At 43.3% G+C, this 72,089-nt stretch overlaps 1 protein-coding gene and 1 long non-coding RNA gene across 2 annotated transcripts; both read right to left on the bottom strand.

Moving 5' to 3' along the window:
* Positions 1-33,598: 33,598 nt before the first annotated feature.
* Positions 33,599-36,270, bottom strand: LOC123408875 (pentatricopeptide repeat-containing protein At1g08070, chloroplastic-like). Its single transcript, XM_045101910.1, has one exon. The coding sequence runs from the start codon at positions 36,249-36,251 to the stop codon at positions 34,338-34,340; it is 1,914 nt and encodes a 637-aa protein (XP_044957845.1). The 5' UTR covers positions 36,252-36,270; the 3' UTR covers positions 33,599-34,337.
* A 3,389-nt stretch (positions 36,271-39,659) lies between these two features.
* Positions 39,660-43,119, bottom strand: LOC123413017. Its single transcript, XR_006613661.1, has 2 exons — positions 42,959-43,119; positions 39,660-39,855 (listed from the first exon to the last, which is right to left on the bottom strand). It is a non-coding gene; the product is annotated as an uncharacterized LOC123413017 (long non-coding RNA).
* Positions 43,120-72,089: the final 28,970 nt, after the last annotated feature.

The raw sequence follows: 72,089 nt of genomic DNA, 5'->3' as shown, positions 1-72,089 counted from the left end.
ACTTACGCAAACACCACAACGGAGATATATGAGTTGCTATTTAACCTCATCCAAGGACCTCCTCGGTCAAATCCGATTCAACTAAAGTTGGAGAAACCGTCACTTGCCAGTCATCTTTGAGCAAAGGGGGTTACTCGTAACGATGAAACCAGTCTCTCGTAAGCGTACGAGTAATGTCGGTCCAAGCCGCTTCAATCCAACAATACCGCGGAATCAAGAAAAGACTAAGGAGGGCAGCAAAACGCACATCACCGCCCACAAAAACTTTTGTGTTCTACTCGAGAAGACATCTACGCATGAACCTAGCTCTGATACCACTGTTGGGGAACGTCGCATGGGAAACAAAAAATTTCCTACGCGCATGAAGACCTATCATGGTGATGTCCATCTACGAGAGGGGATGAGTGATCTACGTACCCTTGTAGACCGTACAACAGAAGCGTTAGAGAACACGGTTGATGTAGTGGAACGTCCTTACGTCCCTCGATCCGCCCCGCGAACAATCCCGCGATCAGTCCCACGATCTAGTACCGAACGGACGGCACCTCCGCGTTCAGCACACGTACAGCTCGACGATGATCTCGGCCTTCTTGATCCAGCAAGAGAGACGGAGAGGTAGAAGAGTTCTCCGGCAGCGTGACGGCGCTCCGGAGGTTGGTGATGACCTTGTCTCAGCAGGGCTCCGCCCGAGCTCCGTAGAAACGCGATCTAGAGGAAAAACCGTGGAGGTATGTGGTTGGGCTGCCGTGGAAAAGTCGTCTCAAATCAGCCCCAAAACCTCCGTATATATAGGTGGGAGGGAGGGGACCTTGCCTTGGGGCTCAAGGAGCCCCAAGGGGGTCGGCCGAGTCCAAGGGAGAGGACTCTCCCCCCCAAACCGAGTTGGACTAGGTTTGGTGGGAGGGAGTCCCCCTTCCTTCCCACCTCCTCCTTTTTTTTCTTTCTCTCTTGATTTTCTTCTCCTTGGCGCATAGGGCACTTGTGGGCTGTCCCACCAGCCCACTAAGGGCTGGTGTGTCTCCCCAAGGCCTATGGGCTTCCCCGGGGTGGGTTGCCCCCCCCCCCCCGGTGAACTCCCGGAACCCATTCGTCATTCCCGGTACATTCCCGGTAACTCCGAAAACCTTCCAGTAATCAAATGAGGTCATCCTATATATCAATCTTCGTTTCCGGACCATTCCGGAAACCCTCGTGACGTCCGTGATCTCATCCGGGACTCCGAACAACATTCGGTAACCAACCATATAACTTAAATACGCATAAAACAACGTTGAACCTTAAGTGTGCAGACCCTGCGGGTTCGAGAACTATGTAGACATGACTCGAGAGACTCCTCGGTCAATATCCAATAGCGGGACCTGGATGCCCATATTGGATCCTACATATTCTACGAAGATCTTATCGTTTGAACCTCCGTGCCAAGGATCCGTATAATCCCGTATGTCATTCCCTTTGTCCTTCGGTATGTTACTTGCCCGAGATTCGATCGTCAGTATCCGCATACCTATTTCAATCTCGTTTACCGGCAAGTCTCTTTACTCGTTCCATAATACAAGATCCCGCAACTTACACTAAGTTACATTGCTTGCAAGCTTGTGTGTGATGTTGCATTACCGAGTGGGCCCCGAGATACCTCTCCGTCACACGGAGTGACAAATCCCAGTCTCGATCCATACAAACTCAACTAACACCTTCGGAGATACCTGTAGAGCATCTTTATAGTCACCCAGTTACGTTGCGACGTTTGATACACACAAAGCATTCCTCCGGTGTCAGTGAGTTATATGATCTCATGGTCATAGGAATAAATACTTGACACGCAGAAAACAGTAGCAACAAAATGACACGATCAACATGCTACGCCTATTAGTTTGGGTCTAGTCCATCACGTGATTCTCCTAATGACGTGATCCAGTTATCAAGCAACAACACCTTGTTCATAATCAGAAGACACTGACTATCTTTGATCAACTGGCTAGCCAACTAGAGGCTTGCTAGGGACGGTGTTTTGTCTATGTATCCACACATGTAAATGAGTCTTCATTCAATACAATTATAGCATGGATAATAAACGATTATCATGAACTAAGAAATATAATAATAACTAATTTATTATTTCCTCTAGGGCATATTTCCAACAACATATTATATTTATGCGCGTACTAATTTCTTGGGTATATACCTACCTTCGACGTATTTTTGACTTATAGATCACATGTGAGTATACTGAAAAGTAATAAATGCAATTTCTTCTTAATTTGTTTCATTTTACGAAGAATGGGAACTCCGATAGAGTATATACATACAACGTTAGTATTTTTATGGGATATGTGTATGCAATACACATGCATATTATATATACACATACATATTTTATATACCTACCTTGGGCATATTTTCTACCGATACATTACATGTGAGTATATTGATTTTGGGATACATCACACATGAGTATATTGGTTTGGGGTATATAATTTCCAAGTATGTCTCATTTTAATTATATTCGTCAGGTATATCCTTTTTAGGTATGTCTACTATCATTTACCGGTATGACTCGAACGAGTATACATGTATACACATACGTAAAAGTAAGAAAAATGATAAATATGAAGGATATATTTGGGTATATACATCCATGGAGACACGCCATACACTTGGGTATATTGATATGCAACGATGGTCAAAATGTGATAAATATAAAGTAAACATACGTGACAGTGATAGGTATTAGTTTTGGAAAGCAATCATTGACCGTTAAGAGTAGTAGTACATGCAAGCAAAATATGGAAACACATTATTGTTACATGCAGTAATGAATATGACTTGCCATAATAGACCTAGGTGCCCAGGCACCTAGGTGCCCCAAACAATTTACCTATATATATATATAAATATATATATATATATATATATTATGTCTGCAATGAGCTATTGAACAATTAATATATATTACTAGTTTCACATTTATATGTGCTTTCGTATTCATTTTCTGGCTCTAGTTGTTACGCATATTGAAACATAACATTAGAACATAAACCATTCACACATGGGAACATAACAATATTATGATTGTTGTGCAGACATCGGGATCAGCATCAAAATAATTTAACAAAATAAACGCGTCCATCACTACCATCCTGATCTACGGAGGCTCTTGGCTCTACTTGAACTCGGCCAGGGGTTCGTTCGAGCTCCAAGCTGGCTATTTCGTCGAAGATTACCATCTCGAGGATGAGACGACCATTTTCTTTTGTGGCTCTCCACTGAACATCTAAGACAAGGAGGCGTTCTAGCCTACCGACCAGCCCGTTGGCATCGAGGGGGCCGGGGAGATGGCGAATGGCACGACACATGCAAACTGTGGGCCAACATCCCGTGCAAGTACGATGCGGTCGGACTCTAGTGTAAGTACGATGCAGACGACCGCTTCCCATTCCTGGCGAGAAATTACGCTAGTGACGCGCCATGGACACAACTGCAACGGCATGTCGGGTGGGACATCATGCAAGCGGGGGTGTAACCATTCTTGCTCTGTCGCGCACCATGCCTCTCGCTCTGCGGACCTCCACCGGTCTTGTTGTGTGGCACGCCTTGCCCTCTCGGTGCGGACATGCATGTTTTGCTCTACATAGCACCACCGATGATCTTCTTGTTTGACGCGATGCAGCCTCTCAGTGGTGAGCCGACTTTGTTGCTCGGCGGCACTATCGTGCCCTGGGCCAAGGGTCTCCTCAACCCTGGTGATGATGCACAACACAATGTTGTTTGGTGCATCATCAGCACGCCATTCGCATTGACGACGCGTTGCACTTGCACCAGATCATTTTTGTCGTCGAGGAGGTTGATGACAGAGGAGACTCTTGGTCGGGTTGGCATGCTTGGTAGATGCATGGGCTAGGCTGCATTAGGTGTGCATCCGCATGTGTTGCGCGGCGACTCTTATGCTCATTCGCTTGTGGCGGGAAACTGATGGGGAAGCTTGCGCGGGAACCTGTGTGGTTGCGCCTAGGAACATGGCCAAAAGAAACAGCGAAGCATGCATTAGGTTCCTTGGGCAGCAATGCAGTGACAAGACGGGACAAAGAAGGAAGAAACGGTAAGTTCACAAACACGATTATTAATAATAAGAAACAACTGTGTTGCACTATACATTTGCGTCCCCCTTATTATATTGGCTAGGACGTGTTGTGGGTGCAGGTTTGATTAGACGGAATGCGTGTGAACAGTCCGTCACTCACGCTTAGAAGGCGCACGCAAGCAGTCCGCCTCGCAGGCTTAGAGGGATGCATGTGAGAAGTCTGACGCGCAAGCGCAGCTAGCTCACCAGGAATCAAGACCTTTGACCTCCACCTAGAGCTTGCCTCGCTCCTAAGTTCTCCATTAATGCTCCACCTTCTCTTTTGATCGCCACCTAGGATCGCCTCCTTTTCTGATGGAGGACGAGGTGGTCATCAAGCGAGGGTGGATCGAGGCTGAACCACAAGAGCCTCTGGCAAGCGTGGACTTCATCAGCAGTACATATGTTGTTGTTCTGTAGGGACATCATAGATGTTGTGAAGACAAAGAAAATCACGGTACACATAGACTAAACTACAAAACCCGTTGGTGATGATTTAATCAAATGCCGACAATTGTATACTAGCAAGCCTGTCCCCACAACACACACATGTACACCAATCGTGTGGGTTATTTTTGGTGTTCACACACGATTCTGATTACTCACCTGTTTGCTCTATATCGCACACATCTTGTTATACCGAATCATTTGTGTTCTGCTATATCATTGAACACATTTTATGGTTGTGAACTTTGTGCCCTCTATCGCACACATCTCGATCTCTATAAATGTTTGTGTTATTTTAGCTAATCGCAAATAGTTCGCATGGATGAACTGTATGGCACAAATAGCACATGTAAGTGTTTTTTGAATCATATTTGATGGGTCCCCCGTTGCACACAGTTTGTGTTATTGGCAATGGATCTTGACCTATGCCGTATTCGATTCATGCATTGCACACAGTTTCATCACAGGGTCCCTAATTGTAGTGTCAAGTTAGCAACATCCTCGAGTAGTGGTTGCAAGTTAAATCTAGCACTAGTATGGTGTCATCCTACCACCAGATCCAAGAGAGGGTGTCATCCTACCACTTCAAGTTCATGATCACCATGAGGGGTTAGTATATACCACCTCAACAAAATATACAAACCATCAAACAGATTTCAAGCCCTATCTACAGAAAACGTACGTCATCATCGTCATTGCCATCATCATCACTATCTAGGATCATGCACGCGGTAACGAGCAGGAAGCTCTAGTAGTAGTGTTGTACCTCTAGAACGACAGATCAAGTGCCCTGTCCCCATGAGGTGTCAGTAAGGTCTCTCAGCTTGGACACTTTCTGAGGTGGTTGTACACCTGGGTGTCGGTCACTTCGTGGCCACATAACTCAAACACATACTTCACAATGGTGTTCAGGTGCACCTCTTTGAAGCCCTTGTCAGTCCTAACCACACTAGAGATGAGCTCGCACATCTTCTTTAGCATGAACGTGGACATGAACTGCTGCCACTTTATGGTGTCTCTATTGGGGAACGCCGCATGGGAAACAAAAAAATTCCTACGCGCACGAAGACCTATCATGGTGATGTCCATCTACGAGGGGGATTTCAGATCTACGTACCCTTGTAGATCGCATAGCAGAAGCGTTAACAAACGCGGTTGATGTTGTGGAACGTCCTCACGTCCCTCGATCCGCCCCGCGAACCGTCCCACGAACCGTCCCGTGATCCGTCCCAGGATCCGCTTCGATCTAGTGCCGAACGGACGACACCTCCGCGTTCAGCACACGTACAACTCGACGATGATCTCGGCCTTCTTGATCCAGCAAGAGAGATAGAGAGGTAGATGATTTCTCCGGCAGCGTGACGGCACTCCGGAGGTTGGTGGTGATCTAATCTCAGCAGGGCTCCGCCCGAGCTCCGCAGAAACGCGATCTAGAGGAAAAACTGTGGAGGTACGTGGTCGGGCTGCCGTGAAAAAGTTGTCTCAAATCAGCCCTAAAACCTCCGTATATATAGGTGGGAGGAGAGGGGCCTTGCCTTGGGGCTCAAGGAGCCCCAAGGGGTTCGGCCGAAGGGGGGGAGGAGGATTCCTCCTCCAATCCTAGTCCAACTAGGATTGGAAGGTGGAGTCCTTCCCTTCCTTCCCACTTTCCCTTTTTTCTCTTTGATTTTCTTATCTCCTTGCACAGGGGCCTCTTTGGGCTTGCCCACCAGCCCACTAAGGTCTGGTGCGGCACCCCTAAGGCCTATGGGCTTCCCCGGGGTGGACTGTCCCCCCCGGTGAACACCCGGAACCCATTCGTCATTCCTGGTACATTCCCGGTAATTCCGAAAACCTTCCGGTAATCAAATGAGGTCATCCTATATATCAATCTTCATCTCCGGACCATTCCGGAAACCCTCATGATGTCCGTGATCTCATCCGGGACTACGAACAACATTCGGTAACCAACCATATAACTCAAATATGCATAAAACAACGTCGAACCTTAAGTGTGCAGACCCTGCGGGTTCGAGAACTATGTAGACATGACCCGAGAGAGTCCTCGGTCAATATCCAATAGCAGGACCTGGATGCCCATATTGGACCCTACATATTCTACGAAGATCTTATCGTTTGAACCTCAGTGCCAAGGATTCATATAATCCCGTATGTCCTTCCCTTTGTCCTTCGGTATGTTACTTGCCCGAGATTCGATCGTCAGTATCCGCATACCTATTTCAATCTCGTTTACCGGCAAGTATCTTTACTCATTCTGTAATACAAGATCCCATAACTTACACTAAGTACAATTTCTTGCAAGGCTTGTGTGTGATGTTGTATTACCGAGAGTGGGCCCCAAGATACCTCTCCGTCACACGGAGTGACAAATCCCAGTCTCGATCCATACTAACTCAACGAACACCTTCGGAGATACCTGTAGGGCATCTTTATAGTCACCCAGTTACGTTGCGACGTTTGATACACACAAAGTATTCCTCCGGTGTCAGTGAGTTATATGATCTCATGGTCATAGGAATAAATACTTGACACACAGAAAACAGTAGCAACAAAATGACACGATCAACATGCTACGTCTATTAGTTTGGGTCTAGTCCATCACATGATTCTCCCAATGATGTGATCCAGTTATCAAGCAACAACACCTTGTACATAGTCAGAAGACCCTGACTATCCTTGATCAACTGGCTAGCCAACTAGAGGCTTGCTAGGGATAGTGTTTTGTCTATGTATCCACACATGTATCTTAGTCTTCATTCAATACAATTATAGCATGGACAATAAATGATTATCTTGATACAGGAATTATAATAATAACTTATTTATCATTGCCTCTAGGGCATAATTCCAATAGTCTCCCTGATACGTCCATTTTGCATCATGCTTTTATGTCGATATTTATCGCTTTATGGGCTGTTATTACACTTCACGGTACAATACTTATGCCTTTTCTCTCTTATTTGGCAAGGTTTACATGAAGAGGGAGAATATCGGCAGCTGGAATTCTGGCCTGAAAAAGGAGAAGTTTGAGATACCTATTTTGCGCAAGTCCAAAAGCCGTGAAAATCAACGAGGTTTATTTTGGATTTTATAAAAAATAATGGGCCGAAGAAGTACCACACGGGAGCCAGCAGGAGGCCACAAGCGTGCTAGGCGCGACCTCCCCCCTGGCCGCGCCTAGGGGGCTTGTGGGCTCCCTGTTGGCCCTCTGGCTCCCCTCTTTTGCTATAAGGAGGGTTTCATTCCACAAAACATCAAGAGGAGGATTTCGGGAGGAATCTCCGCCGCCATGAGGCGGAACTTGAGCAGAACCAATCTAGAGCTCCTGCAGAGTCGTCCTGCCGGGGAAACTTCCCTCCCGGAGGGGGAAATCGTCGCCTTCGTCATCAACAACACTCCTCTCGTCGGAGGGGACTCATCACTATCAACATCTTCATCAGCACCATCTCATCTCCAAACCCTAGTTCATCTCTTGTAACCAATCTCCGTCTCGCGACTTCGATTGGTACTTGTAAGGTTGCTAGTAGTGTTAATTACTCTTTGTAGTTTATGCTAGTTGGATTACTCGGTGGAAGATTATATGTTCAGATCCTTGATGCTATTCAATACCTCTCTGATCATGAACACAATTATGCTTTGTGAGTAGTTACTTTTGTTCCTGAGGACATGGGGTAAGTCATGCTATAAGTAGTCATGTGAATTTGGTATTCGTTAGATATTTTGATGTGTTGTATGTTTTTTTTCCTCTAGTAGTGCTATGTGAACGTCAACTACATAACACTTCACCATTATTTGGGCCTAGAGGACGGCATTGGGAAGTAGTAAATAGATGATGGGTTGCTAGAGTGACAGAAACTTAAACCCTGGTTTATGCGTTGCTTCGTAAGGTGCTGATTTGGATCCACTAGTTTAATGCTATGGTTAGACCTTGTCTTAATTCTTCTTTCGTAGTTGCGGATGCTTGCGAGAGGGGTTAATCATAAGTGGGATGCTTGTCCAAGTAAGGGCAGTACCCAAGCACCGGTCCACCCACATATCAAACTATCAAAGTACCGAACGTGAATCATATGAACTTGATGAAAACTAGCTTGACAGAAATTCCCATGTGTCCTCGGGAGCGTTTTACCTCCTATAAGAGTTTCTCCAGGCTTATCCCTTGATACAAAAGGGATTGGGCCATTTTGCTACACCGTGGTTACTTTTGTTACTTGCTACTTGCTACGAATCATCTTGTCACACAACTACTTGTTACCGATAATTTCAGTGCTTGCAGAGATTACCTTGCTGAAAACCACTTATCAGATCCTTCTGCTCCTCGTTGGGCTCGACACACTTACTTATCGAAAGGACTACGATAGATCCCCTATACTTGTGGGTCATCAAGACTCTTTTCTGGCGTCGTTTCCGGGGAGTGAAGCGCCTTTGGTAACTGGAATTTGGTAAGGAAACATTTATATAGTGTGCTGAAATTTATTGTCACTTCTCACTATGGAAACTAATCCTTTGAGGAGCTTGTTCGGGGTATCTTCACCTCGAACGGAAGCACAAGGAGTTTCTCCTCAACCTTATGCACCTACTGAAAATATTTTCTATGAATTTCCTTCGGGTATGCTTGAGAAACTGCTGGCTAATCCTTTTACAGGAGATGGAACATCACATCCCGACTTGCATCTAATCTATGTAGATGAAGTTTGTGGTTTATTTAAGCTTGCAGGTTTGCCCGAGGATGAGTTCAAGAAGAAGGTCTTTCCCTTATCTTTCAGGGATAAAGCATTGACATGGTATAGGCTATGTGATGATACTGGATCATGGAACTACAACCGGTTGAAATTGGAATTTCATCAAAAGTTTTATCCTATGCATCTAGTACATCGTGATCGGAATTATATTTATAATTTTTGGCCTTGTGATAGAGAAAGCATCGCTCAAGCTTGGGGGAGGCTTAAATCAATGTTATATTCATGCCCCAACCATGAGCTCTCGAGAGAAATTATCATTCCGAACTTTTATGCTCGGCTTTCTCATGATGATCGCACCATGCTTGACACTTCTTGTACCGGTTCTTTTATGAAGAGAGATATTGACTTCAGATGGATTTTATTGGAAAGAATTAAAAGCAACTCTAAAGATTGGGAGTCTGATGAAGTTAAGGAGTCAGGTAGTTTGATTGTGTTAAATCCTTTGCTGAAACAAATACTTTTTGTGATTTTAGCGCTAAATATGGACTTGACTCTGAGATAGTAGCTTCATTGTGTGAATCATTTGCTGCTCATATTGATCTCCCTAAAGAGAAGTGGTTTAAATATCATCCTCCCTTAGAAGTCAATGTAGTTAGAACCAATCTAGTTGAAGAGAAAGTCATTGCTTATAATGATCCTATTGTTCCCAGTGCTTACATTGAGAAACCACCTTTCCGTGTTAGGATAAAGGATCATTCTAAAGCTTCAACTGTGATACGTAGGGGCTACATTAGAACACCTACACCCCCTGAGCAAATAAGAGCTGAACCTAGCATTGCTATTATCTAAGATCTCATGTCCGACAATGTTGATGGCCATGATATTCACTTCTGTGAAGATGCTGCTAGAATTGCTAAACCACATGCTAGAGACAAACATAGGCCTGTTGTTGGCACGCCTGTTGTTTCTATTAAGATAGGAGATCATTGTTATAATGGTTTATGTGACGTGGGCGCTAGTGTTACTGCAATACCTCAATCTTTATATGATGAAATTAAAGACGAGATTGCACCTGTTGAGATAGAACCTATTGATGTCACTATTTAGCTTGCCAATAGAGAAACTATCTGCCCTGTGGAAATTGTTAGAGATGTTGAAGTCTTGTGTGGTAAAATGAAGTATCCTGCTGATTTTCTCGTTCTTGCTACCACACAAGATAGCTTTTGTCCTATCATATTTGAAAGACCTTTCCTCAATACTGTCAATGCTCATATTGACTGTGAGAAGCAAACTGTCACTGTTGGCTTTGAAGGTCTGTCACATGAGTTCAATTTCTCCAAGTTTGGTAGACAACCTCATGAAAAGGAGTTGTCTAGTAAGGATGAAACTATTGCCCTAGCTTCTATTACTGTGCCTCCTAATGATCCCTTAGAGTAATACTTGCTTGAGCATGAAAATGATATGCATATGGATGAAAGGGATGAGATAGATAGAGTTACCTCTGAACAATATCCTATCCTTAAGAATAATTTGCACGTTGAATTGCTTGGAGATCCACCCCCACCAAAGGGTGATCCTGTGTTCGAGCTTAAATAGTTGCCTGATACTCTTAAGTATGCTTATCTCGATGAAAAAGAGATATATCCTGTTATTATTAGTGCTGGCCTCTCAGAGCATGAAGAAAAGAAGTTACTAAAAACTCTGAGGAAGCACCGTGGTGCTATTGGATATACTCTTGATGATCTTAAGGGCATTAGTCCCACTCTATGCCAGCACAAGATTAAAACCGATCCTGATTCCAAACCAGTTGTCGATCATCAATGGAGATTAAATCCTAAGATGAAAGAGGTAGTAAGAAAAGAAATACTAAAGCTCCTGGAAGCAAGTATTATCTATCTTGTTGCTCATAGTGATTGGGTGAGTCCGGTGCATTGCGTCCCTAAGAAGGGAGGTATTACCGTTGTTCCTAATAATAAGGATGAATTGATCCCACAGAGGATTATTACTGGCTATAGGAAGGTGATCGATTTTAGGAAATTGAATAAGGCCACTAGGAAAGATCATTACCCTTTGCCTTTTATCGATCAAATGCTAGAAAGACAGTCTAAACACACACTTCTGCTTTCTAGATGGTTATTCTGGTTTGTCCCAAATACCAGTTGCACAATTTGATCAGGAGAAAACCACTTTCACCTGCTGATGTCAGTTGTGCTTCCCCTTGCAACGGCACCAGAAGAATGCTGGTAGCACTCTCCAGCAATCGAAACTAGAAGAATGTTGTTGACGGCCCACCAGCGCGTGGGATCGTAGCAGTTTTCGAGGGTAGAGTATTCAACCCAAATTTGTTGGTTCGCCAGACAGGAGGTGAGAGAATAATCTCAAGTATTAGCAGCTGAATATGTCAGATTCAACCACACCTGAAAGATTAGTATCTGCAAGCAAAGTAGTAACAGCAAAGTAGCGAGTAACGGCAGTGGCAAGGAACAGCAGTAGTGATAGTAGTAGCAAGTAGCAACAGTAGCAAGCGACAGTAGTAGCAACAGTAGCAGCAACAGTAGCAGCAGAACAAGACAAGTAATAGCAGCAGCAACAGTAGTAACAACAGCAGGGCAAGACAAGTAATAGCAGCAGCAACAGTAGTAACAGCAGCAGTAGGACAAACTCGTAGGCAATGGGTCGGTGATTTGTTTGGATGATATTCATCATGCAACAGTTATAACACGGAGAGATATGCGGCTAGATCTCGTTCGTTAATGTGATGTAGACATGCATTTCGTGTGTCGTCATACGTGCTTAGGGAAAAGAACTTGCATGACATCTATTGTCCATCCCTCCCGTGCCAGCGGGGTCCAAAAGGGAACTACAGGATATTAAGGTTCTCCTTTTAATAAAGAACCGGACCAACGCGTTAGCACTTGGTGAACACATGAACTCCTCAAACTATGGTCATCACCGGGAGTGGTTCCGGTTATTGTCACTCCGGGGTTGTCGGATCATAACACATAGTAGGTAACTACAACTTGCAAGATCGGATCTAAAACACACATATATTGGTGACAACATAATAATTTCAGATCTGAAATCATGGCACTCGGGCCCTAGTGACAAGAATTAAGCATGGCAAAGTAGTAGCAACATCAATATCAGAACATAGTGGATACTAGGGATCAATCCCCATCAAAACTAACTCGATTACATGATAGATCTCATCCTACTCATCACCGCCTAGCGAGCCTACAAATAGATTACTCACGAACGTCGAAGAGCTTCATGGAATTGGAGAGGGAAGAAGGTTGATGATGACGATGGCGATGATTTCCCCTCTCCGGAGCCCAAGACGGACTCCAGATCTTCCCTCCAGATGAAGAACAGGTTGTGGCGGCGCCTTCGTATCGTAAACGCGACGAGAACTTCTCTTTTTATTTTTTCTGGGGCGAAAGTGAACTTATAGAGCTGGAATTGGGGGCGGCAGAGCCGTGTAGGCCCCACAAGCCTGCCCACCGCCACCAGGGGGTGGCGGAGCCAGGGCTTGTGGCCCACTGGCCCACCCACTCAGGTGGAACTTGGCGCAGATATTTTTCATATTTTCCATAAATGGTCTTCGTAAATTTTCAGGACGTTTGGAGAACTTTTATTTCTCCACAAAAATAACACGAAGGCAATTCTGCTGAAAACAGCGTCGGTCCAGGTTAGTTCCATTCAAATCATGCAAATTAGAGTCCAAAACAAGGGCAATAGAGTTTGGAAAAGTAGATACGATGGAGACGTATCAACTCCCCCAAGCTTAAAACCTTGCTTGTCCTCAAGCAACTCAGTTGACAAACTGAGAGAGAAAGAAAAACTTTGACAAACTCTGTTTGATCTTGTTGTTGCAACTATGTCTAACTCATAACCAGAATTTCAGCAAGATCACAAGTTAACCACATAAGCAAATGACACAAAGGTCTCACGGTAAACTAATATCAATGGCATAATCAGCTAACGAGCAAATAATAATGAGTTTCAAATACCAACACTTCAATCAAAACAAGCATGAAGCAATATGAATAGGTGGTATCTCGCTAGCTCTTTCTGAGACCGCAAAACATAAATGCAGAGCACTTTCAAAGATCAAGGGCTGACTAAACATTGTAATTCATAGCAACGAAGATCCAGTCATAGTCATACTCAATATCAATCAAAAGCAAAGCATAAAAATGACAGAGGTGCTCTCTAATTGGTGCTTATAAAAGAGGAGGATGACTCAACAGGAAAATAAATATACAAGCCCTTCGCAGAGTGAAGCATTGATTTGCAGAGGTGCCACAGCTCAAGCTTTGAAAACAGAGATAATAATTTTCGGTGTCATGCTTTCATTGTCAACGCAATGACCAAGAGTTCTCAATATATTCCATGCTACTCATGCTATAGGCGGTTCCCAAACAGAAAAGTAAAGTTTTAACTCCCCCACCACCAATCAATCACACTCCACGGCTAGCTGAATCCTCGGGTACCGTCCGTACTAACATCAATCCAAGGGGAGTCTTGTTTTATAGTTATGTTTTTGATTTAAGCGTGGAACTGGGCATTCCAATTACCGTCCCCTTTCTCGTGAATGACAGTGAGTAAACACATGTAGAGGATAACACTCCTAGCATGGAAGATACCAATAGCCCCCTGTCACCACATGAGCGGTTCGGGCATGCAAAACATAATATTTCTTGAAGGATTAGAGAATGCCACATGCAAATTTACTTGGAACGGGAGGTAAATACCGCAAATAGGTAGGTATGGTGGACTCTCATGGAAAAACTTTTGGGTTTATGGAAGTGGATGCACAAGCAGTATTCCGCTTAGTACAAGTGAAGGCTAGCAAAAGACTGGGAAGCGACCAACTAGAGAGCGACAACAGTCATCAAGATGCAATGAGTTTGACTAACATTGAATGCAAGCATGAACAGGATATAAATCACCATGAACACGAACATCATAGAGGCTATGTTGATTTTGTTTCAACTACATGCATGAACATGCGCCAAGTCAAGCCACTTGAAACATTCAAAGGAGAATACCATCCTATCATACTACATCATAGTCATCTCAAAATCTATGTTGGCATTCAAGACAAACCATTATAAGCTCTCAGCTAATTAAGCATGGCATCAAAAACTATGATCTCTAAGTTGTCATTGCAAACATGGTTCTCTCACAACAAAGCTGAAACTAGGTCGATAAGCTAGTCATATTTACAAAAACAAAATAGATAGAGTTCATACCAGCTTTTCCAGTCTCAGTCACTTCATCATATATCATCATTGTTGCCTTTCATTTGCACGATCGAACGATGTGAACAATAATAAGAACATTGGACTAAGCTGAATCTGCAGGCAAACACAAAGGAGAAGACAAAGTAATATGGCTCTTTGAAAGCTAAACAGGTAAGCATGTAAGAACCACTAAACATTGAAACCAATATCTTCTACCTTGACAAAAAGAAAAAGAAAGCTATTTACACGGGAAAGCTCCCAACAAGCAAAAGAAGAAATAAAAATCTTTTTGGGTTTTCTCAAAAGGACACAAAACAAGAAAACAAGAAAACAAAAAATAAACTAGCATGGATAATACAGTGGCAAAGTGTGAACACCGGCTATCAAAGTGAAAGCATAACCGTGAATGTAAAGTCGGTGAGAACACGTACTCCCCCAAGCTTAGGCTTTTGGCCTAGCTTGGTCTATTCCCATGGATGATCTTGGCGAAACCCAAAATCATAATGGGTGTTATACGGGAGTGCTGCAGCCACTACCTGAATAGCTGCCTCACGAAGTCGAGCAGCCGTCGCCTCCCTCTCATACTCCTCTGCCTCTCCTATGGTTATGTAGTATCTACGTTTTACCTGAAAGTCAAAGAAAGCAGGAGCAGGAAGGGTAATATGGAAAACACGCTGCCGGTTAAATATCAAGCGGTAAAGGAGGGATCCATGATCTCTCTCAAGGAACTGGTAGTGTGTTAGAGCGACACGATCAAGGTAGGCTATACGGAGAGGAGGGTCTTCTGGACGGATGGATACTCCAAGAAAATTTGCTAAGCGTGTAGCATAAACTTCACCAAAGAAATCCCCCTCACTGGCATTTTTATTCAGCCTCCTTGCTATTATAGCTCCCATACTGAATTTTTAGCAGTCGTGTTTGCATGTGAAAAGTTCAAATCTTACATAGTTGATTCCAAAGTCACTATTCACATTGATCACGCTGCTATTAAGTACCTCAGGGAAAAGAAAGACGCTAAACCTAGACTTATCAGATGGGTTCTCTTGCTACAAGAATTTGATTTGCATGTTGTCGACAGGAAGGGTGCTGATAACCCCGTAGCAGATAACTTGTCTAGGTTGGATAATGTTCTTGATGACCCACAACCTATTGATGATAGATTTCCTGATGAGCAATTGAATGTCATCAATACTTCACGTAGTACACCGTGGTATGCTGATTATGCAAATTATATCGTTGTCAAATATATACCATCTAGTTTCACATACCAACAAAAGAAGAAATTCTTCTTTGATTTGAGACATTACTTTTGGGATGATCCTCACCTTTATAAGGAAGGAGTAGATGGTGTTATTAGACATTGTGTACCTGAACATGAACAGGGACAGATCCTATAGAAGTGTCACTCCGAGGCCTACGGAGGACACAATGCGGGAGATAGAACTGCACACAAGGTATTGCAATCAGGTTTCTATTGGCCCACTCTCTTCAAGGATGCCCGTAAGTTTGTATTGTCTTGTGACGAATGTCAAAGAATAGGTAATATCAGTAAACGTCGGGAAATGCGTGTGAATTATTCACTTGTCATTGAACCATTTGATGTTTGGGGTTTTGATTATATGGGACCTTTTCCAAAATCCAACGGGTATACTCATATCCTAGTTGCTGTTGATTACATTACTAAGTGGGTAGAAGCTATCTCGACTAGTAGTGATGATCACAACACCTCTATCATGATGCTTAAAGAAGTTATTTTCCCTAGATTTGGAGTCCCTAGATATCTAATGACCGACGGTGGTTCACATTTCATTCATGGTGCTTTCCGTAAAACGCGCGATAAGTACGATGTCAATCATAGAATTGCATCTCCCTATCACCCTCAGTCCAGTGGTCAAGTAGAGCTAAGCAATAGAGAGATTAAACTAATTCTGCAAAAGACTGTCAATAGGTCTAGAAAGAATTGGTCTAAGAAGCTCGATGATGCACTGTGGGCTTATAGAACTGCTTATAAGAATCACATGGGCATGTCTCCGTACAAAATGGTTTACGGTAAAGCATGTCATTTACCTGTTGAGCTAGAGTATAAGGCTTATAGGGCAATCAAAGAGATCAACTTTGATTTCAAACTTGCTGGTGAGAAGAGGTTATTTGACATTAGCTCGCTTGATGAATGGAGAACTCAGGCATATGAGAATGCCAAGTTGTTCAAAGAAAAGGTTAAGAGGTGGCATGATAAAATGATATAGAAACATGAGTTCAATGTAGGTGATTATGTCTTGCTATATAATTCTCGTTTAAGATTTTTTGCATGCAAGCTTCTCTCTAAATGGGAAGGTCCTTACATTGTTGAGGAAGTATATCGTTTCGGTGCCATCAAGATCAACAACACGGAAGGTAATTTTCCGAGAGTGGTAAATGGGCAAAGAATCAAGCATTATATCTCAGGTACTCCCATAAATGTTGAAAGCAATATTATCAATACCATAACTCCGGAGGAGTACACAAGGGATATTTATCAGCCTGTTTCAGACTCTGAAAACGAAGAGGTATGTGATTCGGTAAGTAAACCGACTCCAAAACTTTTCCAGTAGGAATCTTTTTCCGTTTTGGAATTTGTGGAAAATAGAAAAAATTAAAGTAGTCCGGAAAGTGCACGAGAAGGCGACAAGCCTGCCAGGTGTGGGCCACCCCCTGGCCGCGCCTGAGGGGCTTGTGACCACCTCGTGTGCCTCCCGGACTCCGTTTTCTTGCGGAGTACTCCTTCTGGTCGAAAAAATCATTATATATTCTCCCGAAAGGTCTGACCCTCGTATCATGGAAATTTCCTCCGTTTTTGTTTCGAGCCTGTTTCTGCTGCAGATCTAGATCACTATGGCGTCCCCAAAAGCTCCGAAGGACAAGATCTTCGAGAAGGTCATCAATCCCTACCTCACGGGAGTGCTGCAACACCCTCAATCTATCGAGATGCGTGAGGGGATGCTGCACATCCGTGATGTTGAGGGCCCCAAGAAGACCAGAAGCATGGAAGCGAGGCTCGAAGCAATGGAGCAACAAGTCTTCAAGTGCCAAGGGATGGTGGAGCATGGACTCAACGCCAACCACATGATGATCACGGAGTTCACCAACAAGCACAAGATAGATGCCAATTACATCGGGAAGCACCTCTCCAAGCTCTATGATAGAATTGATCACCTCCAAGGCCAGATCTATGACCTACAGAACCAAAACTATGAGTATGAGTATAGATTTAAATCTATACGGTTGGCTGCAGATTTGAGGATTCCGGAGACTCGGTCATATTTGCATGATGGAGCACCTATTTCTTGGAAGACAGAGGATCAAACCCATGTTGCAACAACTCCACCACCATCACCTCCAAAGGAAGACAACTAAGCATGGGTATGGGCAATCCCCTTGGCTAGTGCCAAGCTTGGGGGAGTTGCCCCGGTATCGTATCACCATCACATCTTTTGCCTTTACCTTTTCTTAGTTCAATCCTTTTTGGTTTTATATTTCTCTAGTAGAATAAAGTTCTTAGTGTTTTAGGCCTGAGTTTTGCTTTCTGTCACCCCCGATGTATTCGAGCTCGTGAGCCATATAATAAAGAGTGTCTTAGTTAAGGGCCTTGCTTCATGCCATGATCTAAAGAAAAGAATGATAAAAGAACAAAAGCATGAAAGATCATGTAATGATCTTATGAGAAGTGATAGCTTCGTATATAAAAAGAATGACGATTGAAACTTGTTGAGGGTGGACAAACATAGACCTTGGTCATTGTTGCAATTAACTGGAAGTGATAAAGAAGGAGAGGTTCACATATAAATATATCATCTTGGACACCATTTATGATTGTGAACACTCACTACACTATTGCATGCTTAGAAGTAGATGTTGGACAAGGAAGACAACATAATAAATTATGCTTGCTTGGTTCCGAACAATGATTATAAGACTAGAGATCCCTTAGCATGTGACGATTGCTTCCACCCCATATCAGCCAAAACTCCCGCACCAAGTAGAGATACTACTTGTGCATCCATAAACCTTCAACCCAGTTTTGCCATGAGAGTCCACCATACCTACCAAGGATTGAATAAGATCCCTCAAGTAAGTTGTCACCGGTGCAAGAAATAAAAATTGCTCCCTAAATATGTATGATCTATTAGTGTGTGGAAAATAAGCTTTGTACGAACCTGTGATGAGGAAGACATAAAAGTGACAGACTGCATAATAAAGTTCTTCATCACAGGAGGCAATATAAAGTGACGTTCCTTCACACTAATAGGACACACATCCAAACCTCAAAAGCGCATGACAATCTATGTTTCCTTCTGCGAAGGGCCTATCTTGTACCTTTACTTTTGGTCCCTAAAAGAGTCATGGTGGTCTACACCAATTCCTTATTTCGCCTTTATCTTGGCTAACGTCATATGCTAGGGAAAGATCTATATTAATATGTCAACTTGGAGGTAAGTATTCATGAATTATTATTGTTGACATTACCCTTTGAGGTAAATGGATGGGAGGCGAAACTATAAGCCCCTATCTTTCTTTGTGTCCGACTAAAACTTTGATCTCATGAGTACCATGTGAGTTGTAGCAATTGTAGAAGACGAAAGGTTGATTGAGTATGTGGATTTGCTTTACAAGCTCTTATTAATTCCAATTGCTTCAGTGACTAAGGGCTATTGGTTGTTAATTCTCAGTAAGGCTCTTGATCCATACTTTCTTTGTGAAGGAATTATCACTTTAGCATGAGAGATTATATGATGATATTTTTGTTCTGACTATGATCATGATGCATGCATGTCCATATATTGTTTTGTCAACACCTCTCTCTAAACATGTGGGCATATTTATTGATCTCGGCTTCCGCTTGAGGACAAGCGAGGTCTAAGCTTGGGGGAGTTGATACGTCCATTTTGCATCATGCTTTTATGTTGATATTTATCGCTTTATGGGCTGTTATTACACTTCACGGTACAATACGTATGCCTTTTCTCTCTTATTTTGCAAGGTTTACATGAAGAGGGAGAATGCCGGCAGCTGGAATTCTGGCCTGAAAAAGGAGCAAGTTTGAGATACCTATTCTGCGCAACTCCAAAAGCCGTGAAAATCAACGAGGATTTATTTTGGATTTTATAAAAAATACTGGGCCGAAGAAGTACCAGAGGGGAGCCAGCAGGAGGCCACAAGCCTGCTAGGCGCGACCTCCTCCCCCCCCGGCCGCGCCTAGGGGGCTTCTAGGCTCCCTGTTGGCCCTTTGGCTCCCCTCTTTTGCTATAAGGAGGGTTTCGTTCCAGAAAAAATCAAGTGGAGGCTTTTGGGAGGAATCGCCGTCGCCACGAGGCGGAACTTGAGCAGAACCAATCTAGAGCTCCGACAGGGTCGTCCTGCCGGGGAAACTTCCCTCCCGGAGGGGGAAATCGTCACCATCTTCATCACCAACACTCCTCTCGTCGGAGGGGACTCATCACCATCAACATCTTCATCAACACCATCTCATCTCCAAACCCTAGTTCATCTCTTGTAACCAATCCCCGTCTCGCGACTCCGATTGGTACTTGTAAGGTTGCTAGTAGTGTTAATTACTCTTTGTAGTTTATGCTAGTTGGATTACTCGTTGGAAGATTATATGTTCAGATCCTTGATGCTATTGAATACCTCTGTGGACATGAACATAATTATGCTTTGTGAGTAGTTACTTTTGTTCCTGAGGACATGGGATAAGTCATGCTATAAGTAGTCATGTGAATTTGGTATTCGTTCGACATTTTGATGTGTTGTATGTTGTTTTTCCTCTAGTGGTGTTATGTGAACGTCGACTACATAACACTTCACCATTATTTGGGACTATTGGAAGGCATTGGGAAGTAGTAAGTAGATGATGGGTTGCTAGAGTGACAGAAGCTTAAACCCAAGTTTATGTGTTGCTTCGTAAGGGGCTGATTTGGATCCACTAGTTTAATGCTATGGTTAGACTTTGTCTTAATTCTTCTTTCATAGTTGTGGATGCTTGCGAGAGGGGTTAATCATAAGTGGGATGCTTGTCCAAGTAAGGGAAGTACCCAAGCACTGGTCCACCCACATATCAAACTATCAAAGTACCGAAGGCAAATCATATGAACTTGATGAAAACTAGCTTGACAGAAATTCCCATGTGTCCTCGGGAGCGTTTTACCTCCTATAAGAGTTTCTCCAGGATTTTCCCTTGCTACAAAATGGATTGGGCCATTTTGCTGCACCGTGGTTACTTTTGTTACTTGCTACTTGCTACGAATCATCTTGTCACACAACTACTTGTTACCGATAATTTCAGTGCTTGTAGAGATTACCTTGCTGAAAACCACTTGTCAGATCCTTCTGGTCCTCGTTGGGTTCGACACTCTTACTTATCGAAAGGACTACGATAGATCCCCTATACTTGTGGGTCATCACTCCCCTACTATCCTTCTTTGCATTTGCTCCTGCCGTCGGTGTAACGGCGGCAACAATGGCATTTGGCTCAACGAGCACAACTCGCAAGAAAAGGGAACCACGGGATGATACCTCTAACACCTTTGAATCAGTAGTCATGTGCTCATCGAGGAGGGGTTGAGAGTCCTCAACATAGGACGCAGTGAAGTGGTTCTCGGATAGGACAAGGGTCTGACTAAGATCTTGCGTCTGTGTGGTTAACAAGTAATCTATCATAGTATGCGTTAACAGTAAGCATAGCACACAACATCACAACCGGGCGATCTATGAACCCATCATCAACAGCTAGCATAACATCACAGCTACCTATCTATCATGTGTATTCATCACAAACAGCTACTCTAGCATGCTACAAATCCACCACAACTAGCTATGAATTCACCACCACCAACATCACAACTAGCTACGAATCATGTGTGTTCATCACAAATAGCTACTCTAGTATGCTACAAATCCACCACAAGTAGCTATGAATCAACCACAAATAGCTACCACAACATCATAATCTGTCATATACTAATAGATATATGCAAGAATCAACCCTACCACATTCGTGCACATCTAACCATACGACCACATCATCTCAGATCTAGCTAGAATGAACACAGAGAAAGGGGTGATTTAACTCACAAAGTCCATGGCTGCCGCTTGAGGGGGATGCTGGAACGATCGGAGAAGTTGAGGACAAGAGTCGCCGCTTCCATGGACCGTCAGCCGGTGAAGGAGCTATGCTTGCTGTTCGTTGATGCCGATGTGCATCAGCGGGAAATATCGAAAGGGGGAGAAAGGTGGCAGGACTTTAGGTGGTGAGAGGAGGGGGCTAAATAGGGGCGACCGAATTGGCGGGAGGTGAGCCAAAATCCTCTTGTTGATTTTTCAGAGGCGCATGGAAGCTCGCGTCATCTCCCTGGTTGCACGAGCTTAGCGTCGTGTTCCCCTGCGCTACCTCGCCCGAGCTTGGACTCCAGAAACTACCGCTTCGGGTGTAGCTGTTGGGCTTGGTTCAAGATTGCTTTAAATTCACGTCATGCAGGCGGAACAGTGTATGCATGCAACCAATCAACCCATTTTTATCCCGCATGGGCCTGGTTGGGCCTTATGCAGGCAACCAAACAAGTCATCACAAGAGTTTGTTTTCCTGTTAGAATTGATTGAACATTTTCTGCTTACCCGTCAAAAAGATGCACACAAAATCTGATCTATTAAGATTTTTACTTCATTACACGAAGTAAAAGAATGGTCGACCGGCTAAAAGCATCGAACATAGCAATTACTATGGAACATGTATCTCTCTTATAAGGAGACCCTCTCTAGCATTCTGTTGCACTAAATGGGTCAATTCAACACTTTAGCATTTTCGAGTGGCTTTGGGAAGGTTGAATATATTAGTTTGTATTGATTTTAGTTATTAAACCAAGGTTTATCAAACCAATAGGAATATCAACCACAACCGCCTTCAGCGGTTGCACACAGAAAAACAAACTACTTGCACCCAATGCAGACAAGAGGGTTGTCAATCCCGTTGAACTTGTTATATGCAAGCGAGTGAGGTGTGTAGATAATTGTAGATAGTTGTAAATTGCAAAATAAAATGAAAACAAGTTAATGGCAGCAAGGTATTGAAAGTTTTGTAAATATGTTGTGAATAGACCCGGGGGCCATAGTTTTCGCTAATGGCATCTCTCATGAAAAATAGTACATGATGGGTAAACAAATTACTGTTGGGCAATTGACACAAAAGCGGATAGTAATGTGATATTCACGACAATGATCATGTGCATATAGGCATCACGTCCATCAACAAATTGGCAAACTCCTGCCTGCACCTATCACTACTATCCACTCATCGACCGCTATCCAGCATGCATCTAGAATATTAATTAAAACAGAGTAATCCATGGAGAACAATGACATGATGTAGAAAAATTAAACTCAAACAAAATGAATAAACCACATTGTTTTATCCTTAGTAGCAGCAACACAAAGACGCATATTGTCCCCTTCTATCACTGGATATAAAAATCCGCTAGGTTGAACCTACTACAGCGCACCTCTCTCACCGAGAATATTACGAAGCTATCATAATCATGCACATAATAATCAAATTAGTATTTAGGGAAGACTCAAATATTTATCATGAATAATCTGAACATAAACCCACAATTCATCGGATCCCAACAAACGCACCGCACGAAAGGAATTACATCATGTGGATCAAAGCGAAGATGCGATGATCATTGTGTTGAAGATAAAGAGAGAGAGAGAGATTGCCATCTAGGTACTAGCTATGGACCCATAGGTTTGTGGTGAACTACTCACACATCATCATGAGGGCGCCAAGACTGATGAAGAGGCCCTCCGTGATCAATCCCCCCTCCGAAAGGGTGGCGAAAAGGAGCTCCAGATGGCCTCCCCTCGGAACAGAGACTTGCGGTAGTGTAAAAAGTGTTTAGGGACTGCCTCTGGGGTTCTTAGGTTAATTGGGAATTTATATGCCAGAGAAAGGAGTCATGAGGGCCTCAAGGGCCCCACAAGCCAACAAGGCATGCCCCCAGGCCGTGTCGGGTTGGCTTGTGGGGCCCTTGTGTGGCCCACAGCCTTCTTCCGGCGCTTGGTGGTCTTCTTTTGGTCCAGAAAAGATCTCCAAAAAGTTTCAGGTCAAATGCACTTCATTTGGTATGGTAAACCTGCAAACTAAAAAACATGCAGAAAACATCAAGTGGCATTGGGAAGTGGGTCAATAGCTTAATGCTCAAAAATAATACAAACTGGTAAATGAATACCCAAAAAGTATTTTAGAATGATAATATATCAGCATGTAACAATAAAAAATTATAGAAACATTGAAGACGTATCAAGCATCCCCAAGCTTAATTACTGCTCGTCCTCGAGTAGGTAAATTATAAAAAAAGAATTTTTGATGTGACATGCTACCCATTATGTAACCTTTGTGCATGTATGCTCATTGAGAAATTCTGAATTAATAGACATTAACATAGTAATACTTATAAGTATAAGCAAAAAAATCATTAATCTTCCAAAGTATACGATCCTCAAAGATTGTTTTACCCCATTCATCTTATTATATTAGCAAGGGATGGCTCCATCTTCACCACATTAATACAAATGCCAAGCACCACCGTGCCCAAGTCAGGCAACAATTGGATCATACTTTTTCAATATGTATCAACTTTTTATTCTTCACTCAATATATGAGCGTGAACCATTGGATATAACATATATGTGGAATAGAATATGGTGGTAGGTTTAAATGGGGTAAAAAGTGGAGAAGATAGTATCACATCAACTAGGCATACCAACGGGCTATAGAGATGCTCGTCGATAGGATGCAAGGAGTAGGGATTTCCATGGAAATGATGCACTAGAGTTATAAGTGTATGAAAGCTCAACTATAGCTAAGTGGGGGTGTGCATCCAACTTGCTTGCTCATGAAGACCTCAGGTATTTGAGAAAGCCCGTCATCGGAATATACAAGCCAAGTTTATGAAAAAATGATTACAAGGTGCCACTTTGAGGCAAGTGTGCTAAAGGATAGTAGCAAAGTCCCTTGTCTCTATTTTCTCTCATTCATTTTTATATGGTGGTCTCATTTGGCCTCCCCCATTTTTTTCCTCACTGGGACTATGCTCTAATAATGATGATCATCACACTTTTGTTTACTTACAACACAATATGAAAACTGATAGGAAGGTACGACTATGTATGAATGCCTCTAGCAGTGTGCCACGATGTGCAAAGATCTAGCATGATATGTATCAAAAATATGATGAATTGTGGCTTTGCCACAAATACTATGTCAGCTCCATATGATCATGCAAAGCATTATGATGAAGAATGAACAAGTCATGTGAAGTGATGATGGAATTTGCATGACAATATATCTCAGAATGTGTATGGAAATGCCATGATAGGTAAGTATGGTGGCTGTTTTGAGGAAGATAAAATAATGCTTATGTGCAACAGAGTGTGTCATATCACGGGGGTTGGATGCACCGGTGAAATTAGCGCCCATCCTCGAGGTGAGAACGGGCAATGTACGGTACCGAAGAGGCTAGCAAATAGGAGGAGGTGAGATTGCGTATATCCATGGTGTCACATTAGTCATGAAGAACTCATATACTTATTGCAATGTTTTATTAGTTTTGTCACAAATCAAATTACTACTCGCAAGCCCCGAGGGAGAGAGTTGGTAGGAATTAACCATCGTGCGACTTCGACTCGAAACAACACTAGGATTTCAACGAGGAATAGAAATGTTGACACATCATCACCATTCCCTTTTAATTTTTAGATGAACAAGAAGTTTAACATATCCTCATATTGAGACCTCTCTGAATTAATAATAATGCACTCACACCTTTTTCATATCACCACATCAATATTGTTAAGCTATGATTTCTCTATATGTGATACATGATGGTTTTAATTATCATTCACTCAACACCTATTATTTTTGATCTAGTCTTATGACCCATGCAAATTACCGTCACTATTTATTTAACTCTCAAAACAAATATAAGTGAAGAACAAGAGTATGATATTTTTATAAAATCTACACAGCACTGTGCTCAAAAAGATATAAGTGAAGTACTAGAGCAACTGCTAAGCTCAAAATATATAAGTGAAGCGCATAAAGTATTCTAACATATTATGATGACGGTGTATCTCTATAAAATAGGTGTGTCCAAGAAATGATGATTGTGGAAAATTGAAAGTAAAATTCAACAAAAGCAAACAACACTCCAAGCAAAACTCATGTCATGTGATGAATAAATATGTAGCTCCAAGTGACATACCGATGGGTTGAGATGAAAGAGGGAGGCATCCCCAAGATTCGATGCTTGAGTCTTCCTAGAATATTTCCTTGGGGTGCCTTTGGAATCCCCAAGCTAGGCTTTCACTGCTCCTCATTCCTTTGTCCATCGGAATAATACCCAAAACTTGAAAACTTCAATCACATAATGCTCAACCAAACTTCGTGAGATCCGTTAGTATATGCAACATATCAGATACTTTAAGGTACTGTTATAAGTTGATTATTATTTTATTTTAGCATAAGTTACTTTCTTATAAATTCTCCACGTCTTATACCCCCGATGCAATCCATAGTATCATCAAAACAAGCAAACTATGCAAGCAGAAACAGAATTTGACTGAAACAGAATAGCCTGTAGTAATCTATACTGAACCTATGCTTCTGTAATTCGAAAAATTATGAAAACTTAGGAAAACCTGAGTAATTTCTATAGAAATTTTGTGTAAAAATTTTAGCTTAAAAATATGTTTCAGTAAAATCAGTGAAATTCTACAATGGACGTCAAAGTTTCTGTTTTTGCACCATATCAATTCTACTCATCCTACAAATCATCCCAAAGGCTTTACGTCGCACGAATACTAATTAAAACATAAAACACAATCATTACAGAGCCAATAATCATGTTATAACAAACAAACATAAAGTAAAAAGACAAAAATAAAGATAACTATTGGGTTGCCTCCCAACAAGCGCTATTGTTTTACGCCCCTAGCTAGGCATATTGCATAGTTTCAAGTGTTGTCATATTTGACACTCCACCCATAAGTAGCTCTCATGATTGAATCATAAGGTGGTCTAATTATATTTCTAGGGAAGTGTTCCATTCCTTTTTAATGGAAATTGGAACCTTATGTTTCCCTCTTTAATGTCAATGATTACACCAATAGTTCGTAGGAAGGGTCTTCCAAGTATAATTGGACAAGTAGGATTGCAATGAATATCAAGCACAATGAAATCTATAGGAAAATATTTTTTATTTTCAATTATAAGCACATCATTAATTTCTACCTAAGGGTTTCTTAATGTTAGAATCCAAAAGATGCAAGTTTAGGGAACGTTCTTCAATATTAGTGTGAGCAAGCACATCACATAAAGATTTAGGTATAGTTGAAACACTAGCACCAAGGTCACAAAAAGCATTGCATTCATATCTATTTATCTTAATTTTGATTGTAGGTTCCCACTCATCATGCAACTCTCTAGGAATAGAAACTTCATGCTGTAGTTTCTCATCATAAGCTTTTACCAGAGCTTGTACTATATGTTGAGCAAAAGCTTTGTTTTGTTCATAAGCATTGGGTGAGCTAATAATGGATTGCAGCAAGGAAATACATTCTACTAAAGACAAATTATCATAATTAAAGTCCTTGTAGTCCAATATAGTGGGCACATCACTAGTTAAAGTTTTGACCTCCCCAAACCCACCTTTCCAATTTTAGCACTAAAATCATCACCCTCCAAGCAAACAGGACTGTAACAGCCCGAGCCCGACTCTCCAGAAGATTCCCCTTTTATTCCATTGCCGCCCTATGATTATTTATTTGTCGCATTCATTATCGCATCATGCGCATCATCTACATTGCATTGGCGCTCCATTGCCGCCAGTTTCCGACGGGCCCTACAATCATATCCACCTCCCACCTCCCGCTAGAGCAGGGAGAGGCGAGGGAGCTCAATCGAGCATGATCAAGCCGCCTACGGCGGTGCTCCGGCCACCGTTGGGCCTGGGGCAGCCTGCCGCACCCGCCAGGGTGTCTTTTGGCCCCGGGGACGATCGGGGGCGACCACGACTTCGGTCATGGTGGAGGAATTCGACGGCGATGCTGGGCATGGTGGAGAGACCATCAGGAGGAGGGAAATGAACCATGTGGAGGAGTGTCGAGGCATTGGACAATCCAGGTGAGGCTCGGAGGAGAGGAGGGCGACTGGGTTGTCCGAATTTTACCCGAGGCCACGGCGGCGACATGGCGGCCATGGGAGGAGGGAGAAAGCATGGGAGGTGAGAGAGTCGGTCCAGGGGTAGCTTAGGAGGGAGGGAGAGCGAAGGTCTCCAGATGGCAGCTCCGGAGCAAGCTTATAGGCAGGGCGACGATGGGGGGAGCTCGGGAGCGCCTTGGATGACCGGGCGTGGCAAGCACACGCGCCAGAGTGCCCTTGGAGGCTAGTTGGCGTCGTGGAGGAGCGTGCGAGGTCAAGGAGCGTCCGCTGGCATGAGTGGGCACTCTGCCATGGTCACCAAGGAGCTACAAGCACAAGCACAAGCAACATAGCGTCGTTTCTGCATGTCAGTGGTGTGGACACCATGGCACACCATGTCCAGGACCACCCTTTGGCCGGGACATGCTGTCAGGGGTGCACGACATGCATGACAGAGGGTGATGGAGGAGTTTGGACCCATGTGGAGCAGGTTAGGTTCGATTTTTACTCAAAGCAAGTTTCTAGCAGCAAACTTGGGGTTGTGCCAAAGGGTGTTTATTGCATGGCCTTTGGAACAAAACTTTGTCTAGTGGCATTAGGTAGGCAAGGACTACATGTCCACCAATTTTTAGCCGAGGGAGGCAAGTCTACATGGTACTTGTAGTACAAGGCTACAATTGCTGTCATAATATAGGTTTGGATGTACTGCTAATACTTTCCACATGAGCATGCCATATTTTGGTTTGGAATGATGCATTAGCATGCAAGAGGGGTTGTGGAAAGAATTGGGGGCATTTGCAAGAACAGAAACAATGGGAGAGGGGTAAAAGAGGCATACCCATGTTGTCCAAGTGGTAAAATGAAGGGGTTTTACCCACCAATAATTGAGCAAAGGCCTAAGCAAATTTTTTGGAGGTAGAAGAGGGTTTAAAACATTGTGGTAGAAAATTGGAGGCAAGGGGAATCTTTTTAGGTCAACATTGCTTGTCCTCTAGCTTGTGGCTAAAGGTGTTTGTGTTGTGTTTGGGCTAAGCAGAAGAATCCTATGGCCTCGATATTTACCACGAGTGAATGGTAAGACCATTTGGCCCTCATCACCAATTTTGAGATTATACGGTGAAAGTTGACAATGTAAACTTGATGAACCTTAGAAATGGGCATAAATGGTTTCTCTTAAATAAATCCATGCAAATTAATTCCTCCTAATGCACCACTTGGTGTGGTTCCATTATTTGAGGATTAGAGCATGCCCAAAAAGTTTGGGGTCATTTGGAGAAACATACCAATGCAAATATTCCCAATTCTAGAAATCACCAGGAGAGGTTTTGAGGGGTTTTGGACAGGTTCATCTTTTCTCCTTGATGCACCACCTGGTATGGATTCGTTATTAGAGTATTATAACATGTCCACAAAATTTGAGCACAAAAGGAAAAACTTGGCAACGTAGAGTTGCTCAAGTTTCGTTCTCGACACAGAGGGTTTTGAAAAAATTTGGTGCATCTGATCAACTTGGAATGAGATGAAAATTGACAAGATCATCACATTTTTCATTTGCGACATGCTAGAATTTTACTGGAATTATCCGAGAATAATTCTTATAGAAATATTTCAAATACTTGAAATAGATAGAAAACGTTATGCAGAGTTTTGTCCAATATTTTGAACATGACCATGTGTTGAAAGTTTCCCTAAATTTTCTCAAATATTTTGGAAGCAAGAAAATAATTACTCCCCCCGTTCCTAAATATAAGGTGTATTATTTTTTCAAAATAGCAAGGTCTAGAATAACAAATCATTATCACTAGATTCATCATGAAATATATTTTTGTATTATATATATTTGGTATTGTAAATCATTATATATTTTATTATAAAGTTGGTCAAACATAGACATGGTTTGTCTTTTTTTTAACTAATACACCTTATATTTAGAAACGGAGGGAGTATAAAATTGTTGATGAGCATAAAAATTGAGCTTGATCTCATCTGGAAACAGGAGGAAACTCGCTTGTGGCAGAGATCCCGAGATCGTAAAATTGTTGATGAGGATAAAAATAATGCCTATTTCCATGCAATGGCTAACCATAGGCATCGGAAGAACCAGCTTCCTGAACTGAATGGAGATAATAGTCTAGTGCAGTCTACTGAGGGGATGCTAGAAATTGCAACTTCCTTTTACAAGAACCTTTTTGGTTTTGAACCCAAATATAATATTAACCTAGGCGCTTCCTTCTGGGAGGAGGAGGATATGGTTACCGAGGAGGAGAATGACATCCTTTAGAGAGACTTCACCGAAGAGGAGATCAAGAATGCCATTTTTGGCACTTACGCCAATGGGGCCCCTAGCCAGCTGGCTTATCTTTCTTATTCTATTAGTCCTTTTGGGATGTAATCAAAAAGGATTTCATGGCTTTGGTTAGAGATTTTGAAACGGGGAAATTAGAGTTACACGTATTAAACTTTGCGTTAATTGTGCTTATCCCTAAAGAACCTAATGCCAAGGACATGAAAAAATTCAGGCCTATTATCCTGAGTAATTGTGCGATTAAAATTTTCTCCGAAGCTATGACCAATAGAGTTGCCCCTGTTGGCCATAGGCTGATTTCTTGTAACCAAACATCGTTTATTCAGGGGAGGTATATTTTAGAGAGTGTGGTTATGGCCCATGAGGTCATTCATGAGGTTAAGAAATCTGGATCACAGGGCCTAGTTCTGAAACTTGATTATGAGAAAGCATATGATAGGGTGAGATGGGAATTTCTCTTTGAAATGCTACATTCGAGAGGTTTTGGGGCTAGATGGATTTCTTGGATTAACAGTATTTTGATGAACAACACTTTTAGTGTGAAAATTAATGATTCGATTGGTCCTCATTTTGTCGGGGGTAAGGGACTCAAACAGGGGGACCCATCCTCCCCCATGCTCTTTAACTTGGTTGGTGATGTTTTTTCCAAAATGCTTCAGAAAGATGCTAATCAGGGGTTGATTACGGGGCTTTTTCCTCATATCATTCGAGAAGGTGTGGTGAGTTCGCAATATGCAGATGATACCATTCTCTTTCTGAAGAACTTTGTAGATAAAGCTAGGCACTTCAAATGGTTGTTGGCCTGTTTTGAAAATCTATCTGGCCTGAAAATCTACTTCCACAAGAGTGACCTTATGACCATTAATGTGGAAGAGGGTCTGGCTATGGAGTTTGCACAGATTTTCTGTTGTAAACTAGGTGCTTTTCCTATAAAATACCTAGGTGTACCTCTTCATTATGATAATCTTAGACGAGAAGACATTCAGCCAATTATAGATACAATCATTAAGAATCTTTCTGGCTGGATGGGGAGGTTCCTAACCTACAAAGGGAAGATTGTACTGCTTTGTGCATGCATTATCAGTATTCCTGCTTACCTCGTGTCTATGATTAGGTTTCCTAAGTGGGCTATTAATGCTATCAATTCCCAAATGTCTCACTTTGGGGGGGGGGGCTTGGATGACAAACATAAGTACCACTTGGCCAGGTGGGGGACAGATTTCTAGGAGAAAGAATTTGGAGGGTTAGGGATCCCTAACATAAAAGAGTATAACATGGTTTTGTTGGCTTCATGGGGGAAGCACTTTATGGACGATTCGGTTAGAGATTGGAAAACAATTATCAGTTGTAAGTATAATGTGAACTCTCCAAATGTTCTTTGGAGCGGTGGTGGGAATGGCTCAACCTTTTGGAAGAGCATCACCCGGGCTCTATCTGGAGCGAAAGTATTTTATAAAATGGAAACTGGGAAATGGGGAATCGATTAGCTTCTGGCATGATGTTTGGACTGGGGACTGTTTCCTTAAAGTTCAATTCTGGAAATTATTCGAAATTTGTAACCAGATAGATTGCACAGTGGCTCAAGTTTGGGATGGGGTGTTCCGAAGACTGACATTCCGAAGATGTGTGGATCAGGCGGGTTTAGCACTTTGGGATCAACTCATTGAGGTGGTGAAACAAACTCCTCTCTCAAGAGAACCTGATTCTCCTATCTGGAAACTGGAGTCAAATGGCACTTACTCAGTTAAATCTTTCTATGAGCAAATTAATTTGAGGGAGTGGTATCTACCATTGGTGATAGCCTTTGGAAGGTGATCTGTCCACAAAAAATACATGTTTTTTTATGGTTATGTGTTTATAACAAAGTGTTAACTAGAGATAACCTTGAAAACATAGACTAGTGGAAGATCCTACTTGTCTATTATGTAGCTTTAAGGAATAAGTGCAACACTTATTCTTTGATTGTGTAGTTGCTAAACAGCTTTGGGGATTTATCTCTGAGTTGTTTAACATACCAGAAATTTCAAGATTTGATGATGTTACATTGTTGTGGGGTAGTCCTAAGACTAATGTTGTTCTAAACATGATGGTTGTTGCCTCCTTGTGGAGCATTTGGAAGCTAAGGAATGAATTTTGCTTTCAGGGTCGATCTTGGAGAAGTGTAAAATGCATTCTTGCCAAGCTGGACGTTTATCTAAATCAATGGAAAATATTGTTTGCCGATGCTCAGGCAGTTCTTCTTCGGGAATATATCAGGTTGTTGAACAGGAGGCGTGGGGAGCTGCTTCGGATCGCATGGAGATGACGCTGGGAGGCCACCGGGAAGCTGAGTAGTCTTTCTCTCGTTTCCTTCTTTGGTCTGTAATAAAAAGCATTCTAGGTGTTCCCTATGTGTCAGTGCTGATATTCTCTTCCCAGCTTGTGGATGCTGGTTAAAAAACTTTCAAGTGTTGGCCTTTAGCCTAGTCTTTGTTTTGCTTAGTTCTTCTGTAGTGGTTATGGAGGTTATGTAAGACAATGTTGCTTCATTCTAATAAAATGGGGCAGGGGGAAACCCCTTTCATTCAAAAAAAAACATAAAAGGAACCCAGCCATAGCACATTTTTCATGACATGATCAACGTGTAGATGAAGATCCCAAGTACAGGTAGAGTTGCAAAGAAACCTCTCCTGAAACTTGCAAAACGCCACCCTACAACTTTGTATAAGTTTTCTTTTTGAGGTGCAACTTTGTATAAGTTATGACACAGAATTGATGTCATGTCAAGTTGTTTATGTAAAATAAAAGTACGTATTAGCAATGCAACAAACAAAGGGAGTTCATTTTCGATAGTTAGCAGTCCATCACAACCCACACTGGACGCTGGGCCAACAGATCTACACAGATCCTCAGGAATCTGGTGCAGGGAAGCAGTCCAGAGTGAAGTGCAGAAAGACAACTTAGAAGATAACACTGTTATCTTTCATACTCCAGGAACCATAGTACTTTTTCCAGGTTCTCATTTCTCAGTAGGGTTCTTGCGCATAGTGAAGTCCTAAAAGAAGAGATGACATATGCAAAACAAGTTATCCAACTGAAAACGGAAAATGGAGTGCCAAAGCTAGATTTGTTTCTTCAAATGTGGATAAACTACTGACAAGCCAGTCGCGTAATCAAAGGTTTGCTACTCCATAATAACTCACACAAAAATATGTTAACACCTAATCAACGTTCTCAACTAATGCAGCTAGCCTCATTCATTGTGCTACTTTGTAAGAACTTATATTTGAAGCCCTTGATTGTGATAACCGACTACTCATATCAACAATGAATTCCTTCTTTCCGGGGAGCTCATTCAGAAAGAACTCCAAAGTTAAGCATGCTCAACTTGGAATAATTTCAGGATTGGTGACCGACTAGGAAGTTGGTCTCAGGTGCGCATGAGTGAGGACAAAGTGCACATGAAAGACTAGTGTTGATCCGTGGGGCCAGTCTAGATTCTACCAGGAGTAACAACCAGTAACTGGCGGGTGTGTCTAGGGCGTTACATTGACAATATTGCAACTTATAGAAAAATGGCCAACAGACTTCATATCTGATAAAGGGTTATTTCTTTTGATTATATAACAAATAGTAGGATGGATATTTCCCACCAGACAGAAGAATAGAGCAGATATGCAACACAGTAGATCGAACATGACACAGAAATAAAGATGAACAGGTTCCTCTACCTTGTAAATAGTTATTTCCATCTTCAATTAATAATTTTATATCTTCATGAAGACCAATAGGTTCATGGGATGCTACTCCAGTGGCGTAATAGGCTTTTTTAAAACCTTTGATAGGCATCAGGGCACAAAACTCAGCCCTCCAGACAAAAGCTTGCCAGTATTGAAAATCAGAACGAGATTTTCCCCCATTTTGTGTTGCTTACCATTTTGAAACCATGAAGGCTAACCTTGAAATTGTGTACACCACTCCTGACAAGGACTAAATTTAAGCAAGGCCAGTGGAGAACCAGGTGTTACATAATGAACACGATCATGTTTCTTCATCTCTGAATGATTTACATACATGAAGTGCTCCATATCAAAGTCATCACCATTGCGTTTTGCAACTCTGTGCTGCCTCAGTCAGCATCCAAGCTTGTCTTGTAGAAGAACATCACGGTGAACTCTGACAGTAAAAGACAATCACAGATTTCCAGTCACTTTCGAATTTCTCAAAACTGAGCTGTTTTCTTTTTGGCTAACCTGTGCTGTTTTGGAAAAGACCATCTTCTGTCTTATAAGACTAATACGAGCAAATTCAACTTGTTTATTCACAGTGAAAGCTACCAGTAGTCTTTGCAAGAGCATTCACCATTTACAAAGTGATGGTAGCGGTTAACATCTCTTATGATGATTTCACGCTGCACAATCTGTGAAATCAGCTTGATAACAACATGACAGTCCTCACAAACTCGAAGATTCTTAGTCACAAGAAGCTTTGTCCCAGGAGGTGTACTAATGAGCCCAAAGGCAATGGCCAACCTCTCACTATGGCTTCTCACCATATTCCTCTTTTCATCGTCATCCACATTGTGAAAAACTGGTATTATGTCAGGCACATAGCCAGCATCACTCATGAGACCTTCCAATCTCTCTAACTCTCCATATATTTCATCTGATCTAGGATGAGATGCATCCCCAACTAGAAATCCATGGGTTTTCCCTTTCAACTCAATCCAACTGCAAGCGAGGATTTTTTTCAGGCCTCTATTGGTCATTAGCTTTCTCACCCTTGCAGCCTTTTCCCATTTCCCAGACTGAGCATAGATATTTGATAGATGGACATAATTACCAGCATCTTCAGGCTCGAGCTCAATCAACTTCTGCAGGGCTAGCTCACCTAGCTCAACATTTTTGTGGATCTTACAACCATTGAGAAGTGCCCCCCATATTCCTGAATCTGGTTCGATAGACATTCCCTTAATAAGATCATATGCTTCCTCAAACCTACCAGTGTGACCAAGAACATCTATAACGCAAGTGTAATGTTGCACTGTTGGCTTGATGGAGTATGCATTAACCATCAGATAAAAGAATTCTTTTGCTTCTTCAACCATCCCTCCATGGTTGCAGGCAGATAAAACCCCAACAAAAGTGATGTTGTCAGGGGTCACTTGAGCATCTCCCTTCATTTTGTTAAACAGTGCAAGCGCTTCGTCAGCATGGCCATGCATCCCGTATCCACATATCATGGCATTCCAAGAAACGAGTTCCCTCTTCATAAGTTGCTCAAAGAGAACACGAGCCACCTGAACCCACCCACTCTTGGCATACATGTCCACAAGGGAAGTTTTCAGCTTATCCTGCAGCCCAAACCCCCTCCTCCAACCAAACCCATGCAGCTCTCTCCCTCTAGGTAGAGCAGCGGCATCAGCCGCCGCTGATACTGCACTCACCAGAGTAGCGATTGTGGGCCCAATACCATTAGCAGCCATGTCGCGGCACAATGCAAGCGCCTCCATTGGTCGCCCATTCTGCCCATATGCAGCAATCATTGAATTCCACACCACAGCATCTCTCACCGCGATCCCATCAAACACCGCTCGAGCATCGTCCACACACCCGCACTTGGCGTACATGTCAACAACACCGGCGCACACAAACACGTCCTGGCCCCACCGCGTGCCCGAGACGCGCTGGTGCACCTCCCTCCCAGTCTCCAGGTCCAGGAGCGCTGCGCACGCCTTGAGCACCAGCGGGTACGTGAAGTTATCCGGCTCCACGCCGTGCTCCACCATCCCGCGGTACAGCCGCACCGCGGCCTCGCGAGGTCCCTCCCGTGCGTAGGCCCTGATCAGCACGTTCCACAGGAACACGTTCCGCTTGGGCATTCCGTCAAACAGGCGGCGCGCGTGCCCAACTTGGCCGCAGGCCGCATACAAGTCGACGAGCTTGGTGGACAGTACCGTGTCAGGGCCGAGGCCCGAGACGAGGAGCCTGCCATGGAGCTGCCTACCGGCGCGCAGGGAACCAGAGGCAACGCAGGATTGGAGGATGGAGGTGTGGTGGTGGTAGGCATGGGGAGAAGAGGCGAGGCGGGGGTTGGTGCTTGGAGGTGGTGGTGATGCTGCGAAGCCGGTGTTGGGTGGCAGAGCTCTAGCTGTGCCGAGGGAAGAGGAGAGGAGACGACGGAGACGGCGGCAGTGTCCGGCGGGCGATGGCGCCTTTCTCGATTTTGAAAGGATGGAGGGAAGCATCGTCTGGCAGCGGAGGCGGTTAAACTGCCCCCGTGCCTATTTGAGCACGTCGGATGCTAACTCACTTTGTTTAGGCTTTTTTATTAGAATCATATCCCTGCGTTTTTATTTACTCCGCATATAGCTTTGGTCAAAATCAAACTCGGTAAACTTTGGTAAAATTTATAAACAAAAATATTGGCATACACAATAACAAATAATACCATTAAATTTATTATTGAATGTACTTTCATATTATATAAATTTGTTATGATGAATGTTTATATTATTTTCTATATCCAGAGTAAATAAAAACGAAGAAAGTATATACATAAATAGTTTATCATCATTATTTCTATTATTTTAACATGCATACATACACATGCCATATCATCAAAAGGCTCACTACAAGTCTAGAACGAAAATTATCTTTCATTATTTATTAATCTCCGCTAATTCTATTTTCACATCCGCACATAAGCCATGCATACATGTCACTTTATGAAAGGACTGTCCAGCATGCATGAAAAAAAAATCATTATATTATATATATACTACCTATATTCAAAAAATAATTCTCAACTTCAAAATAATCTAATACAATATATAATATGTAATTTTCACTTATCATATATTATTAATTTAAATATTTCATACAACTAAATCTTACTAAAATGTATTACAAGATATTTTCACCACAATACGCGGGTATCATCTATTTTTCTATATGACGCTTTTTGCGTAACCTCATCTTAACTCTCAAAGAAACCTATACTTAAAGCATCTCTAGCTGACCCTGTATAATCGTCGAAATTGTAAAATTCGGGTGACTATACAGGTTTGGACTATTTTTTCTGCCAGAGCAGATACTGTAAACGCAGCCCGGTCCGTAAAACTTTTTGCGGTGGTCCGTATACGCGAGCACTTGACCGCTATATCTGCGGGTTCGACCGCTGGTTACGGTCGAAACCCTATCCCTCTGCCGCCGCGAAAAGTTCCACCACCTCACCGCCGGCGCCTCCAGTCCGCCGTCGCGCCTCCGTTCCACCACCCTTGATGGCCAACTCCGGCGGCCGTAGGAACGACAACCCGGTGAGCTCCAGTAGGATAGCTAGTAGGTCCGGTGAGCTCCAGTAGGATAGCTTACCTCTACCCCCTAGTATGTATGATCGTCTACTATGCAGTGGCGGAGCCAGGAATGAAATGGAGGGTGTGCACACCTAATTTTTTTTTCCTACCTAATCCAAGTGTCACACAAAAGTTGGCAACAATATAATACATATAGCTCAAAAGTCAGACAACATTATAGTTCCCACATGTAGCAAATTTGCAACGTTGCAAATACAAAGTCTTACATGGATACAAATATGTAGCAAACTACTACACTAAGTAACTCTACGACGTTCCTTTGCCATGAAAGCTTCAACAATGTCGTCCTCGCTTACTTTCAAGAACACATCTCGTTCAATGAATGTCACTAAGCAATCATTCAGGAGATCATCACTCATACTATTTCTCAATTTATTTTTCACTAGATTCATTGCCGAGAATACTCTTTCAACACTCGCTGTGGCGACCGGTAAGATCAATACCAATTTGATAAGCATGTAGACCAAATCATAGAGAACATGTTTGTCTGTACAAACAAGCATAACAGATAGTTCACCAATAGTATGCACAGATCTGAACCTAGCATCTTGTCTCATATCATCAATAAAAGTAGCAAGTTGGAATTCTAGCCTTACCAAATCCATGCTTGATATGTCCTGAGGGTAGAATTCAGCAAGTTTCATTACCTTGAGTGCATCATAAGAAGCAAATGAATTGGCGGGATTCAAAGCAGACATGCAAATCAACAACTCCATATTAACCTCGTCAAACCTATTGTCAAGCTCTTGAATGATTTGATCAAGGATACCAAGATATACTTCTCTTCTATAACGATCATCATTTCTTTGCACTTCATAATACCGAGGTGATCTTCCATGAGGCACATAACTATCCTCCGGTGTAGGAACTTGAATGCCATGTTTGTTGCAAAACAATGTTACCTTTGCAAGAAATTCTTCCCAACCATGAGACCTCATATGCCGCATTTTATTCTTTGCCAAACTAACAAGTGCCATTGCATTAACAATATCTTGATCCCTCTTTTGCAATGACTGAGATAACTCATTAGTGTGGCCAAGAATAACAAGCATCACATGAAGATTGAAAACAAAGTCATATGATTCCAAGGCAAAAGTCACTGCACGTATTCTTGTCCACTCACCCCTTTGTGAAGGATCTTTTCCAATAGCATCAAGTACTTCTAGTATTGTGGGATACATGGTAACAATGTGCAAAATGGTTCGAAAATGAGAACCCCATCGAGTATCACCGGGTCTAGGTAATCCCATCTCTTGATTTAAACCACTTCCACTTTCAATTTCACCCATTTCAAGTGCTTCCAAAACCTTTTGAGCTCTAACATCTCGAAGCATGTCATGGCGCTTGCAAGAAACTCCAACAATATTAAGCAAGTAAGAAACATGATCAAAAAACCATTTACATGGTTCATTTCCCTTTGCCACGGCAATAAGAACCAATTGAAGTTGATGTGCAAAGCAATGAATGTAATAAGCAGAGGGTGACTCATTCATGATCAAAGTTTTCAACCCTTTTATCTCCCCTTTCATATTGCTAGCCCCGTCATATCCTTGCCCACGGATTTGAGTAAGAGACAAATGATGATCAATAAGCAAAGATTCAATTGCAGCTTTAAGTGACAAGGAAGTTGTGTTGGCAACATGAACAACACCAAGAAATCTCTCACACCCCTTTCCAACTTTATCAACATAACGTATGCAAATAGCAAGTTGCTCTTTGTGAGATGCATCACTAGACTCATCAGCTAGGATTGCATAGTGCTCATCACCAAGATCTTCAATAATTTGTTTTGTAGTTAGTACAACACAACATTGAATAATCTGTTTTTGTATCGTTGGACTAGTCAATATGCAGTTTCCAGGAGCATTGTGCAAAACAATCTTATCAACTTCTTCATCATTTTCTGCAAGCCATTTTAGAAGTTCAAGAAAGTTCCCCCTATTACTAGATTCTTCACTCTCATCATGTCCACGAAATGCCAATCCTTGATTCAAAAGAAACCTCAAGCATCTAAGTGAATAGGTTAGCCTAGCCTTGTAAAGACGCATATCCTCTTTAGACACCCTCACAATGATATTATCAATTGCCATTTGAGGTGTCACAAATGAATTATACTTCTCTTGAGCTTGGTTGTGAATGCTACCAATGCCACCTACATGCTTGTCCAATGCATCAGGTTTGTTCCAATTTCTCCAACCATTTTTAACAAAGGCCTCACCCCTAGGCCCCCCATTAGTTTTCTCTTTGAACAAATAACACACAAAGCAATACGCCGCTTCCTTTGAGACACTATATTCTAGCCAACTATACTTTTCAAACCAAACAAAACTAAAGTGTCGGTTTTTACCATAGATTTTCCTAACTTCAAAAGCATGTCCATATGGACGACATGCTGTTTTTGCAATATATCTTCTCCGAACACTATCTTGATCATTAAAATCATACTCTGAAATAGGAGTTCTTTTCGCTGGATCACCTTGTTGGAGCATATATTGGAGCATATATCTCCATATGTGGTTTTGGTACTTGATGACAATTCCTATGGACTAATGGTTGCCTTAAGTTACATTTATAGGATTTGTCCATAGGCACTTCTTGAAGTCCATCTGTTGGGTTCAAGGAGTTTATATGATGACCAAGATGGTATTCAAGGTATTATCCAAAGAATGGTCATAGAGACGCATGGTTGATCAAGATCTCAGACAAAGAGTAAATCAAGATGATCAACACACAAAGCCTACAAGATGTACCGAGAGGGATCAAGTGATCCCATGGTATGGATTTGTCCATAGGCACTTCTTGAAGTCCATATGTTGGGTTCAAGGAGTTTATATGATGACCAAGATGGTATCCAAGGTATTATCCAAAGAATGGTCATAGAGAGACATGGTTGATCAAGATCTCAGACAAAGAGTAAATCAAGATGATCAACACACAAAGCGTACAGGATGTACCGAGAGGGATCAAGTGATCCCATGGTATGGTAAGCATTGTCCATTACGTGTTTGTGTACTAACCCATGGTCTTCGTGAGAGTTCTATGTGGGGGTTAGGTGTGTTTACATGGGCTTGCGTCAAAAGGAAGATGTCATACAACCCATGGAGTATGACGTCAAGTTGTGATCATCATCAATGGTTGATCAAGATCTCAGACAAAGAGTAAACCAAGATGATCAACACACAAAGCGTACAAGATGTACCGAGAGGGATCAAGTGATCCCATGGTATGGTAAGCATTGTCCATTACGTGTTTGTGTACTAACCCATGGTCTTCGTGAGAGTTCTATGTGGGGGTTAGGTGTGTTTCCATGAGCTTGCGTCAAAGGGAAGATCTCATACAACCCATGGAGTATGACGTCAAGTTGTGATCGTCATCAAGATTGCGACGTGCAAGTTCAAGTGGATCAGCACGAAGATAGCATGCTTGAAGCTTGCCGTCCATTATGGTGGCAATGTACTTGTGAAGATATGCTGAAGAGTGGCTCACCCATAGTGAGTATGGGGGAGCAATCAACTAGTATTCATCAAGCCAACACAATCAAGAAAGGTGGTCCATCTTGAGGAAGCCTAGATCATCATCATCTAGCTCAAGAGGATGAGGTGCAAGGTATAGGTTTGCCCTTGATAGGTTTTCTGGTTAGGATAGATTGTTGTTCTATCAAGGGGGGCTCTCAAGTGAGTAGCTTGATCGTATCGTTCGTTGAGAGCTCAAACCATTTGCATCCTTGCATCATACTTCTTGGTTCTTAGTTGGTGTTTCTCTTTGTGAGTTTTAGAGCTTATGGTCATCTTCATGACAAGCTCGAGTTCATCGAAAACGGAGTCCATATGCATCTACTATGATGTTTTCGATGTTGGAGTTTTTGCCGGTTCTTCATTCATAGAGATCTCACATCTCTATATCTTTGTCATATTCATAACCGCATGGTCTTAAGATTTCCAGTAGCTGTTTGGATAGCCCTTGTCGTCCTGAATCCAACAAGCTTGGGTTTGCTCGATTCGGAGCTCGTATGCGAAAGTTATGGCTGTTTCAGTGGCGAGCGGTAGTACCGCTGGACCTAGCGGTAGTACCGCTCGACCTAGCGGTAGTACCGCTAGAGTTGGCGGTAGTACCGCTGGCCCTAGCGGTAGTACCGCTGGCCCTAGCGGTAGTACCGCCCCTGGTCAGCGGTAGTACCGCTCCAGGAGCTTAGTATCGCCTGCCTAGCGGTTGTTCGTGGACGGACCTTTTTGCGAAGACTTTCTTGGCGGTGGTAGTGCCTTTGCACTACCAGGGGCCCAGCGGTAGTACCGCTGGGGCCAGCGGTAGTACCGCTGGAGTGCCAGCGGTAGTACCGCTGCAGCTGGCGGTAGTACCGCTAGCTGGCGGTAGTACCGCTGGAGTGCCAGCGGTAGTACCGCTGCAGCCAGCGGTAGTACCGCTGGAGCTCGGGCAGAGAGTGGGGGTAACGGTCTGATTCTTCCCCCCACTATATAAAGGGGGTCTTCTTCCCCCTTGGCCTGATCCATCCGTTGAGCTCTTGTTCTATCTCCATTGTTGACATTCTTAGAGCTTGATTACTCTCTATCCCTCCAATGATTCTTGCTTGTTCTTGAGGGAAAAGAGAGAGGAGATCTAGATCCACATCTCCACCAATCACTTTCTCCTCTATGTGAGGGGAACCCCTTGGATCTTGATCTTGGAGTTCTTTGTGAGCTCCTTGTTCTTCCTCTCATATTTCTCCATAGCTTTTGTTGTTGTGGAGGGATTTGAGTGTGAGGGACTTGACCACTTCGTGTGTTCTTGCCATTGCATTAGTTGCATCGGTTTGAGTTCTCCACGGTGATACGTGGAAGTGAGAAGTTGAGAAGCTTACTACCTTCGGTACTTAGTACCCTTGATATTGTTCTTCGTGGATGCTTTGGCGTCCTAGAAGCTTGGTGGTGTCTCGGAGCTCAATCATTGTGGTGTGAAGCTCCGGGAAGCGTCGGGGTCTCCAATAAGGTTGTGGAGATAGCCCCGAGCAATTTGTACGGGTTCGGTGACCGCCCCCAAGGGTTGCCACGTGTACGGGTTCGGTGACCGCCCCCAAGGGTTGCCATTTGTACGGGTTCGGTGACCGCCCCCAAGGGTTGCCATTTGTACGGGTTCGGTGACCACCCTCAAGGGTCCCTTAGTGGAATCACGGCATCTTGCATTGTGCGAGGGCGTGAGGAGATTACGGTGTCCTTAGTGGCATCTTGGGGAGCATTGTGCCTCCACACCGCTCTAACGGAGATTAGAATCCGCAAGGGTGTGAACTTCGGGATACATCATCGTCTCCCCGTGCCTCGGTTATCTCTTACCCGAACCCTTTACTTATGCACTTTACTTTGTGATAGACTTATTCTTTATTGTAATATATCTTGCTATCACTTAGTTGTTTATCTTGCTTAGCATAAGTTGTTGGTGCACATAGGTGAGCCTAGTTGTTTGTAGGTTTTGTGCTTGACATATTAAACGATTAGTTTTATTCCGCATTTGTTCAAGCCTAAACCTTAACTATTTTAAAGCGCCTATTCACCCCCCCCCTCTAGGCGACATCCACGTCCTTTTCACACCTGAAAAGACATGTGCACTTGGTTGTTGAGGTGATGGAAGACTTGGCGTTGCCTCCTCGATTTCAGTATCCGAATGGATAGGAGATGGGGAATTAGGACACCCCGCATTTTCAATATCTTCCGTGTGATGTTCAGTAGCAATCTTCCTCACTTTCTCTTCATGTTTTTAAAAAAGATCCAGAATGGCACTTTTCCTCTTCATGTTCTGCTTTACAAGTTGCAACTGCAAGTCTGCAATTATATCCAATCCAATGTGAATGTGTGATTATATCACTGGCTCCAATGAGAAATGCTACAGGCTACAGCCAGAGAAAAAATATGTTCCCAGTGTGCTTACCACTTTACCAGACAGAGGAGGGGATCTGACGATCTGTGCAGACCGGCTGAGGCCTGAGACTGAGAGGAAGGGAGGGGCGACCGCAGCGACTGGCGGGAGGAGGGGAGCCGCGGGCGCGGCGACCGGCGGGAGGAGGGGAGCTGCGGCCTGCGGGCACGGCGGCCACGGGATGACGGGAGCTGCGGGCGCGGTGACCGGCGGGAGGAGGGGAGCTGCAGCCTGCGGGCGCGGTGACCGGCGGGCGGCGGGAGGAGGGGAGCTGCGGCCTGCGGGCGCGACGGCCACGGGATGACGGGAGGAGGGGCGAGCAGGCGACGGGAGGGGAGCTGGCCAGCTGGGGAGGGCCAGCGACGGCTTGGTCAACTTTAATTTTTAATAGATAATAATAAAATATTCCAGATTCTGGGTGGGCCACGGCCCACCGTGCCTACACGCTGGATCCGCCAGTGCTACTATGTATGAACTCTGAATGAAGTGTGCTTCCAATTTCGTCCGCGAATGTTTTTTCTTAATTATGCAGTTTGATTATACGGGGTATGTTCTGGAGCGCAATATTTTGCCCCGCAAAATCCCAGATCATTGAACTGTAAAATGTGTTTGTATGTCGCAATTATACATGATCTGATAGAGATGCGAAGGTTACTTTTTTTTGTACAATGCATACAAGGTTACTCGACTGAGAAGGTCTCCTCGCCGATTTTTGCTGGTTTTAAGACTCTTCTAGAATGTTTTGTTCTGAATATTTCTTTCTTTCTTTTTCCTAGCAGTTTTTTTATTTATTGGTTTTTTTGTCTTCTTTCTATTTTTTTCCTGTTTCTTCATAAATTTTTAAAAAATCAAAAGTTGTTTGGAAATTTAATTTTTTTTTTCATGTTTTTCAAAAAATGTTCATTTTTCAAAACTTATTCACATTTTCAAAAATAATGATGGAATTTCGAATCTCGTTCACATTTTTCAATAAATATTTGAAAATTCCAAAAACAGAATTTCAAATTTTGTTCAAGTTTTTCACATTGTATTCATATATATATTTTTAGAAAAATTCACGTTTTACAAAAAAATGCAATTTTGAAATTTTTCAAAAATTGCAAAAAATGATACTCCTTCAGACTCCAAAAAAAAATTCTTAATTCAAAGCTAAACTAAAGACAGGACACTTTTTTTCTGATCTGAGGGAGTATCAAATTTCAAAAATTGTTCATATTTTGGAAAAACTTGTTGCGAATTTCAAATGTGCTCAAGTTTGTCAACAACCAAATAGAATTTTCAATAATTGTTCGGGTTAATAAATAATGTCCAAAATTTCAATCTTTTGTTCATAATTTACATGATTATCTTTTGTTCATAATTTACATGATTTATTCGAACATTTTGTAAAAAAGGTTATGCCCCTACATTTGGTTCTGAAAGTTTCGGCTGATTTTATTCATATATAAGAAGTCATTAGTTTGACTAAAAGAAGACGAAGAAGTCACTAGGTCTAGCGGCTTGGAACACGCAGCCGGAGGTCCTATTTTTTAGCAGTTTCAGATGACTCGCCGTAATCTACTACAGCATTCACCACAATGCGGCCCACTAGCACCCACACCGCCGTCGTGGGCTAAACGATCATGGAAACCTCTATGTGTGCCCACTGTCGACTAGGTTTTTGCATGTATATAAAGTTGCACCCCCTCCTTCGTGTTGGAAGATGTGAGAGGCAAAGCAATGGCAGCCACCCCACGTGTAAAGATAGCAACGCTGGGTGGGTTCTCGAACCTGCAAAACTATTCACCCTCACGCAAGACAAATCCGATCCTTGAATTAAAAAAACTCACAAACTAGTTCGAAAAGAAATAGTCGAGCTGACCCTTTTGTGTGGCGTCCGACACGTAGGCGTCACACTACACTGTGTGACGTCTAAGTCGTCGGCGCTACACCCCCGTCCACGCTGGCGTTGCAGGCCCCATCCCTCAGCTGTGTGACGCCTAAGTCTCAGACGTTGCACATGCGGCAGTGTGGCGCTGAGCGTTTAGGCACCACACATGCAGTTATGCAGCCGCGGGCCGGCCCCCTCCCCCCATCCCCACCCCACTCGTTTTCTTTCTCCCAAACCGCCGATGACGGCTGCCTCATCTCTTCCTCTCAGTCCTTTCTTTCAAATCCTTCAGATCTATGGATTTCTTTCGTGGATTTACACCCCAAATCGGTCTAGAAGGTAATCTCTTTCGTTTCCCATCTTTCTATTCAAATAATATTGCAAGTTTTTCGAATTTGTATTAGTTTGGATGAAAGCCATGTTTTGCTTGGATTTGAAATACATATGAGGAGTTAGTGATATTTTATGAATCCTAGATGAGTAGATGAGTAGAATATTATGTAGGTTTCGTATGTGACTATTCCTATATGAGTAGATGGTGTGGATTTTGAAGTTAGTTATATTTTTTTGTAATATGTAGAAGAGTGGATGAGTAGATGACTATTTCTATATGTAGACGAGTACATGACTATTCCTATATGTAGATGAATACATGACTATTCCTATATGAGTAAGGTGAGTAGATGACTATTTCTATTCCTGTATGTACGTAGATGAGTAGATTCATATTCCTATATGAGTAGATGAATATATATGAGAAGTTGGTTGAATTTTTTTTATGATATGTACGATGGTGTGGCTTTTGAATGATGCCTATGACGTTGAACACCGGACCTACTTGATGTCGGAGAAGCAGATGGCAAATGTAACATATTATTATCTTTAAAATCATGTATTTATTTAAAAAGATCAAGCGTAATCATATCACTCCTCTATGTTTGCAGAAGCTTATGCCCTTGAAGATTCGGTCTCACGGGGCATCGACTATCATGTCGTACGATAAGCGGCACACACCATACATCGAGATGACATGACTCCTTTCATTTATTCATCTTGTGAGCCGGTCAACGCCCAACCTGAACGCTGCGACAATCACTACACTTACTGATCGGTGGAGGTCGGAGACCCATAGTTTTCACCTCCGGACCGGAGAGATGACAGTGACTCTTCAAGATGTTTCCATGATCACCGCACTTCCGATCGAGGGGAAGCCTCTTTGTATGAGCACTGATTCTGAGGAATGGTGGCACCAAATGAAGGCCCTTATTGGTATGTCACCTTTAGAGCCGGAGGCAGAAGATGGAGGGAAGAAAGATAGAGTCCCGGCTAGCGCTCCTTTCACTTGGATTGCACCCAACTTTGCTCATTTACTGAGGACGCCAATGACGATGTGATCCAGACTTATGCTCGTGTGTACATATGGTATGTTATCTCTAGGACTATATTCGTTGACAGCAGTGGCAAGAATGCTCAATGGATGTGGCTAAAAGCGTTGACGGTTTTTGACAACAAGTTCAGCTGGGGGTCGGCCGTATTGGCCTACTTGTACCGACATGTAATAAATTGTTGATAGTGAGTTTTTGTTTGTCTTATACTTTTACGCTTAATTGATCCATGTTTGTCTTTACTTGTAGTTGGACGAAGCTTCTCGTAGATCCACAAGAGACGGCAGAATTGGTGGTTACATGCTCCTACTTTCGGTATGGAGCTGGGAACGCCTTCCAACGAATGGTCTTCCAACGAATGAGCATTTCGAATCCCACATTATGCCTACCATCAAACTCAACAACGTCACTTAGGTCCATCCAATTCAAATCCTTTTGGACTTGTTCCAACAATTCAGCATAGCTAGGACATCAATCAAACACCATGTCCGGATCCGAATCAATATTGCCTTTTAAAAAGGCATCCTTGTCCACGTGATGAACATAAACACATGTTCTTTCCATCCCTAAACAACAGAGCATACAATATTTTGTATAAGCAATCATCCAAATACTACAAAATCTTCTTAATAAAAAAACCTAATCCTAACATCCAAACAACCATAATCCTAACCCCATCTTACCCGTAACCCTAACACAACCATAATCCAAACATCCAAACAACCCTAATCCTAACCCCATCATACCCCTTATCCTAACATACAAACAAGTGCAACAATATCATATACATCCCAAATTTCATGAAGAACTAGGGTTTCCATTTGCAAAAAAGTGCGCAAATGCGATTTATTTTTTGGCTGAGAAGGAGGGGATCGGGGGAGATTACCGTAAGGGGGGATTGGAGACGAAATGCCCGGACCAAACCTTCAGATCTGTTGATTTGGAGAGGGATTTGAGGAAGGGGGAGAGTGCACCTCGAGCTGAGAACTCTCTGTCGTGATGGGGGTGAATAAGGAGGGGTGGGGAGGGGCACAGCCCGCGACAACATAACTGCATGTATGGCGCCTAAGCGCTCGACGCCACACTGCCGCATGTGCAACGCGTGAGCCTTAGGCGTCACACAACTAGGGTGGGGCCTGCAGCGCTGGTACGTCTCCAACTTATCTATAATTTATGAAGTATTCATGCCATGTTTACAATAATTCTATATGATTTTGGTATGATTTTATTAGAACTAACCCGGACTGATGTTGTTTTCAGCAGAATTACCATGGCGTCGTTTTTTGTGCAGAAAAAAAAGTTCTCGGAATTGGCTGAAAATTTATGGTCATTTTTTATGGAACAAAATAGACCCCCGAAGCACCAGAGCTGGGCCAGGAAGTGGATGAGGAAGCCACAAGCCTGCTGGGTGCGGCCACCCCTAGGTCGCGCCCCTGTGGCTTGTGACCTCCTCGGGAACCTTCCTCACGTGAGACCGGGCCAAAAATTCCTATAAATACCAAAACCCCCAAAAAGAAACCTAGATCATGAGTTCCGCCACCACAAGCCTCCAGAGCCATGAAAAACCAATCGGGAGGCCGTTCCGGCACCCTGTTGGAGGGGGAAACCATCACCGAAGGCCATCTTCATCATCCCGGCGGTCTCCATGACGAGGAGGGAGTAGTTCACCCTTGGGGTTGAGGGTATGTACCAGTAGCTATATGTTTGACCTCTCTCTCTCTCTCTCTCTCTCTCTCTCTCTCTCTCTCTCTCTCTCTCTCGTGTTCTTGAGGTGGCACGATCTTGATGTACCGCGAGCTTTATTATTATAGATGAATCATATGGAGTTTTACCCTCTCTATCTTCTTGTGATGAATTGAGTTTTCCCTTTGAAGTTTTCTTATCGGATTGAGTCTTTAAGGATTTGAGAACACTTGATGTATGTCTTGTGATGGGATATCTGTGGTGACAATGGGATGTTCTACTGATCCACTTGATGTATGTTTTGGTGATCAACTTGCGGGTCCCATGACCTGGGGAATCTATGCATAGGGGTTGGCACATGTTTTCGTCTTGACTTTCCGGTAGAAACTTTGGGGCACTCTTTAAAGTTCTTTGTGTTGGATTGAACATGATGAATCTGAAATTATGTGATGCATATCGTATAATCATGCCCATGGGTACTTGTGGTGACATTGGAGTATCTAGGTGACATTAGGGTTTTGGTTGATGTGTATCTTAAGGTGTTATTTTAGTACGAACTCCAGGGCTGTTCATGACACTTATAGGGATAGCTCATAAGATTGATCAGAAAAGAAAACTTTGAGGTGGTTTCGTACCCTACAATAATTTCTTCGTTAGTTCTCCGCTATTTTTGACTTTGGAGTGAACTCTTTGTCGCACGTGAGGTATTTATATATGATTCAACTATGCTAGTATTGTTGAGAGAACTTGCACTAGTGAGAGAATGGACCCTAGGCCTTATTTCCAAGCATTTATACAACGTTTTGCTCATTATTTACTATTTGTTACCTTGCTGTTTTTATATTTTCAGATTACAAAATCCTATATCTACCATCCATATTACACTTGTATCACCATCTCTTCGCCGAACTAGTGCACCTATACAATTTATCATTGTATTGGGTGTGTTGGGGACACAAGAGACTCTTTGTTATTTGATTGCAGGGTTGCTTGAGAGAGACCATCTTCATCCTACGCCTCCCACGGATTGATAAACCTTAGGTCATCCACTTGAGGGAAACTTATTATTGTCCTACAAAACTCTGCGCTTGGAGGCCCAACACGAGTCTACAAGAAGAAGGTTGTGTAGTAGACATCAAACGCCAACATGGACAGGGGTGTGGCGCCGACGACTTAGGCCTCACACATTATAGTGTGGCGCCTACGTGTCGGGCGCTACATAAAAGGGTCATCTCGGCAAAAAACTTTCAAACACGGTCTAGTTTTTGCGTTCTTTCAGTCCAGGGGTCAGATTTGTCGATTTTGCCTCACGCTCATGCCTCATTATATCATCAAATTCTTACGCCAAAATCTAGCCTTTGTCATTTATCGATGGAGGAGCAGTTCGAGGTCCTAGGGAAGGTGTGTTCGGTCGCTTTCTCATGTATAGTTTATGTCATCATGCTACAGTCTCACACGTTTGTGACAAGCGACAAAGCGAGGCGTTTGGTTTTTTAACTGATGATGAACCCTAGTCTGATTCATGTTGCGCGTTTTGTAGTATCTGATTCCTCAAACTCCATCGGTGCTCAAAATACAAAAAGATCAACCCTCGTGATATCTATTCAGAGACTAGAAGAGTGCATGATTTCCAAAGCTCATTCGATGCTCACAACGATGATGACAAGGATGAAGATGAGGAGGATGAATATGAATATGATGGGGATGAAGAAGCAAGTGAGGGACGGATGAAAGTTTGTATTAAGTTTTGAATTTCAATTGGCATCCAACACACTAGTAGTTTAAAAAATATCCTAATTGGTATAACTATGTTTTTTATGGATCGATGGTGATGAAAAACAACCTCTTTCAAATGAAGCATCAGGTACTCAATGAATGTGAATGAGAGTGCAAGGATCCAAGATTAGCTGAAGGCGTTGAGTGCCACGGAGATGAAGCATGAGGCTCAAGAATTTTATATTGAATCATTTTAGCGAGTAAGGATTCACACAAATGCCGGTGAGGCTCGGAGTGGCACTGGTGGTTGTGCCTCTTGGTCGTGTGGGCTATGGGGGATGTTGCGATGGGTGGCCCTTGCGTGTTCTTTGTCGGTGGTAGTGGGTACATAGTAACATGAATTGAACAAGCAAGCCCACACGTGTAGGTTGGAATGTGAATATGCATCGATTTATTCTAAATTGCATGTGGTTCTCTCGTGGGCCTAGCCCTGGAAAAACATCCCGAAAACCATCATCTAAACATAGTTTAATTGCCCGCATCTAGGTTGGCTACACGAGGAACTACTTTTGACCCAACGTTTGGATGTCCACGGTGTAGTAGGAACACGTATGACACGTTGCTTAGAAGAATATATATATAAATAGAGGGGATGATGAATAACTGACCCTATGTCGGGACCCCGATCCTAAGCCGTAGGAATCCAGCCTGTAACACATCACATCTCTTTGCGGTCTCACGCACGGTTATCCCCACGGCTGCAGCCTTACCTTAGCCGGGACCGTTTGCGCCTTTTGACTCACGTATGCAATTGTGTCGCTAGCAATCCAATGTCAAAGAACCCGGATCGACATGTCTAGTCATAAACTAAAGTGGCAGTTCTGTACAGGGACAGGCATACATGACCCAAGAAAGCAGGTGTCGGTCATCAGCGAATGTAGACGAGTCGTAGCAAGCTACAAGGACTCCATTACAACGCGTGACATTTCCCCAAAGGGACACACACAACAGCTAAGAAGGACACATGCCGGTCAACCAATGTGTCAGGAGCAGTAGTGAACTACCATGGCTCAATGGAATCACAAAGGGGCATTTCCCCATAAGGACTGCTACTAAGGCATACGACTAGGTATTCGAACCCCATACATATCAAGTACAACACACATATGCATGGCATACCGATATGTATAGATACATCAATGGCATCACAACATAACCATAAACATACACACTTTATTTAGAAGGCTCGGAAGAGCCTCTCACATAATGTTACACAGGTAGGGGCCTCACGACCCGTCATCATAATTCATACTCACAAGTCTTACAAGCCAGCGGAAGATTTAAAACTGTCTGAGTACAGAAAGATGGAAAGATAAAGTCACATGGCCTGACTATCTACAGACCCAACCTAGGGCCAGATCGTAGCTGGGATACCAGCTACTCGTCATCGTCGATGTCTAGGTAGAACCCTCCATTAGGGTCATTAACAACCTCTGCAACAATTATTAAGAAAACGTGAGTACAAAAGTACTCAGCAAGACTTTAGGAAATCTATCTACTCATGCAATGTATCAACAAGGAGTTGTGGGGTTTCATGCGGAAAGCCAGCATTTGACTCTTGGCTAGACAACTTGCATTTTTAAATAGTTTTGACAACTATGTTTCTCGCACACGAGTCCACTAACACCACAACAATACTCTATCATGGAATCATTCGGTCTCCCTACGGAAATGCCGTCCACGACACTCACACTTATCTTGACAATTTTATGAGTAGCCATTTTAGTTGTCTATGAACAACATATGCTTCCAAGTAGTCCATATCCGCGGATGCGGCTATTCGAATAGATCATAACCCTGCAGGGGTGTACTTATTCACACATGCTCTCACCACTTATCGCCATGTGCACGTCATGCACCTCGGCAACCTTCAAGCGGAAGCCCAGCGAGGGAGTCGGACACGACCGTTAACCATGCTAATACTTAGTCCAGGTCTATCGCCTATCTGAGGGTAACCCGCACGGAAGTCCGGACGAGGTTTTCGCCACGGCCCCAAATGATGTGCGCAGGGTTCCCAAGCCCACCAGCCGGGTGCCACTTGGTACACCGTGCCACTGCCTACCACATCATAGCCCACCTCTAAGGTCAGCGCTACGCACGGCCTCCAGCATGACTATAAACACCAGAAACTACTTGCAACTCGTGGACCGAGTACTAAGCGGTTAATAAGTCGAGCGGGGTCATATTTCAGGGCCCAACATGTGGTAGTATCTTGTCTTGGATTACATACACGAAACTCAGTTCCTAAGGACGGTTCCAATGAAACAACCTGCCATGTACTCCTACATAGCCTTTCAGCGGTACCTTCATCAAATCAGGTTCAACACACGACCTTTACCAACTGAACACATTCTCATGATCCTGTTCATCACCCAGATGACATACCATACACAACTCTAAGCATAGCATGCATAGCAGGATAAGGCACATCATGGCTGAAGCATCTACCAGGTATGCTAGGTTGCAAGGTTCAACTATTTACTGTGACAAGGACAGGTCATGCAAAGGAAATGGGTTCAACTAACGTGATAAAAGAAGTGAAAGCATTTTGACCTAATGCAATAAGTAAGAGCAGGAGCGAGAACATGGGATTTATCGGGATGATCAAAATGGTTGCTTTCCTTGTTGCTCAGCAGAGGGGTGATATCCGTCAGTCGGATAATCAGACGTATCCGGAGGGGCGGAGCCTACCGGAATAGCAACAATCAATTAATATCAAACATATGCAACAAAATGATGCATGCAATGCAATGTAGCATGGTTTGAAATGACTAGCAGAACCCTTTGGGGTGATCTTGATTTGAAATCATAATTCAAATATCATTTGAATTATAACTTATCAAATTCTTTTAATTGATTTGACCTGATGCTGTTTCATAACTTTGTTTTTCATGAATGAAAATAGTACCATTGGATTCCTTGGACTTTTTCGATCCATTTACATATATTATTTGTCAAATTTGGAGTTATATTCAATTTTCTATGAATTTCCAAAGTTTTGAACTTAATCTGGAATTATTTTTAAACAGAAAAGTCTTTATTGCATCAGCATGACATCAGCAGGTCCAACTGGCTGTTGAAAGTCAAACGAGACCAGTGGGACCCACTGGTCAGTGTCTCTGGCCAGTTTTAATTTAGATTTAGCTTAATTAGTTAATTAACAGAGAAGGACCCACCTGTTAGTGTCTTTTTAAGTTAATTAAATAAGTTATTTTTAATTTTTACTAAACTTAATCAACGGGGTTAGATCCACCGGCAGCGAGGTCGATCTCGCCGGCGGTGAGCCTCCGGCGACCACCAGAACAACGGAGGGGCTCGGGAATGCATCTTCGACGACCAAATGCATGGCGGAGGGCACCAATCGAATCAGCACACAGCCGCAGTTCCATTTCTGCAAAGACCCGAGGCTAAGATGGCCGGAGATGACGCCGGCGACGAGCTTGGCGGCGGCCGAAGCTCGGGCATCATCGGGGTTACCGAAACAGAGGGCATCACGCGCGGGGTTGGGCTCCTACAACATCTACGCGACGCACTGAAGCCATTGGTGGCCTCAGATGGACCAGTCGATCACCGGAGAGCTACCGACGACGAGGTCTCGCAGCGGATCTCGTCGGGCTCCGGTGGAATCGGGGTCTAGAGGAAGGGATCGAGGGGGAAAACTTAGGGGAAAGGACCCTGAGCTCATGAGGAGTGCAAAAGCGTCGAGAGTGGGCTCGGGGATGGCTTGAGGAGGGAGAACGACGGCGGTGAGCTCTGGTGACCCGAGGAGGAAGACGATGGCGTCACGGTGTTTCAGAGCTTCTCGGCGTCGAGCGACTAGCTGGAGAGCTGCAGGGGATCACAACGAAGCTGTTGTGCAGCTCAGGAGAGAGGGAGAGGGGAAATAGCGACGGCGAGCTCAAGCTTGAGCTTGCGGTCATGGCGTCCGAGAGGGGGAGAAGAGAGCAGGGCGAATGAGGAGGGGATGAGCTCGGGGAGGCCTCGGGGAGCTTATCCTCGTTCGTGCCAGCGCGACGCGGTGCCAGGCAGGCACGCAGCTGCGTGGGCGCGCCGGGGAACGCGGCGGCCACCTCCTGCTCCGACTGGCAAAGGAAGACGACAACGCTAGGTGGGCTGGGCCTCAGGTGAGCGACACGTAAGCTTCTTTCCCTTTTTTCATTTCTGTTTCTGTTTTATCCTTTCTGATATTGTTTTGTTTTATTTTTGGCTCCAAACTATTCCTAAAATAGTTTGAAAAATACTAGAGTGTTAGTTGGAATATTTCCAACCACTCATAAAGTTTTCAACATTTTTGGAAACTTTAAATTATTTGAAATCAAATATATAATTCATTTCAGTAGCTATTAACTTAATTTTAAAATGCCAAAGATAGTTTGAAAATAAGTTTCATCTCTGATATTTTGTTTTCAACATTTATCAGAAATATTGAACTTTTATGAAGGCCATTTTGGATTCATTGATTTTGCAATTGTTGGAATTATTTTGAATAAGGAGTGGCTAGGGTTTTGCTTTGGATTTCATCACTTCTTTTGGGTTTATTTTCATTTCTTGAATGCAATGAAAGAAGATATGAGCACAAATTACTAAACCCTAACAGGGAATCCAGGGATGTGACAACTCACCCCCACACAAAAGAATCTCATCCCGAGATTTGGAAGTCGTCGGGAATAGCGCGGGATACTCAAGTCGGAGACGATCCTCTCTTTCCCATGTTGCCTCCTTTTCAGACTGATTTGACCATTCAAATTGAAGAAACTTGAGGTTTCGACGTCGAGTGGTACGCTCAGCTTGATCAAGAATACGCACAGGGTATTAACGGTATGAAAGGTTATCTTGGAGATCAAGCATCTCGTGGTCCACTTCGCGGATAGGATCTGAAAAGCAGTGCCTGAGTTGCGAGACGTGGAATACATCATGAACCTTGGAAAGATGCGGATGAAGTTCCAATTGGTAGGCAACTTCTCCTCGTTTGGCAAGAATGCGAAAAGGACAAATGTAACGAGGAGCCAACTTGCCCTTGGTACTGAATCGATGGGTACCCTTCAAAGGTGTAACCCGAAGGTAAGCCTTCTCATCAACTTCAAAGGTCACAGCCTTATGATGACGATCATATTGGCTCTTTTGACGAGACTGGGCTGTTTTCAACTTTTCACGAATAATGCGAACTTGCTCTTCTGCATCCTGGATCATATCCGGGCCAAAGGGTTGCCTCTCTCCGGTTTCTGACCAATTAAGAGGTGTTCGACATCTTCGTCCATAGAGAACTTCAAAAGGAGCTTTGCCCAAGCTTGATTGATAACTATTGTTATAAGAGAACTCAGCGAATGGAAGGGACTTCTCCCAATTCATACCGAACGATATAACACAAGCTCGGAGCATATCTTCTAGGACTTGATTCACTCTTTCTACTTGACCACTCGATTGAGGATGGAAAGCAGTGCTAAAAGATAAGTGAGTCCCCATGGCATTCTGAAAACTCTCCCAGAAGCGAGAAGTAAAGATACTTCCATGGTCTGAGTTAATCTCCAGAGGAACACCATGAAGAGACACTATTCAAGAGATATATAGCTCTGCTAGCTGACTAGCTGTTATACTCTCACGAACTGGAAGAAAATGAGCTACTTTGGAAAGACGGTCAATGACCACAAAGATAGCATTATTTCCTTTCTTGGTCTTGGGAAATCCGGTGATGAAATCCATACTGACTTTATCCCATTTCCATTCAGGAATAGCTAAAGGTTGAAGGGTGCCAGCAGGCCTTTGATGTTCTGCCTTATCTCGACGACAAACGTCGCAGTTAGCAACAAACTCAGCAATTTCTCTCTTCATCCTAGTCCACCAAAACCTCTGGCGTAGGTCCTGATACATCTTAGTACTACCAGGATGAATGGTGAGAGGAGAATCATGAGCCTCTTTAAGGATTAATTGCCTTAGATGTGGATTCTTAGGAACCACTAGACGATTCTGGAAGAACACAACATCTTGATCATTCATGGAGAATTCCTTAGCGTTTCCGCTAATAATATTCTCCTTGATCCGTGATATACCCTTATCACGCTTCTAGCCAACTATGATTTGATCCTTAAGAGTAGGCTTTGCCACCAGATTAGAAAGGAATCCTTGAGGAACAATGTGAAGATTTATCTTCCGAAATTCCTCATAGAGATGTGGTTGACCTTGTTGTAGCATCAGGTTGTTACAATAAGACTTACGACTTAGTGCATCAGCCATAACATTTGCCTTTCCCGGGGTGTAAGTTATCCCTAAGTCGTAATCCGTGATCAACTCAACCCACCATCTTTGCCTGAGATTCAAATCCGGCTGGGTGAAGATATATTTTAGACTTTGGTGATCAGTGAATATTTCGCAACGATTACCAAGAAGGTAATGTCGCCAGGTTTTAAGTGCATGGACCACAGCTGCAAGCTCAAGATCATGTGTGGGATCATTATCCTCATGTGGACGCAACTGTCGAGATGCGTATGCAATCACATGATGATCCTGCATGAGAATGCAACCTAATCCTTGTCGCGAGGCGTCGCAGTAGATAACAAAGTCCTTAGAGAAATCCGGGGGTAACAACACAGGTGCAGAAGTCAGGCGTCTTTTCAGTTCCTGAAAACTATGATCACACGGTGGTGTCCACTCAAAATTTTTATCTTTCTTGAGGAGTTCAGTTAGAGGCTTTGCAACCTTGGAGAAATTCTCAACAAAGCGGCGACAATAGCTCGCTAGACCAAGAAAACTCCTAACTTGCTTAACCGATTCAGGTTGAGTCCAATCAAGGAGATCTTGAACTCTCTCGGGATTGACAACAATACCCTTACCAGAGATTACGTGACCTAGATAGGTCACTTATGGTAACCAAAATTCACATTTTGAAAACTTGGCATAAAGGCGATGCTCTCGAAGTTTCATCAATACCAGCCTTAGATGCTCGACATGTTCTTGTTCGTTCTTCGAGTAGATGAGAATATCATCGAGGTATACTATGACGAATTTATCCAAATACTCCATGAATATTGAATTCATCAAATGAGAGAAGGTGGCTGGGGCATTGGTTAAACCGAAGGACATGACGGTGTACTCGTATTGGCCATAATGAGTGACAAAAGCCTTTTTGGAATGTCCCCGTTCTTGATCTTGATTTGATGGTAACCCAACCTCAAATCCATTTTTGAGAAGACTGAGAATCCAGCGAGCTGATCATACAGGTCGTTGATCCTGGGGAGCGGATACTTGTTCTTTATGGTGACCAGATTAACTGGTCGATAATCTACAACCATCCGATCTGTTCCGTCTTTTTTCTTGACGAAGAGGACGGGACAAGCCCAAGGAGAAGAGATAGGATGAATGAAACCTTTATTCAAGGCCTCATCTAGTTGCTTCTTAAGTTCGGCTAGCTCCAGGGGTAGCATCTTATAAGGTCTTCTATCTATTGGAACGGTTCCCGGAACAAGGTCTATCACAAACTCTACATCTCTGTCAGGTGGAATTCCTGGCAGTTCCTCTGGAAAAACATCCGGGAAGTCACAGACTACCGGAATGTCTTCAAGTTCCAAAAGAGGGTTGGCATTGAGGGAATAGAGTTGGCATTTGGCAACTCGAGTAGAGACATTGACTATCTCACCCGAGGGATGGGTAAGGTGAACATTTCTAGAATGGGTATCAATCTTGGTATAATGAGCTGACATCTAGTCCATACCCAAGATGATATTGATATCCGAAGATTTCAGGGCTATCAAAGATGCTAGAAAAACTAGCCTCTCTACTAGAATTTCATTGCCATAGGTTATCCTGGAGGTTTGCCACTTACTACCAGGGGTTTGGACAACCAATGGAATTGGCATATCACAGAAAGACATGTTATGCAACTGTGTATAACTTTCTGAAATGAAGGAATGAGATGACCCAGTGTCAAAAATAACAGACGCTGGGTGATGATTAACAAGGAGCGTACCCAGTATGACGTCGGGATCCTCTGCAGCTTCTTTTGCTGAAACATAGTTCACACGGCCATGTGCAGGAGTTCGTTTCACATGGCAAGCTTTGCCCAACTTGCCTTGCCCAACGGACTTGCCGGGTTGCTTGGCACCCATATTCTGAGGACACTCTCGGGAATAGTGCCCCGGTTCTCCACACTTGTAACAGATCACCTGATTGGCACGTGGTGCAGCATTGCTAGCTGGACCACCATAGGTTTTTGCTGGAGGGTTGGTCTGATTCGTGTGAGGCGCCACATAGGATGGCCTCGGAGTGTACTTGGCGGCAGAGAACTATTTGGAACCCACAGCCTGTGTTTTGGGAACGCAGAACCAGATGACGAGCTAGAGTCACGGGAGTGCTTCTTTGTGGCTTCATACTCAGTATGACCAGTCTCGACACTGATCGCCTTGTTGACAAGAGCTTGAAAGCTTGTACATTCGTGGAGGCTCAAATCACGACGAAGTTCAGGGCTCAGACCTTTACAGAATCTTGCTTGCTTCTTAGCGTCAGTTGACACCTCTTCAGTAGCATAGCGGGCGAGGTTACCGAACTCGTGGCTATAGGCATCCACAATCAATTTTCCCTGGGTGAATGCACATAACTCCTCTCTCTTTCTGTCCATCAGGCCCTCTGGAATATGGTGTAGACGGAAGGCTGCACTAAAGTCTGCCCATGTGGCTACTGGTCTGGCAGGACGCATAGCTTCAAAGTTCTCCCACCACGGATTGGCGGGTCCTTCGAGAAAGTACGCTGCAAAGGTCACCTTGTCGGCCTCAGAAACATTTGCAGAGCGAATCTTGCGCGATATACTACACAACCAATCATCAGCGTCAAGGGGATCATCGGAGTGATGGAACTTTGGAGGATTCAACTTCACAAAGTCATTGAGGGACACTGCATCATTCCTAGGCTGATGAGTCGTATTTTGCTCAATACGCTCTAACAGACGGTTGGTCTCCCTTTTGTTTCTCTCTGCCTCAAGCATAACTTCCGCCAGTGAGGGCAGGTGAGGCAGTTCCTCCTGCGATGTTTGACTACCCTCTCCTTGCTCATGACCAGGGGCCCGGTTCAACCTGATGAACACCATCCTGACAAACAAACTCACAGCTTAGACAAATATCAACATCAACACTAACTATGGATTAAGAATGCACTGAACACATGGAATGCGGAAATGAACATCCGAACAACATGGTAACAAGCCACTGCTATATATACACCATGGTTCATACACATCATTACATAGTTCAGTACAACCTTAACCGAAGAGAAAACTACTAAAAACATGAAACTACTCATCAGAGGCTTTCCAAGCTTCCTATACATTATTTATCTATGCCTCTGGTATTCATCTCACGACACAAGCATACTCCACAAGACACACATGACTGTGGAAGTATAACTACTACCATACTATCCTTCCACTCACGGGTTCAGGCATCCGCATAGAACAACTCATAAAGATTGCCTCCATGGCCTGGGAGCTCAACCTGCGGATCAGGAAATACTCCAGCCTGAGACCCCTGGGATCCGTAAGGACACGGGTGTGGCCTTGGTCCCCTGACTGGTGGTAGTAGAGGTCCCCGAAGAGGAGTGACTCCTCCTATAGCAGGCCAGTCAACATGAGTCGGAAGATGGGTCCTAACAGGGTTCAGCATCTCCATATCTCCATACCCTGTCTGGACTACAGGTGCCAGCTGGGTCAAAGCCGTCCACAGACGGGCACGTGTAGCATAGAGCTCCATACGAAGGGCACGAGCATCCCTGTCTCTATTCTCTAGCATCTCAGCAGTGGACTGCAGCAGCGGATCCTCCATAGAGGAATCAAAGTAAACCCCACTGAGGTATCCTTCTTCTCGTGGCTGAGAGGCAGGAACATAGCAGAATTCTGAATTCTACAACAGTGCATGTCTAGCCCTCATGATGGTCAGCATTGAATAGGCAACATCTTGTACTGCCATGTCAACATTGACCCCCAATCCATAAAACCAATGGATCGGCTCCTCAGCTCCAGGGTAATCTGGGAACACCCTAACAGTGCAGAGGTACCGACTCTAATTAAAATCCCGGTACTGCTCCTCCACTATGTACTCTGGATACCAGCGGTAACCGGATACTGACATCATCCTGACTAGCATGTCCGTATGACCTGGCACATCAATGCACCTAGTCAGATGGACCACCTGACGAGAAGGACGGCCAGGCATCTGAAAATAGAGAGTAATGCAAAAAAGCATTAGAGCTCTGAAGACAAAATTTGGGCAGCATAACGGTTGTAAATGCTCAAAAACAATTTTGAGACAACCCATAAAAGTAGGATAGCGTAACCACTCATCTATCAAGTTCAATTCCAGGGTCATCAAAGCTTACTTTCTTTTCCTTGAAATAAAAGAACCCCGAAGTAACTCTCGACTCGTTGTCCTATAATCTACCGATCAGAAACACGAGCCTAAGAGAAAGATAAGTAACCTAGTCCTTAATCCCCGCAGAAAAAACGAGGATGACCAGAATAGAATAATTAAAGAAGAGAAGCAAGAATCATACATTCCCTTCCACAAACAATTCCCTTATGTATAACTAAAGCAATTCTAGACTCAACTTTGACCAGTTTGGCTTAGTAATCCTACAGTCAGTCAGTCTCTGATACCAACGCTATCGGGACCCCGATCCTAAGCCATAGGAATCCAGCCTGTAACACATCGCGTCTCTTTGCAGTCTCACGCACGGTTATCCCCACGGCTGCAGCATTACCTTAGCCGGGACCGTTTGCGCCTTTTGACTCACGTATGCAATTGTGTCGCTAGCAATCCAATGTCAAAGAACCCGGATCGACATGTCTAGTGATAAATTAAAGTGGCAGTTCCATACAGGGAAAGGCATACATGACCCAACAAAGCAGGTGTCGGTCATCAGCGAATGTAGACGAGTCGTAGCAAGCTACAAGGACTCCATTACAACGCATGACATTTCCCCAAAGGGACAGACACAACAGCTAAGAAGGACACATGCCGGTCAACCAATGTGTTCGGAGCAGTAGCGAACTACCATGGCTCAATGGAATCACAAAGGGGCATTTCCCCGTAAGGAGTGCTCCTAAGGCATACGACTAGGTATTCAAACCCCATACATATCAAGTACAACACACGTACGCGTGGCATACCGATATGTATAGATACATCGATGGCATCACAACATAACCATAAACATACAAACTTTATTTAGAAGGCTCGGAAGAGCCTCTCACATAATGTTACACAGATAGGGGCCTCACGACCCATCATCATAATTCATACTCACAAGTCTTACAAGCCAGCAGAGGATTTAAAATTGTCTGAGTACAGACAGATGGAAAGATAAAGGCACATGGCCTGACTATCTACAGACCCAACCTAGGGCCAGATCGTAGCTGGGATACCAGCTACTCGTCGTCGTTGATGTCTAGGTAGAACCCTCCATTAGGGTCATTCACAACCTCTGCAACAATTATTAAGCAAACGTGATTACAAAAGTACTCAGCAAGACTTTAGGAAATCTATCTACTCATGCAATGTATCAACAAGGAGTTGTGGGGTTTAATGCAGAAAGCCAGCATTTGACTCTTCGCTAGACAACTTGCATTTTTAAATAGTTTTGACAACTATGTTACTCGCACACGAGTCCACTAACACCACAACAATACTCTATCATGGAATCATTCCGTCTCCCTATGGAAATGCCGTCCACGACACTCACACTTATCTTGACAATTTTATGAGTAGCCATTTTAGTTGTCTATGAACAACATATGCTTCCAAGTAGTCCATATCCGCGGACGCGGCTATTCGAATAGATCATAACCCTACAGGGGTGTACTTCTTCACACACGCTCTCGCCACTTATCGCCATGTGCACGTCATGCACCTCGGCAACCTTCAAGCGGAAGCCCAGTGAGGGAGTCGGCCACGACCGTTAACCACGCTAATACTTAGTCCAGGTCTATCGCCTATCTGAGGGTAACCCGCACGAAAGTCCGGCCGAGGTTTCCGCCACGGCCCCAAACAATGTGCGCAGGGTTCCCAAGCCCACCATCCGGGTGCCACTTGGTACACCATGCCACTGCCTACCACATCATAGCCCACCTCTAAGGTCAGCGCTACGCACGGCCTCCAGCATGACTATAAACACCAAAAACTACTTGCAACTCCTGGACCGAGTACTAAGCAGTTAATAAGTCGAGCGGGGTCATATTTTAGGGCCCAGCATGTGGTAGTATCTTGTCTTGGATTACATACACGGAAATCAGTTCCTAAGGACGGTTCCAATGAAACAACCCGCCATGTAGTCCTACATAGCCTTTCACCGGTACCTTTATCAAATCAGGTTCAACACACGACCTTTACCAAATGAACACATTCTCACGATCCTGTTCATCACCCAGATGACAGACCATACACAACTCTAAGCATAGCATGCATAGCAGGATAAGGCACATCATGGATAAATTATCTACCAGGTATGCTAGGTTGCAAGGTTCAGCTATTTATTGTGACAAGGACATGTCATGCAAAGGAAGTGGGTTCAACTAACGTGATAAAAGTAGTGAAAGCATTTTGACCTAATGCAATAAGTAAGAGCAGGAGCGAGAACATGAGATTTATCGGGATGATCAAAATGGTTGCTTTCCTTGTTGCTCAGCAGAGGGGTGATATCCGTCAGTCGGATAATCAGACGTATCCGGAGGGGCGGAGCCTACCGGAATAGCAACAATCAATCAATATCAAAACATATGCAACAAAATGATGCATGAAATGCAATGTAGCATGGTTTGAAATGACTAGCAGAACCCTTTGGGGTGATCTTGATTTGAAATCATAATTCAAATATCATTTGAATTATAACTTATCAAATTCTTTTAATTGATTTGACCTGATGATGTTTCATAACTTTTTTTTTCATGCATGAAAATAGCACCATTGGATTCCTTGGATTTTTCTGATCCATTTACATATATTACTTGTCAAATTTGGAGTTATACTCAATTTTCTATGAATTTACAAAGTTTTGAACTTAATCTGGAATTATTTTTAAAGAGAAAAGTCTTTATTGCATCAGCATGACATCAGCAGGTCCAACTGGCCGTTGAAAGTCAAACCTGACCAATGGGACCCACTGGTCAGTGTCTTTGGCTAGTTTTAATTTAGATTTAGCTTAATTAGTTAATTAACAGAGACGGACCCACCTGTCAGTGTTTGTTTAAGTTAATTAAATAAGTTATTTTCAATTTTTACTAAACTTAATTAGCCAGGGGCTGGCCCCACCTGTCATAGGCTCAGCGGGGTTAGATCCACCGGCGGCGAGGTCGATCTCGCCGGCGGTGAGCCTCCGGCGACGACAAGAACGGCGGAGGGGCTCGGGAATGCATCTCCGACGACCAAATGCACGACGGAGGGCACCAAACGAATCAGCACACAGCCGCAGTTCCATTTCTGCAAAGACCCGAGGCTAAGATGGTCGGAGATGACGCCGGCGACGAGCTTGGCGGCGGCCGACGCTCGGGCATCATCGGGGTCATCGAAACAGAGGGCATCATACGCGGGGATGGGCTCCTACAACATCTACGCGACGCACTGAAGCCATTGGTGGCCTCATATGGACCAGCCGATCACCAGAGAGCTACCGGCGATGAGGTCCCGCGGCGGATCTCGTCGGGCTGCGGTGGAATCGGGGTCTAGAAGAAGGGATCGAGGGGGAAAACTTAGGGGAAAGGACCCTGAGCTCACAGGGAGTGCAGAGGAGTCGAGAGTGGGTTCGGGGATGGCCTGAGGAGGGAGAACGACGACGGCGAGCTCCGGTGACCCGATGAGGAAGACGATGGCGTCACGGCGTTTCAGAGCTTCTCGGCGTCGAGCGACTAGCTGGAGAGCTTCAGGGGATCACAGTGAAGCTGTTGCGCAGCTCAGGAGAGAGGGAGAGGGGCAGGAGCGACGGCGAGCTCAAGCTTGAGCTTGCGGTCATGGCGGCCGAGAGGGGGAGAAGAGAGCAGAGCGAATGAGGAGGGGATGAGCTCGGGGAGGCCTCGGGGAGCTTATCCCCGTTCGTGCCAGCGTGACGCGACGACCAGGCAAGCACGCACCTGCGTGGGCGCGTCGGGGAACGCGGCGGCCACCTCCTGCTCCGACTAGCAAAGGAAGACGACGACGCTAGGTGGGTTGGGCCTCAGGTGAGCGACAAGTAAGCTTCTTTCCCTTTTTTTCATCTATGTTTCTGTTTTATTCTTTGTGATATTTTTTTGTTTTATTTTTGGCTTCAAACTATCCCTAAAATAGTTTGAAAAATACTAGAGTGTTAGTTGGAATATTTCCAACCACTCATAAAGTTTTCAACATTTTTGGAAACTTTAAATTATTTGAAATCAAATATATAATTGATTTCAGTAGCTTTTAACTTAATTTTAAAATGCCAAAGATAGTTTGAAAATAAGTTTCATCTCTGATATTTTGTTTTCAACATTTATCAGAAATATTGAACTTTTATGAAGGCCATTTTGGATTCATTGGTTTTGGAATTGTTGGAATTCTTTTGAATAAGGAGTAGCTAGGGTTTTGCTTTGGATTTCATCACTTCTTTTGGGTTTATTTTCATTTCTTGAATCCAATGAAAGAAGATATGAGCACAAATTACTAAACCCTAACAGGGAATTCAAGGATGTGACACCCTATATATATATATATATATAGGAAAAATACATCCTACCACCCAGGGGTAGTTACCCGACTTGTTCAATATACTACCATGCGGGAGTATATATACTAATTTATCATTTTCATTATGTTCATATACTATATACAAGATTTTTCAAAGTGAGTTACATGAAAAAATTACAAGTTGACCCATAGTTTTTATTATATTTGTGAAATACATATATATTTGTATGTAAAAAAGAGCATACACAAAATATGATACATACTACCAAAAAACAGTATATATACTACCTAAACATGATTATATACTACATACTACGCATACATACTCTTCAATTTGATACATACTCCATACAACATACAAAACGCAAGTGGTGGTAACTACCACCGGTGGTAGATAAAATTTGTCCTATATATATTAACCCTATTTTGCGCACACTTTTCAGCTGACCGCTCAACATTAATGCACTGCATCCCTATCAAACGAAACATTGCAATGTCATGAGAAAAAACTGCACACGCTTTTCTGACACCGTTTTTGCTCCAGTTTTTAAACCATTTATCGAAATGAGGAGTATAATATACCGTTAGATTTCTACAGAAAATTACCAACTCCGTCATGTTAAATATTGTTCACGATTCCTCGCGGTTTGAGTGCAGTTTCGAAAATGATGGGCGTATTAGGGCTGCAACGAGCGTATTTTCGCGATTTTTTCTAAACCGCTCGTTGGAATGAAGCAAACAATATGTCGTTGGATAGATATAATCGAGCCGCATCTTTTTCATGTGGATTATTCTCTCTAATTCCTTACGGTTGAGAGCAATTCAAATTTACTAAAAATGAAATTTTGTTTTTTGAACTTTTTCATTTTTTGGGACTGTTTTCGCTCGAGTTTTTCAATCGTTTCTCGGAACGAGGCGTATGATACGACATTGAAAATATGTGAAATATGCGCAACTTTTATATGTTGGTCATTTGTTGAGATTCCTTATGGTTTTAAATGATTTTTGAAAACGGTGCTACTGCCTACGAGTTGCACTGAGCATATTTTCGGAAATTTTCCAAACTGCTCGTCCGAACGAAGCAAATGATAGTGTTGGAAAGATATTGACGAGACACATCTTTTTTCATGTAGAACATTCTCTCTAATTCCTTATGCTTTAAGGGCAGTTTTAAATTTGCCGAAACACGAACACTGTGTTTTTTCACGACACCAAAATCGACGAGGGAACTTCATCAAACAGATAACCGCATTGCTTCAGTGCATCCGACACACAAGTGAACTTCATGGTTTCTTTTGGTGAATGTAATTTTTTGAAGACCGCATTGCATCCGACAAACAACTTAACTTCATTGTATCTTTTGTTGAACTTAAGTTGACGCGTGAAACCGCATCAGACAGAAGACCGCACTGCATTTGGCGGGCAGGTGCACTACATGATTTTATTTTTCTAACACAATGACGCCACACAGAAATGAGTGATGTTCGCATCAAGTGAACATTGCCACAAATCTAAACAAACTACATGCATTTTTTTCTCAACAAGTTTTATAACAAACTAAAATACCCCTCGGGCGTGGAGGGCTACCGAACTGTAGGGCATGGACCAACGCCCCACAACGGGGAAATCATCAAACAGAGAAAAAATATCGTTTTTCACTGCATGTCCACATGGTCCAAACTGCATGCGAAAGTAAGAACAACACCATGTTCCGGGTGAAACTGCAACCAAAATGAGTCCCTACAACTTTTATGCTTTATGCAAAATCACCAAACACAAAAAACACCGTTTGCACTGCATGTGCACATACTTCAAACTACATTTTCTAGATGCGGCCTCGTTACGAACACAAAATGAGTGCATGCAATTCTAATACATAAAATTCTCAAACACAAAATGCACAATTTGCACTGCTTTGTTCACATGCTTCAAACTGCATGCCATGATTCGACGGAAGAGTGGTGGTGCTCCGTGCAGGAGGCCGCGGTGGGCCGGGAGGAGCTCCTAGATGCGTGGTTCGAGGAAGGGGAGCACGGAATCCTCGTCGGGGAGAGCGGATAAGCCCGCTCCACGAAACTTTAAATATTTGTGTCACAGTGAGCTACAAGATAAAATTTACCAAGCATAAAAAAACATCAAATGAACCGCAACAGTTTGGAGGAGCTCCTCCTAGGGCCCTCGCGGCAGCAGAATGCGAAGGGGCGGTTCGGGATGTTGCAGTTGATGGTGTAGCAGCACGGGGAGAGGGCGCACACGCCCATGGGCCTGCCGCAGCAGGTGCAGGGCACACATAGCTAGAAGCTGCCCAACCGCCACCGCGTCTTGTTTAGCACCACCCCGCTAAACCCCGCCCTGCCCGCGTCAGGGCCATTGGCACCATGCGCACCTCCGCCGCCTGGTCGGACCCCTCGCGCTGCCGCCGCATTCGACCTCCTGCACGCGCATAGAGCACGCATGCAATGTTAGGGCCAAGATTCGCTGGGTGTTATTAGAAGCAGCTGCAGGGACGACATCCCTCCCACAACCGCCGGTGCCGTGAGGCGCAACCTCCCGGGAGAAGCACGCAACGATGCAGAGAAGATCTTGTTATCCATGGCAGTGACCGAGCCGCGCCGACCGTCACCGTGGCGCATCGTGGCGTGCATGCGTCCGTCGGGACCGGAGCGGGGGCAGAGGGGAGGCCGGCTGACTCAGCCGCCTTCGCGGAGATCGCCGCAGCCTAGCAGGAGAGTTACGCAGGCCGGTGGCGGTCAGAGCTGGAGGTTGATGAGGGGCCTTGGTTCGGGGGCGACCGGGTCCAGCGGTTGAGGCCGCGCCGGGGGTGAGGTGAGGACCGAGAGGTGGCGGCGAATGCCTCGGGGGTGGTTGTGGCATGACGGGCCTTGAGGTGGCGGTGGGGTGGTTCCGACGCGCGGAGGAAGGTGGTAGGAGGGGATGGATTAGGGGTGGGTGGGGTGGATCGTCGGTTGCTTCTGTGGTAGGGGCATGGGAGGAAGGTGGAGGGGAACGGGGGATGAGTTGGGGAGGTGGGTCGGTGGGGTGCAGTAGCATTTTTTTATGCGTGCAGTTCGATCGTTAGTTTGTAGCTGTGTGACGGGTGGGTGGGAAGGTGTTAGGAGAATAAGCCCAAGTGTTATATATGATCATTGTCATGAATATCACATAATTATGCGCTTTTCTATCAATTGTTCAATAGTAATTTGTTTACCCACACGATGAAGATCACATAACTACGATGGGTAAACAAACCACTCTAGTAAATAGGATGGTTGCTAAACCGAAATCTCTCTCCATTAGTAATCATGATGAAGATCTTAAAGTGCTTGGTACTTCTCCTATTGAATCTATGTTTACTAATCTGAAAATGAGATAAAGGGACTAGAGATGAGTGAACTTTATCTAGAGAGTGTCCCAATTGCTTGGAGGGTGATGAGTATGGTGATAAAACTGAATAAAGTGGGTTTGGAGAGGTTAAAACTGTATCTAGTGATGTGCCCACTATATTGAATTACAACGATTTCAATTATGATAATTGTTCTTTAGTAGAATGTATTTCCTTATAGCAATCCATCATTAGCTCACCCAATGCTTATGAACAAAATAAAGCTTTTACCCAACATATAGTAGAAGCTATTGTAAAAGCCTATGATGAAAAACTTGAGCTAGAAGTCTCTATTATTAGAAAGTTGCATGATGAGTGGGAACCTACTATTAAAATTAAAATCGAAGAATATGAATGCAATGCCTGTGTGACCTAGGCACTAATTTTCCAACTATACCTAAATATTTATGTGATGTATTTGGTCTCACTAATATTCACGAGTGTTCGCTTAATTTACATCTTGATTGCTCTACTACCAAGAAACCTATGTGAAGAATAAATGATGTTCTCCTCATTGCTAATAAAAATTATGTGCTTGTAGATTTTATTGTTCTTTATACTGAATGCAACCCGTCTTGTCCAATAATACTTGGGAGACCTTTTCTACAAAATATAGGTGCATTAATTGATTTGAAAGAGGGAAACATATGGTTCCAATTCCCATTAAAGAAAGGGATGGAACACTTCCCTAGAAAGAGAATAAAACCAACTTATGAATCTATCATGAGGTCTACTTATGGGTGGAGTGTCAAAGATGACAACACTAGAGTCATATGAATTATGCCTAGCTAGGGGCGTAAAACAATAGTGCTAGTTGGGAGGCAACGCAATAGTTATCTTATTAATTTTGTTTTTAATTTATGTTTGTGTGTGATTGTGATAGCCTGGCTTATTAGGGATGGTAGACTACTCATATCAATAAGAAATTCCTTCTTTTCCGGAAGCCCATTCGAACAGAACTCACAGGTTAAGCTTGCTCGGCTTGGAGTAGTTCTAGGATGGGTGACCGACCGGGAAGTTGATCCCGGGTGCGCCTGAGTGAGGACAAAGTGCGCAAAAAAGACTAGTATTGATATGTGGAGCCAATCTAGATCCCGCCAGGAGTAACGATCGCCGGTGGGTGTGTCCAGAGCATTACAAGTTGGTACAAGAGCCAACCCTCGCGGTTACACAGATGTTTGCGGACAGGTGTGTGGTCATGTTGTTCATGATGTTTGTGACCCTTCATGGCACACGACATGGCACATGTAATGGACTGGATGTGCAGACGTCGATGAGGACGTTGGTTCCTCTCTCACAGGTTAAGCATGCTCGGCTTCGAGTAGTTCTAGGATGGGTGACCGACCGAGAAGTTGATCCTGGGTGCGTATGAGTGAGGACAAAGTGCGCAGAAAAGACTAGTATTGTTATGTGGAGCCAGTCTAGATCCCGCCAGGAGTAACGACCGTCGACGGGTGTGTCCGAGGTGTTAAAGTGATAACATGATTGTTGTCTCTGTAATGATTGCATTTTTATTTTTAAATTAGTTTTTGTGCCAAGTAAAGCCTTTGGGATGATTTGAATGATAGTAGAATTGATACGGTGCAAAGAAAAGAAACTTTAGTGAACAGCGAAATTTTTTCTCTGATTTTACTGGAACGTGTTTTTCATCTAAATTTTTAAAAGGTATTTTTATACAAATTACTCAGGTGATCCTAATTTTTTAGAATTATTCGAGTTACATAAGTATGGTACTTAACTATATCATTACAGACTGTTGTGTTTTTGACAAATTCTGTTTTTGCCTCCATAGTTTGCTTGTTTTGATGATGCCATGGATTGTATCGGGTGTATAAGTCATAACGAAGTTAGAATATAGTAACTTATGAAATAATAAGATATGAATAAATTTATAACAGTACCTAAAGTATTTGATATGTTTATTATACTAATGGATCTCACGAAGTTTCTGTTGAGTTTTGTGTGCTGAAGTTTTCAAGCTTTGGGTGTTATCGCGATGGATGAAGGAATAAGGAGAGGCAAGAGCCTAATATTGGGGATTCACAAGGCGCTCCAACGTAATATTCTAGGAAGATGAAGCGTCTTAGTTTGGGGATGCCCCGGAAGGCATCCCTTCTTTCGCCTCAATCCATCCGTATGTCACTTGGAGCTATATTTTTATTCATCACATGATATGAGTGTTGCTTGGAGCGTCATTTGCTTTCGTTTGTTTTTGTTTTAGTTTTCCACAATCATTGTTGCCTGAATACTCTCACTTGAGATAGAAACACAAGATCACCATGATTTATGAGAATACTCTATGTGCTTAACTTATATCTTTTAAGCTTAGCAGTTGCTCTAGTGAGTCACTTATATCATTTAGAGAACGACGACATATTGATTTTAAAGAAATAATTGCATTATTGTTCTTCACTTTATATTTGTTTGAGAGTTAATAAACAACGAAGGTAATTTGCATGGGTTATAATACTATTCCAAAAATAATAGGTATTCAATGAGTGCATAATCAAAACCACATGTAGCACATAAAAGAGAAATCATGGTTAATGATATTAATGTGGTAATATCAAAAAGCATGAGTTACTTGGCCAATACCGGGGTTGTGCATGATTTACATTAGTTGTGTGAGGATGATGGAGCATAGCCAGACTATATGATTTTGTAGGGATAACTTTCCTTGGCCTTGTTATTTTGAAAGTTCATGATTACCTTGCTAGTTTGCTTGAAGTATTATTGTTTTCATGTCAATAGCAAACTATTGTTTTGAATCTTACGGATCTAAACATTCATGTCACGTGAAAGAAGTTGCAAAGGATAACTATGCTAGGTAGCATTCCACATCAAAAATTCATTTTTTATCACTTCCCTACTCGAGGACGAGCATGAGTTAAACTTGGGGATGCTTGATACATCTCCAACGTATCTATAATTTTTGATGGTTTCATGCTATTATCTTGTCAAACTTTGGATGTTTTGTATGCCTTTTATATATTTTTTGGGACTAACTTATTAACTCAGTGCCAAGTGCCAGTTCCTGTTTTTCCATGTTTTTGACCCCTTTCAGAGGAGGATTTTGAACGGAGTCCAAACGGAATGAAACTGCCAAAAAGATTTTTTTCCGGAACAGAAAAAGATTTGGAAGGCGGAAAATCAGGGCAGGGGCCACCAGGGACCCCACAAGCCCTCATGGCGTGGCTAGGGGGGCCCGCGCCCCCTGGCTTGTGGGCTCCCTGGGGCTCCTTTGCTCTAGGTTTTGTGCCTATATATTCCCTAAAATTCCATAAAAAATCAGGAGATCATCGAAAGTACTTTTCCGCCGGCGCAAGCTTCTGTCTCCGCAAGATCCCATCTGGGGCATGTTCTGGTGCCCTGTCGGAGGGGGGGATTCGGATACGGAGGGCTTCTTCATCAACACCTTGACCTCTCCGATGATGCGTGAGTAGTTCACCATAAACCTATGGGTCCATAGCTAGTAACTAGATGGCTTCTTCTCTCTCTTGGATCTTCAATACAAAGTTCTCCATGATCTTCATGGAGATCTATCCGATGTAATCTTCTTTTGCCGTGTGTTTGTCGAGATTCGATGAATTGTGGATTTATGGTCAGATTATCTATGAATCTTATTTGATTTTCTTCTGATCTCTCTTATGCATGATTTCATATCCTTGTAATTCTCTTCGAGTTGTGGGTTTTGTTTGGCCAACTAGATCAATGATTCTTGCAATGGGAGAATTGCTTGGTTTTGGGTTCATACCGTGCGGTGACCTCACCCAGTGACAGAAGGGGTAGCGAGGCACGCATTGTGTTGTTGCCATCAAGGGTAAAAAGATGGGGTTTTCATCATTGGCTTGAGATTATCCCTCTACATCATGTCATCTTGCTTAAGGCGTTACTCTGTTCGTCATGAACTCAATACACTAGATGCATGCTGGATAGCGGTTGATGTGTGGAGTAATAGTAGTAGATGCAGAAAGTATCGGTCTACTTGTCTCGGACGTGATGCCTATATGTATGATCATTGCCTTAGATATCGTCATGACT

The sequence above is a fragment of the Hordeum vulgare genome, chromosome 7H, assembly GCF_904849725.1.
Source record: "Hordeum vulgare subsp. vulgare chromosome 7H, MorexV3_pseudomolecules_assembly, whole genome shotgun sequence".
NCBI lineage: Eukaryota > Viridiplantae > Streptophyta > Magnoliopsida > Poales > Poaceae > Hordeum > Hordeum vulgare.
The sequence above is the reverse complement of the archived record's forward strand: the minus strand, read 5'-3'. Positions and strand labels throughout refer to the sequence as shown.

Bases quoted from the DNA above. Each gene is read 5' to 3' on its own strand.
- LOC123408875 (XM_045101910.1), bottom strand. From the start codon at position 36,251: ATGCTTCCCTCCATCCTTTCAAAATCGAGAAAGGCGCCATCGCCCGCC.